The 66156-nt window shown below is 44.2% G+C and overlaps 3 protein-coding genes across 4 annotated transcripts; 2 read left to right on the top strand and 1 right to left on the bottom strand.

Moving 5' to 3' along the window:
- The first annotated feature begins 2648 nt into the window (after positions 1-2648).
- On the top strand, positions 2649-13101 carry LOC308658949 (complement C1r subcomponent-like protein). The gene is made up of 5 exons (XM_081311904.1): positions 2649-2719; positions 4870-5059; positions 7647-7772; positions 7922-7996; positions 10632-13101. The coding sequence occupies exons 1-5, from the start codon at positions 2651-2653 to the stop codon at positions 11402-11404; spliced, it is 1233 nt and encodes a 410-aa protein (XP_081168030.1). The 5' UTR covers positions 2649-2650; the 3' UTR covers positions 11405-13101.
- A 1940-nt stretch (positions 13102-15041) lies between these two features.
- C1R (complement C1r) lies at positions 15042-25368 on the top strand. Its single transcript, XM_081310377.1, has 11 exons — positions 15042-15175; positions 15867-16095; positions 17234-17426; positions 17748-17894; positions 18000-18196; positions 18480-18627; positions 18845-18966; positions 20821-20899; positions 21259-21414; positions 23956-24030; positions 24496-25368. Coding segments are annotated over exons 1-11 (2118 nt in total). The 5' UTR covers positions 15042-15173; the 3' UTR covers positions 25266-25368.
- A 12981-nt stretch (positions 25369-38349) lies between these two features.
- C1S (complement C1s) lies at positions 38350-49747 on the bottom strand. 2 transcript variants are annotated; one of them, XM_081309827.1, is made up of 12 exons: positions 49538-49747; positions 48569-48677; positions 48119-48326; positions 47748-47925; positions 46753-46878; positions 45557-45756; positions 45041-45194; positions 44574-44689; positions 44091-44169; positions 42866-42994; positions 41503-41577; positions 38350-39500 (listed from the first exon to the last, which is right to left on the bottom strand). In XM_081309827.1, exons 2-12 carry the CDS (start codon positions 48589-48591, stop codon positions 38701-38703), a joined length of 2088 nt encoding a protein of 695 aa, XP_081165953.1. In that variant the 5' UTR covers positions 48592-48677; positions 49538-49747; the 3' UTR covers positions 38350-38700. The 2 variants fall into 2 exon arrangements, with proteins under 2 accessions (XP_081165953.1, XP_081165952.1); XM_081309826.1 differs by having other exon boundaries at positions 48569-48680; positions 49538-49745.
- Between the last annotated feature and the right edge of the window lie 16409 nt (positions 49748-66156).

The following is a 66156-nucleotide window of genomic DNA, read 5'->3' as shown; positions in this document are numbered from 1 at the left end:
TTCCTGGAACTTCTGCTCTTTAAAAGAATATTTTCCTCTGTTGTTCAGAGGAAAGTTCACTGACTCTTCCTTCTGCCATCTCCATTCTTCTGTTACGTGTGTGTGCTTCCAGTAGGCTATTTACTTAAGCTACAAACTGTCTTGAGATAAACAATAGCTCAAATGTAAGTTCAGATCTTTTCAGCTTAGTGGAGTCTGTTCCATGCATGCATTATTTAGAGAAGCAAAGGTAGAAATATCTGATACACTCAAGCCGCTTCCAGCCTGGTTATGAGCCAAGCATCACACAATGAGAGGAAACCCACTTTTAGAGGTTGGAGCTCGAGGGAGTGGCTCAGAGGCCCGATGCTATAACCTTCACAGCCTATTCTAGCATCCTCCTGTGGCCCCAGAGAGATCAAAGTGAGCAAAAGCTGCTGGTGATGAAATTAAGGAAGGAGTGCCAGTTCTCCCTCCGTCCTGCTCCGTTCCCACAGCTCTAAAACCCACATCATCAACTTCTCATCTTTCCTATCTCCCCACCCAGACATGGACAAGTGTGCCATCCTGCAGTGTCAGTCCTGAAAAGCCTGTGTCTGCATCTATGCCCATAATTACTTAGGTAGCTATTCTGCTTCTCCTGCCCAGGCTAGAACCCAGAGAGCAACAGCCACTTCTATGTCCCTGTAAGCTGGAGAAGAAGCCTAGTGCAGGGGAGGTGGTGCTGCAAACAGGATAGAAGCACAGTTGTAGGCCTCACACCAGCTACACACAGCTGTCAGGCTCCATCTCCAGGGCCAAGTCCCTGGAGACTGGACCCTGGACCCCAACACCCTGCAGCCACACCACTTAAGTGAGAACAAAGCAGATCCTCATATTCAAGTTGTCAGATTCACCCAAACAGAGACCCATACATCTAGCCCCAGACTGCCACAGTCACCAGCTCTAGGGATGTCACTGTCTCTTTCTCTTTTGGCTTCCTGTCCTCTTTCCATCCAGCACTTTAACCCCTGTCCACGAAGGGGCAGCCAATGTCCTGGTTTTCCCAGAACTTGCTTTGTTATGAAACTGAAAACCCAGGAAGCCCCTCAGTCACATGCACATCAGGACAGCTGGGCCTCCTATGTGCTCTGGAGCCTCCTTTAAAGGCCTTTTTCCTCATTTCCTCCAGAACATCTCCAGGGAAGTCTTCTCAGACCTGCTAAACTAGTATTCCAGTCCCCACCCCTCTTAGGAATAGCTCAGGAATCGAGGATAGTTCTGACCCTCCCTGATTTTGGGGGGGAATAAGCCCTGACCTGAGCCACACTGGTTTCTTCCCAACAGGTGGGTTGTGGGATTGGAACCTTGGGCACCCCATGAAAGCAACTCTGGATTTCCAACTGCTATATGTGATCCTAAGAGTTAGACTAGACAGAGTGGGTTTCAGTGCTTTGGGGGGAAGGAAGAAATCGCAGCCAGAAGGGCCTGTTCTCAAAAGATGAATTTTGGAGATCATCCCCAGGTGTATTTGGGGATGGGACGTGGTGCACAGGGTAGAGTAGATTTCTAGACTTTGCCTGGGACATCAGGTATGACTGACCATCTCTGCCATCCCCTTATAGCTATGGACTGTGGCTCTTTCAAACCTTTTTAATCTGGAAAAACCAAACATCCAGAACATACCCTGTTAGGGTTTATAACTTGCTGCCTTTGTGAAAAGTCAAGTTACTAAAAGTAAAATGGAAGAAATAGTAGATTCTTCTCAGACAGGTATGTGTCTAGACCTTTCATACAATTGCTTCCTATGAGGACTAGACCACCTACCTCCACAAGGGCTTCCTGGCCCACTGCCAAGCCATGAGTGACAGTCCTTCCCGGGAGTGTAGTGAGGGAGCCTCTGACCCCAATTGTCCTCTTGTATCTGCTTAAGAAATTTGAAGTGACAGCTGAGCTGATTCCTAGGGATGTGGGGATACTTGAGCTCACCTGTGGCCCTGACCATAGTAGATAAGGAACTTCCAGAGGTTATGGGAGGATTTAAAAGACTATATAAGCCAAGCAGCAAACACCTGTAATTCCAGTAACCCAAGAGGCTGAGGCAGGAGGATCACAAGTTCAAGGCTAGCCTCAACAATGTAGCAAAACCCTGTCTCAAGATAAAAATAAAAACGGCTGGGGAGTGAGTTCAGTGGTTAAGTACACATTAGTACCAAAAATAAATAAATAAAATAAAAGATGATGTAAGTCAAATGACCCTAACCCATCTTTGGTGAAAAGGGAGAGGAAAAGAACGTTCAAGTTCATGGGTCACAGGTTCTCCAAGCTGCAGGATGGTGATGTAAGTGAGTGGGAGGGAGAGAGATGACTGGTTAAAGACTCAAGCCATCATACCACATGTGATACACAAACAGTAAAAATTAGTTTTTACTGTGTACAAAATTTTTTTAAAAAGTGTCAAACGGTGGTGCCCTCCACTCTGATGCCTGAAGGCCAGCATGGTTTTGGAGATTGTTTTCCCAGTTGTGGTGGATGAGCTATTGGACAGCAGGTGGCAGTCAACCCAGAGAATTAGAAAAAGGGAACTAGTTACTCAACTCATTTCCAGTAACTTCTCCCTCCTCCCCACAGGGCCTTCTCCAGCCCCACCTCCTGTTCCCTGGCCTGGGCCAAGTCCTCTAGCAGGTTCCAGATGTCTGGTCCCAGAGTTGGGGAGCTATCTCTGGAGAAGCCCTCCCTCCACAAGCTGCCCAGGCAAGATGTGAGTGTGCCCCAGGGAGAGGCCTGGAAGAGGAAAAGGGTGAGGAGAAGGGGGATAGGACACACACAGCCTATGTTCACACAGCCCACGCACACACGCACAGAGCAGTTAGTCCAGAGGGAACTGGAGTTTGCTTATGGCCTCTAGCAGCCTTCTTCCCTGGAGCTGGTCAGGCTTAATGCTCTGAACAGGAAACATTTAAATGTCCCCCTCTTGTACCCTCATTGCTGCTTCAGATCCAGGCAGAAGGCAGCCCTTCTGCAGATGAGACTCTCCAGGGAGAGGAGCAATGGCAATGTCCTCAGAGGGTGGAAAACTGAGTTCTGCAGCTCAGGCTGAATGGGAGGCTGTAGGAATTGGGTGGGGAAAGGGTAATAATGAGGGAGTAGACAGGAAGTGGCCAGGCCTCAAGGGCTGAGGCCAAAGCTACTGGCCCTGCCTTTGCCACAGGCCTTCCTATTCCTTATTGTCACTTGGCCATGGATATATGTTATTTTCATAAATCCATGGCCTCCCCTACTCACAGGTGCTGGCTCCTCCTCTGGGGAGTCCTCCAGTCTTACCCCACACAGGGCTCTGTGCCCTTGGCCTAGTGACTCCCCCAGGAGCTGACATCCCCTGGGTACCCAAAGCCATATCTTAAAGGCCACGAGAGCAGCACTGAGGCTCCAGAGGGTTTTACTGTGAGGTTAGTCTTCCAGGACTTTGACTTGGAGCCATTTCCAGAAGGGGATTCTGTCACAGTGAGCTCGGGGAGAGGGCTTTCAGGGATCCTGGGGAGGGAGACTCCCAGGGGCAGTGGGAGGTGAATCTGCCCTGAATCGCCCATCTGGGGGGGGGCGGGGGGATGAAGAGTGCAAGTCAGGGAAGTGGCAGTCTACCCAAAACATGGCTTCCTACCAGTGTCTCTGTCCCTGGCTGAGTGCTGGAGGACAAAAGAGAAAGTGGCAGGACAGGTCTTGCATTTTAGACTTACAAAAGGAAACATAAACATTGCAGCTCTAGAGGAAAAGGTCAAGGACTCACACATCAGCTATTGTTGAGTCCCTGGGAAAAGTTTACCTTGGCGAAGATACCCCAAGACTTCTTAGGGCAAGGGCATTATTCAGAATGAGGACATTTTTAGAACAGTACTTTATATTGTATTTTGGCTTAAATTTTGTTTATATCAAAATAAAACATGCACATAATTTTTTTTTTTTAAAAAAAGCAGGGTCTTTCAAGGCTTCTAATGAAAAATAGCAGTCTGCAGTCTACTCCTCTCACCCCCCCTTAAATGCTGCTCCCCAGGAGCAATCCTTTCCAATTCATGTAAGGGTTTCATTTGGTATTTACCTTCATATATTTGAATAATGCTTATTATATTATGCATTGTTCATATTCAGTCTATTACTCACTTTTCAATTTTAGTCTATTATTCATTTTTCATTATTTCTCATTTCCTATTAATTCCAACCATAGAAAATAAGGACTGGTTTTATCTTTCTTAGTCCTTCACCATCCACATTTCCCTTGCCTGATTTTCCCAGTTTATCAATGTTATCATTATTAGTTGAATCTATATTTATTATTTCACATTTGTGCACATAGTATTCAGTAATTATATTTCCTTTTCCAACTTTTGGGTTTCCCAGGAGTCAGTAATGACATGGAGTTCTCTAAGGGCGGGAAGGTTGTTGGGTTTTGTTTCAATTTTTAGTTTGCTAAGTTCTCCCTGTAACTAATTTCTTCCAAACTCTTATCCAGGAATGTACAGCTTTTCTCAAAATACTGAGGCACAAGCTGGGCGCGGTGGCACCCGCCTGTGATCCCAGCAGCTTGGGAGGCTGAGGCAGGAGGATAGCAAATTCAAAGCCAGAGTCAGCAACTTAGTGAGGCCCTAAGCAACTCAGGAAGACCCTGTCTCTAAATAAAGTATTAAAAAGGCCTGGGGATGTGGCCCAGTGGATGTGGCCTCTGGGTTCAATTCCCAGTACCAAAAAAAGAAAAAGAAAAAGAAAGTGTGGCCTTTAAGTGCCAGAGAGGTACAGACCTTCTAGATGGGACTGGAGTCATACACCAACTAACCCAGAAGTGACCCTGTGTCCACCAGTGGTGCAGACTCACTGCATACTTACCTGACCTTTCACTCCTCCATGTCTTCCTTTCAGATCTCAGCTAGTAGGATGGATCTGAGCCAGCTCTGTGGTAAGCAGGGCTCCTCTCTGGGCAGCCCCCCTGGTCAGGGGGAGTTTGTGTCCACAGGGAGGAGATTTCGGCTGACCTTCCATGCACACACTTCCTCCAAAGACAAGACCACCCATCTCCACAAGGGCTTTCTGGCCCTCTTCCAAGCTGTGGGTGAGTATCCCTCCTTGGGTGCAGGGAGAGAGCCTCTGTCCCCAGCTATGGTCCCGGTGTTGTAGGACAGATGAAGCTGGACACTGAGGAATCAGCAGGAAGCAGTATTGGCTGTAGCCCAGGTCCAGAGGAAGGCTTTCACCTAAATCAGTTAATTTCTCTGAACCCAAAGTTCAGAAATGTTTGAAACTTTATACCCAGTGTATAGGGGGAGGGGGAGCTCAGAGACTCACAATCTGCAGAAGTCCACATAAAAGTAGGTTTTTTCTATTGTTCTGGGCAATCAACCCAAGCCTGGATACAAAAATAACTCTAGGACACTCTCTGTGAAAATCAGTGCCTGGGAAAGGGACAGTTGCCTCCCCTTCTCCCTCCCCACACCCCACCAGCTGGTTTTTCCAAGGAACCTAATTAGCACCAGCACCATCTACTCATCTACTCTTTTGGACACCCCTCACTCCCCGCCCCCTCTTCACACCCCCACGGGTGGTGGCATAGGCCTGTAATCAATCCCAGGGGCTCTGAGGATCCAGTTCAAAGCAAGCCTCAGCAAAAGCAAGAAGCTAAGCAATTTAGTGAGACCCTGTCTCTAAATAAAATACAAAATAGGGCTGGGGATGTGGCTCAGTGGCCAAGTGCCCCTGAGTACCCTCCCCCCCCCAAAAAAAAAGACTTTCCCCAGAATCTAACTACTTTCCTTTGAAATGTAAACAGCCCTGTGAAGGCTTCCTGGCTAAGGCTAGAGACTATGTTAAAGGGGCCTGTGCTTCCTTCATCACACTCTACTTTTGTAAACACACTTTCCGCCTAAAAACTCTTACAATCATATGTAATTTTAGACTAGAAAATTTACTACACTAGATAGCCCATAAATGTTGTGAAAAACTAGTACAGGGGTTCTCAACATCTGGAGTGCTGATCTCCTCCGGACCCACAAGATAGTTACCACAAGATAGAGCAACAGGAAATAGGAAGCTTAACCACTTTTGAAACTCTTTTTTTTTTTTATTGATTGTTCAAAACATTACAGAGCTCATGATATATCGTCTTTCATACATTAGACTCAATTGGGTTTTGAACTCCCATTTTTACCCCTCAGATACAGATTGCAGAGTCACAACTGTTACATACTCTCTTTTGCAGAAATTCTTGCTGATAGTCCAAGAACAATTATGGTGAGGGTCTCTGGAGAAGCTGAATTAAAATTTTCTGTGGAGTAGGGGGTGCCACTATACTGGCACCTTGAAGGGACAAGTGGAAACTTGAGTGACTGCTGAGGCTAGAATTTCAGGGACATCTGGGCGGACCCCATCCTTGCCCCATTCTTGACCCTACTAGCAAGCAGCCCCATTAAGGGGAAATCATTCCTTAGCTCCAGCCATTGTTTCCAGGCAGGTTTACAGTCCCAGTATTTACAGATCAAGAGAAGCCAAAAAGAGTTTTAAGTAAAATTCTAGATTTTTCAAATGGTAACTCAGACTTTTTTTTTTTAAAGTACTTCTGTGTGTTAAATTAAAAGGCAAAAACACAGTAGATAGTGTGATAAGTGTTCCTCTGATGTCTGGCCCTTAGTTCCTGGTTACTTTCTCCAGAAACAACTTTGCTTTCCATTTCCTGGGTATTCTTCCAAAATATTCTATACACTTTGAAGATACATTGTGTGTGTGTGTGTTACATACTATATACAATGTTCTAAATTGTTTTTTCATTTGCTATATCTTTCTTAAAAATTATTTAGTTAGTTAGTTAGTTAGTTAGTTGTCAAGGGACCTGCATTTTATTTATTTATATGTGGTGATGAGAATCAAACCCAGTGCCTCACACATGCCAGGCAAGCGTTCTACCATTGAGCAACAACTCCACCCTCTCACTTGCTATATCTTAACAATCATTCCATATGCATAGGATTAGCATTGACTCATTCCTTTTTAATGATCACAGAATATCCCTTTGATTGACATGTCATAATTATTTAATCAGTTCTCTGCTGATAGATATTTTGCTGCCATAAACGGCGATGATGTGGATAGCCTTACATATACATTTCTGAGTGTGTATAAGAGAGCATCTTTAAGTCTTAGAAATTGAAATGGTCGGTCAAAAAAGACTTGCATTTTTATTTTTGGTATTGTTAAATTCCCCTCCATAAAGGTTTTACTGATTTACACTCCCACCAACCATGTTTGGAAGTCTCTGTCTCTCCCATATCCCACTTAGCCATAGTTATTTTTGAAGTCTTTGCATGTTGACAATCAGTTAGTAAGAACTAGCTCAATTTTTTGGGGGGGAGTACTGGGGATTGAACCCAGGTGTGCTCTACCACTGAGGTACATCTATAGCCCCTTTTTATATTTGATTTTGAGACATGGTCTCACTAAGTTGCTGAGGCCGGTCTCAAACTTGCCATCCTTCTGCCTCAACTTTCAGAGTTGCTGGGATTACAGGTATGTGCCATGGCATCTGGCCTTCGAGTACTTTTTAAAAAGCACTATTCAAGTCAAACAAAATATAGTTATGGCTAGAACCAACTCCTGAGTTGCCACTTTGCAAGTCTGTGTGAGGCCTAATGACAGCTATTTTCCTATAGTTGTGAGCTGCAGTCAGCCCATCAACCAGGCCAGTGGAGGCTCTGAACCCATCATTGCACCGGGAGCCAACTCTTCCAAGATCCATAGACACTGCCAGGAACCCTATTATCAGGCAGTGCCAGCGGGTGAGTACCCATCTACTGAATAAGCAATTTCCATCTGCCTCACTCCCACCCAAAGACCTACTAAGGCCCTGGAAGGACCTAATCTGTTAGCCTGACACCTTCCAGTTCTGAGTCTGCTTCTTTGCTCCCAACCCCCATTTTCTCCTCAGGGACACTCAGCTGCCCATCCTGGGGGACCTGGAAGGACAGACAGGATGGGGTGGAGATTCCTCAGTGTGTACCTGGTGAGTAGTTACCTGCCCAGTGCTGTTCTCATGGTCATTCCCAAACAAGCCTCAGCTGTAACTTGACCTGTGGGACACAGGGAACTAAAGGAAAGCCTTGGGGTAGAAAGGGGAGATGAGCATGGTGGTGCACGCCTGGAATCCCAGCGCCTTGGGAGGCTGAGACTGGAGGATCACAAATTCAAAGCCAGCCTCAGCAGTTTAGTGAGGTCCTGATCAACTTAGCGAGATCCTATCGCAAAACAAAAAGGGCTGGGGATGTGGCTCAGAATTTAAGTGCCCCTAGGTTCAATCCCCAAGACCACACACACAAGAGAGAGAGAGAGAGAGAGAGATGTGTGAGAACAGAAGGTGAGGAGGAAATTAGGAAGGACCAGAAAAGAAGAGCCAAGGAACTTGTCCCTTATTCTTCAAGGGTCAAAGTATGTCTGAGAAAAGAAAAGCACAAGAGGATAATCAGTTGGGTGAGTGAATGAGGAAGAAAAGGAAGGTTGAAATAAGAGAAAATTCTCTTTGTATGTATTTAAGGGCACAGACAGGCTTTCTGCCTGCCCTCCCAAAATCTTCCTGCCTAGATGCTACACTGTGGCAGACGTGTGTGTGTCGTGTGTGTGTGTGTGTGTGTGTGTGTGTGTGTGTGTGTGTTGGGAAGGGTGCCAAGCTTCAAGCCCAGGACCTTGCACATGCTAGACAAGTGCTCTAACCAGTAAGCTATTCCCTAGCCCTCTACCTTTTTTTTTTTAACTGAGACAAAATTCACCGTTTTAACCATTTTGAAGTGTACAATTCAGTAGATTTTGTAAAAACAATACCACTAATTCCAGAACATTTCCACCATCCTCCATCTGAAAAACCCAGTACCTCTAACTCTCTGTTCCTCCATCCCCTGGAAACCACTCATCTACTTTCTGTCTCTGTAGATGCGTTTATTCTGGACATCTCATACAAGTAGAATCACACAATATGTGTCTGGCTTCTCCCACTTAGTATAATGTTTTCAAGGTTCATCAATGTTATAATATGTATACTTTGTAGCAGTACTTTATTCTTTTTCAGGGGGCGTGGTACAGGGGGATTGAACTCGGGAACACTGGACCACTGAGCCACATCCCCAGCCCTATTTTGTATTTTATATTAGAGACAGGGTCTCACTGTGTTGCTTAGTGCTTTGCTTTTTCTGAAGCTGACTTTGAATTCAGGATCCTCCTGTCTCAGCCTCCTGAGCTGCTGGGATTACAGGTGTGCACCACTGTGCTCCACAGGGGACTTCATTCCTTCCATACTTTTTTTTTCTTTTTTGGTACCAGGAATTGAACCCACGGGTGCTTAATCACTGAGCCACATCCCAGCCCTTTTAATTTACTTATTTAAAGACAGGGTCTCACTAAGTTGCTTAGGCTGGCTTTGAATTTCCTCCTGCCTCAGCCTCCTGAGCTGCTCTTATTACAGTTGAGCACCACCTTGCTATGCCCTCAGCCTTTTTATAGTTAAATAATATCCATTTGTGCCTATATACCACATTTTATTTATCCATATATCAACTGATGGGCATGTCATGTGGATTATTTTAACTTTTTAAAATTTTTTGTAGTTGTAGATGGACAGCATGCCTTTATTTTATTTGTTTATTTTTATGCAGTGCTAAGGATCAAACCCAGTGCCTTACATGTGCTAGGCAAGTGCTCTGCCACTGAGCTACAGCCCCAGTCCCTTCTTTCCACTTTTGCCTATTATGAATAATACTGATATGAGTGAAGTGGCTGGATCATATGATAATTCCATCTTTAACTTTTTGGGGAACCACCAAACTGTGTTTCATAGCAGCTGCCACATTTTACATCTCACCAGCAATATGAAGGTTCAAACCCATCACTTGTAATTCACTTTTGTTTTTCCAGTACTGGGGGTGGAATCCAGGGGTACTTTACTACTGAGCCACATCCCCAGCCCTTTTTATTTTTTATTTTGAGACAAGGTCTCACTAAGTTGCTCAGAGTCTCACTAGATTACTAAGGCTGGCCTTGAACTTGCGATCTTCCTTCCTCAGCTTCCCAAGTTGCTGGGATTACAGGTGTGCACCACTGCACCAGGCCACATTTTCAACCAAAGCATTACCTTCCAAATCCAATAGGATCCACAGAAAACCATAGAGCAAGGCTGAAATTTTCTGCTCAGGGAGTGGGTTGGAGGACAGAAGATGCACATGATACAAATTAGGAAATGACATAGAAAACAGGCAAGAGGTACTAAAGACAAACTCTGCTGGCACCATGATGTGGCCCAGAGGTAGTCCCACCAAGAGTCTAGAGGACTGGCTTAAAGATGGCCGAGGAGGCAGGAAAGGGAGCCCCACAGAGTCAGTCCCAAAAGTGCTCATCCAGGCTCCCCACCTCTCAGTCCACTGTCCTGAGTCCCATACAGGTTATGTGCCCAGTAGTGTCAGAGTTGACTCACTGCTTCCGTCAGTCCCTGTGGTCTACACTCATGGGTCTGTGTCATCGCAAGGTCCTGATCCCATGCAGAGCCATACCTGGGGCCTTCTTTATACATCCACCACAACGCTCACAGAGCAGCGCTGTAATCCATGTGTCTGGTAGCAGGGCTGATTGTTCCCTTCTCCCTCTCTCTCTCCCAGTCTGTGGACAGCCAGTCACCCCCATTGCCCAGAACCCAAAGATCCTGGGTTCTTCCAAAGCTAAACTGGGCAACTTCCCCTGGCAAGCCTTCACCAGCATCTATGGACGTGGGGGCGGGGCCCTACTGGGCAACAGATGGATCCTCACTGCTGCCCACACCATCCAGCCTAAGGACAGCATCTGCCTCAGGAAGAACCGGAGCGTGAATGTGTTCCTGGGCCACACAGACATAGCTGAGATGCTGAAAGTGGGAAACTACCCTGTCCGCCGGGTCTTTGTGCACCCAGACTACCATCAGAACGAGTCCCACAACTTCAATGGGGATATCGCCCTCCTGGAGCTCCAGCACAGCGTCCCCCTGGGCCCCAACCTCCTCCCAGTCTGTCTGCCTGACAATGAGAGCCTCTACCTTGATGGCCTGTGGGGCTACGTCAGTGGGTTTGGTGTGGAGATGGGCTGGCTAACTGAGGAGCTGAAATACTCAAGGCTGCCCGTAGCTCCAAGGGAGGCCTGTGAGGCCTGGCTCCGGGAGAGGCATCGAACTGAAGTGTTTTCTGACAACATGTTCTGTGTTGGGGATAAGATGCAGATGAACAGTGTCTGCCAGGGGGACAGTGGTAGTGTCTATGTGGTGTGGGATGATCGCACCCATCGCTGGGTGGCCACAGGCATCGTATCCTGGGGCATTGGGTGTGGCAAGGGGTACGGCTTCTACACCAAAGTACTCAACTACGTGGACTGGATCAAAGGAGTGATGGACAGCAAGGACTGACCCTGGAACAATTGAGCAGTGACCAGTCAACACTGTGGAGGTTGCAGTCAAGAGAGGGTTGGGGATGAGGACGGAGCCCTGGAGGGAGAAGCAGGGAACCCCTATTTAAGTCATTGATGCAGTCAGCACATGGAAGAGAAATTCTCTCCCATCAACCTAAACCATCCCAAACAGGAAGCAGCACCCCACAGCCCCCTTCTCCCCACCCTCTACCTTCCTGCATGTTTGCACCAGGGAAGCAAGCTCTGGACATCACTCAGCACTCACCGTACATGTCTTTTTTTTTTTTTTAATTGGTTGTTCAAAACATTACAAAGCTCTTGACATATCATATTTCATACATTAGATTCAAGTGGGTTATGAACTCCCATTTTTACCCTGAATACAGATTGCAAAATCACATCGGTTACACATCCACATTTTTACATAATGCTTTGGCATCCCTTTCCTGTGCTTCATCTGCTGATGCAGCCTCTCCTGTAATCACTTATGGACAAGTCACCTTCTCATCCCTATTCAGAGGAAATATGGAGGAAGGGGTCTAAATTGCAATTTTGTGAGGATCACGAATTTGAAGCCAGCCTCAGCAATTTAGCAAGGCCCTAAACAACTCAGTGAGACCCTATCTTTAAATAAAATATATTTTTTAAAATTTTTAGAGAGAGAGAGAGAGAGAGAGAATTTTTTTAATATTTATTTTTTAGTTTTTGGCGGACACAACATCTTTGTATGTGGTGCTGAGGATCGAACCCAGGCCGCACGCATGCCAGGCGAGCGTGCTACCGCTTGAGCCACATCCCCAGCCCTAAATAAAATATTAAAAAGGGCTGGGGATGTGGCTCAGTGGTCAAGCACTCCTGGGTTCAATCCCCTGTACCCCCCTCCCAAAACTACATTTTTTTTCTGAACTATCCCAAAGACCCTTTAATTGACCTTCAAATATTCAAGCTATGGGCTTCATCACCTACTACAACTCCTAGATGTAATTATCAAAATATCCCCTTTTTTGTTTGACGTCTTCTCTATGCCAGGTGCTTCACATGTTATTTTACTTAGTCCTCACACTATTTTTGCAAAGAATGTGCTATTATCCACATCTTACAAATGAGGAAGCTGAGGTTCAGGGAGCTACGGTGACCTGTGTTAGTCCCACAGCTGGTGTTTGACTGCAGAGGCTGTGCTCCTTCAGGATGCCAAGATCTTCCCAGTTCTCCTCAAGACCTACCACATCACCCCCTTCCTTGTTCCGGTCCCTACATCCTCACAGATTCTCCCTCCCTGAGAGGCCTTGCTTCTATGTAGATGGCATCACCTGCTCACACTTCCTGCTGGCCTGTCCCATGCAAACACCTAGGTGAGCCTGGTGCTGGATTGGAAGTTCCTGCAGACAGCCTGGTTGGTGCCCCTCTCATCATGAAGGTACAGCTACCCAGAGAAGACCAACTCTTTAATTTTTAGTAATGGTTTGAGGTGCTTTATAGTGGAAAACAAAAAGTAAAATACAACTATTCAGTGGAAATGGAAAATGAATAACATAAAACAGAGAACAAATTTGTTAGTGTTGAAAGTCAAGTTCCCATATGGTCAGAGGTTATATTTATCCTGGCAAAACAGCAGGATTCAAAGTTGTACATACATATGGTTACTTCTGCTTCTATTTTACAAACCTATAGGCAGTACAAAAGACAATAAAAATATTCTCAGGTGGGCATGGAGTCCTATGCCTTTAATCCAAACTACTGGAGAGTCTGAGATAGGAGGATAAGCACCTCAGGCTCAATCCCCAATACTGGGAGAAAAAAAAACTCAAAATATTAAACAGAAAAAGAAAAAAAAGGGGCTGGGGATGTGGCTCAAGCGGTAGCGCGCTCGCCTGGCATGCGTGCGGCCCAGGTTCGATCCTCAGCACCACATACAAACAAAGATGTTGTGTCCGCCGAGAACTAAAAAATAAATATTAAAAATTCTCTCTCTCTCTCTCTCTCTCTCCTCTCTCACTCTCTCTTTAAAAAAAATAAATAAATAAATAATCAGAGGTGTTTTGGGTGATATGATTTTGGCTGTTCATTTCTCCCCCATTCTGTATTGGCTAATTGTTTTTTTTTTTTTTTATTTAGGGAGCATGTGTCATTTTTGTTTATTTCATTTTACTTATTTTTTTAGTTTTTTATTAAAAATGATATGAGTTTCTCCCTACCATGGCAAAAATAGATATCTATATTCATGTGGGAATGTCTAGATCTGTATCTATTTATATCTCTAAATGTAGATTTAGGTCTATGTCTAGCTCCAAATCTATACATATAAAACTATAACTAAAGATGCTGAGGATGATCCAAATCTAGAGAAATAGATATGGATGATGAATTATAGAGATATAAACATAGCAAACCTACCATTATTTTAAGAAAGAAACTTTTTTTGTGGAGCACAGTGACATATGCTTGTAATCTTAGAGACTGGGGAAGCTGAGGCAAGAGGATCATAAGTTCAAGGCCAGCCTCAGCAACTTAATGAGACCCTGTCTCAGAGTAAAAAATTAAAAGGGCTGGGGATGTAACTCAGTGATAAAGTGCCCCTGGGTTCAATCCCAGTACCAAAAAAAAAAAAAAAAAAAGAAAAGAAAAGAAAAAGAAAGAAATTTATTTCCTCTAGAACCAAGTCCTAAAAGGAATGAACAATATAATAATATCTTAAATAAATGCAGGCACAATCTTCATCTGGCTTTTTCTTCTATTCTTGGTATATGGCAAAGGCATACCAAAAACATGTAAGTAATGGTTATTTTGAACAGGTAGGCAGAGTGGAGGTGGGAGGGAGGATTTCACCACTTAATACTGCTTTAGGGTCACCTGATATAATAACCCTCCTTCTCCACCTAAGTGTCATTCATGAGTAAAAGAGGCCAGGGCCCCAACACAACCAAACCCATTTCCCTCTGGCCACTCCTACAGGCCCTCCCCTACACCACTGTTCCTGTCACTTCATTCCAGGCATTTAACCCTGGGTGCTCCTGGACAAGGGCTGATGGGTGAATAAGGACAGGAAGAACAGGGTCAATAGAAAAGAACAGACTTTTTGGTGATGCATCTGTAATCCCAGCTACTCAGGAGGCTGAGGCAGGAGGATTGTACGTTCCAGACCAGTCTGATCAAATTAGCGAGACCCTGTCTCAAAATAAGATTTTAAAAAGGGACTGAGGTTGTAGCTTAGTGATAAAGCACTTGCCTAGTATGCATAAGGCCTTGGATTCAATCCCCAGTCTTGAAAAAAGAAAAGGAAGGAAGGAAGAAAGGAAGGAAGCAAAGAGGCAGCCCCCAAAAAGGAGTCCCCAACAGTCTGTGATTCCCTGATTGCCTGTTCAATAGGAATTTTGAAAATACAGCAGAAGCTCCTAGGAAAGTCTTTGAAGAAATATTGATCAGATTTAGAAACTGAAGTGTCTGAAGTTCCAACCAAAGTCTTCCTGATCCTTAAAAATTCAGATCCACCTCCCTCCACAGCTCTTCCCCAAATATACCAGCAGGTGGCGCCACTACCAGGGATTTCAAAACCAAAACCAAACAAAGTGGAAACTCAGATTTTTTTTTTTTTTGATTATGCAAATAGTTCATTCCCTACAACATTCCTCCGGGAATGGTCCCCCCTCCACCTCCCAATCATTCCCTCCCCCTTCCCTCCTCTGCACAACTGCTGTCTCCCTCAACACACAGTGCATCAAGACGCTGTCAGGAGAGCTGAGGACCCAAACACAAACGGGCCTTGAGAAATGTGAGTAAGGCTAATGGGCACCAAGTTGGGAGGGAGAAGCTTGGGCATAGGAGGCAAGCCTGTATCCAGATTTATTCAGGGAGACAGAAACACCCTTCCCCACTTGTATACCTCATCTATCCCAATGCACACATGCATGTACACACATGAACACATACCCTTATCCCTCCTCCAGAGGACCAGAGGAGTCCTTACGTTTGTAAGCCAATATGATCTTCCCCTTCTTTTGTTTCTGGGATCATTGAGATCTTCCCAGGAGGAGGATCCCCCATGTGTGTTTCTCAGACTCCATGAAGGGTTTCTCCCAGAGGCCTTTGCTGAACCTTTGGGAGTCCTTTAAGAGAGCCATGTTTGGAAACTCACACCCTCAATTGACTGGTCCCAAGCCAGCCTTATTCCGGGAAGAGAAGGGGATGGAGGGGGCAGGGCAGGGGAGAAGGCTGGGGAGGGAGCACGATGAGAATGTGGTGACCTCTGGACTGGACACTGCCCTGGGAGGGATGCAACAGCTACCAAGGCCAGGGCCCCTGCCCCACCCACCCCACCAAGAGCATCTCTATTAGGTCTAGAAATGGACAGAGGGGATAAGGCAGAGAAATATGGCCATCCTGTCCCCCACCCCAGCCAATGCCTAAATAGCAAGGGTGCTGCACCCCTCCACCTCCACAGACACCCTTTTCCTTTTTGGCAGGTGGCTCTTCTTCCTCTTGGTGTCAGCCCTGTTCTGCAGGGCAGGAGTCTCCACCCCCATCCCTCAGAAGCTTTTTGGGGAAGTTACTTCCCCTCTGTACCCCAAGCCTTACCCCAACAACTTTGAGACAACCACTGTGATCACAGTCCCCAAGGGATACAGAGTGAAACTCGTCTTCTGGCATTTTGACGTGGAGCCTTCTGAAGGCTGTTTCTATGACTATGTCAAGGTAGGAGTCAGATTGGGAGGGCAGAGGGGGGAAGGTCCTAGCCCCTTCTGGATGCTCAGGCTTGTGCCTTAACCACCCTGGACAGCATGCCCACCCCCAACACCACCCCAGCCCTGTAAGAGCAGGTGCCAAGTGGAGTTCTGCAAACCAGGTGATTCTGTAGATGGGGTACCCACAGGTGGTAAAGTCCTCAGAGCCACAGCCCCATTCTCAGGAGGTTCAGTCTACAAGAGTCAGACAAACCTCCAATCTGCCGACTAGCTAGTAGTCTTTGGGAAACAGCCATGTCTCAGCTTCCCTTCTCATGGAGGATATCTCCATGGCTGCCTGCCTCATCAACGTGAGAAAAAGAAATGTGTGTATGAGTACAGCCTTCAGCAAGGATGGTGGACTCAGTTCCCTCATCTCTGTAACCAAGGGGGTTTCCTTCCCAGTCCTGTCTTTCTATTTCCAGCAAAAATAAGATTCCGGATTCAAGCAAAGCCCGTGAATTTCCTCTAACTACCATTTCCAGGTGACAGCCTGAAGGATATGAGAGAAAAACATGAAAATGGTGCCTCTTCCTAGTACAGAGGACTTGGCAAGACTGCAAGGGAGGGAAGGGTTGGTGGCAGTGACAGTGAGGCACGTCTCCTGCCTTTGAGAGGTTGGAAAATCAGCTAAGGCTGGTGAGCCCCAGGAGCTTGTATTCAACTGGGTATATCCAGAGGGTGTGAATGGCCTGAATAAGATGAGGTGAAATAAGAAGACAGAAAGTAAAGACCAGTTTAGGCTCTAGGAATGAGGGAATGATAAAGGCTGGGCAGAGGTGACCAGGATTCCAGTGGAAGAAGGGCACAGGAAGTGGTGGGAATGAAGAGAGACCTGCAATCCACTGGGGGAGCATAAAACAGGAGAAGTGAGGTAGTAGGCACAAGAGGACATGCAAAGAGTTAGTCACAGAGAGACTCAGGCAGATACATGAACATCAGTCACCTGGGACATTGCAGCAGCCAGAGCCCAGCAAGCAGTGACCAGCTGGAGCCATTGTGGGGCATGGTTCTCTCTGGGGCGAGAGAGGAGGACTTTCCCCAACCTGTCACATGGGAAGCAATTCCTCCACAGGGCTTCTTCCTACCCCATGTCCTTCCTCCACCAGGTCTCCGCTGATAAGAAAGATCTGGGGAGGTTCTGTGGGCAGCTGGGGTCTGCACTGGGCAACCCCCCAGGGAAGAAAGAATTTTTGTCCCAAGGGACCAAGATGCTGCTGACTTTCCACACAGACTTTTCCAATGAGGAGAATGGGACCATCATGTTCTACAAGGGCTTCCTGGCCTACTATCACGCTGTGGGTGAGTGGCCTGAGGGAGTCCTTGATTCTGGCCTCAGCCACGTTGAATGGGGGATAGAAAAAAGGAATCTTGAATTCCAAGGAGCCAAAAGCCTGGCTTTCCTTGTTCTTCCTTCAAGAGAGCTTTATTCAAAAGAGGCCTGTCAACCTGGGCTCTGTTCCTATTGGGCAATTCCTATAAAGCATTAGAAAGACCTGGAGGTCCAGGTGGTCAGAAACTGACTATATCTCTAGGCCCCTGGTGACTGACCTCTCTAAGACCAAAGCCACTGCAGAGGTCTCCCAGCAGAAATTCAACTCTTCTTTCTGGAATCTCTTCCAGACCTCGATGAATGTGCTTCCCAGCACAACTCAGCAGAGGAGGTCTCCCAGCCCCAGTGCCAGCACCTATGTCACAACTACATTGGCGGCTACTTCTGTTCCTGCCATCCAGGCTATGAGCTTCAGAAGGATGGGCATTCCTGCCAAGGTAAACTGAGGTGGGCACGGGAGGGAGACAGGGAGACAGGGACAGAGCAGGAGCTTGCTCCACCCCAAGAGACCCTGGTGACCCCTTCTGGCTCTGATCTCACAGCCGAGTGCAGCAGTGGGCTGTACACAGAGCCATCCGGCTACATCTCTAGCCTGGAGTACCCCCGGCCCTACCCCCCTGAGCTGCGCTGCAACTACAGCATCCGGGTAGAACGGGGCCTCACCCTTCACATCAAGTTCCTGGAGCCTTTTGAAATTGACGACCACCAGCAAGTGCACTGTCCCTATGACCAGCTCCAGGTACAGCTCCCTACCCCATTGAAAGACCCCTTCCTCTCCCCATATCCACTTGGCTCTTCTTGTCCCATTATGCTCCTGGATCCTCTGGCAAAGAGGGAGGGATGACCAGCACCTTACAAAGGCTGGGTAGGTTCCCACAAATCTGGAAGTGACCTTCAGCTGAAAATATACACAAGGCAAGATTCCACCACCACCACCTCCCTGGTCACCAGGCTCACACCCAGGCATCCCTGTCTAAAAAATGTCCTAGCTGGAGAGATAACCCTCCCTCCTCCCCCATCAGATCTATGCTAATGGAAAGAACTTGGGCGAGTTCTGTGGGAACCAAAGACCTCCTGACCTTGACACCAGCAGCAATGCCGTGGATCTGCTGTTCTTCACGGATGAGTCGGGGGACAGCAGGGGCTGGAAGCTGCACTATACCACTGACAGTAAGCTTCCTAGACTGCAGCCAGAGTTCAGTGTAGAGCTTATGCTTAGCATGCAGAAAGCCCTGGGTTCCAACACAAGCACCAAATAAATAAATAAACAAAAAATGAAAATAAGCTTCACGGGGACCTCCCTTGCTGGCCAGCAATGGGGAGAGAGAGTGGGGAGAAAGAAAATCAAGTGGCTCTAAAATAACCATGCCACTGGTCTCCTCAACAGTTATCAAGTGTCCCCAGCCCAAGCCCCTGGATGAGTTCACCATCATCCAAAAACTGCAGCCTCAGTACCAGTTCCGCGACTACTTCATCGCCACTTGCAAACAAGGCTACCAGCTCGTGGAGGTAAGAGCCTCAGGCTGAGGAGAGAAAGCCAATCCAGCGTCTCAGGAGGATTCCAACGGGTAGGTCCACAGCAGCCCTAGACTCACACACAACTGGAATCATCAAGCTTTGAGCTGGAGAGTCACCTGATCTACCAGCTCTCACACTTGACTGCACTCAAGAGAGTTTTTAAAATACCAATGTTGGGTCCCCCACAAGAGACTCTTGATTCCATGAGTCTATAGTGCACCCTGGTTATTAGGATTATTTAAATCCACCCAAGGTGATCTAATAAGCAGACAAGTTTAAGGACCAGTGATCTAGTCCGATAACTCTTGGCAGAAAAAGCAGGGTAGAGATGTGGTGACTTATTTAGCATCACGTAATGATTTGGTACAGTAGGGATTGGGACCCAAATCTCCTACTCCTGCTCCAGAGCTCTTTTCTGCATATTGATGGTTTCATCCCAGGCCCACTGACCTGTCCTCAGCTTTGCAGACTCAAGATAGAATATGGTTTTGTCGATGGGCCATTATCACAAAAACTTGTGTTACTTTTTAAAAATAAACAATTGGCAAGGAATGGTGGTGCCAGTAATCTCAGTGACTCAGGAGGCTGAAGCAGGAGGATTGCAGGTTCAAAGCCAGCCTCAGCAACTTAGCAAGGCCCTTAGCGACTTAGCAAGACTGTTTCAAAATGAAAAATAAAAAGGGCTGAGGATGTAGCTAAGTGGTTAAGCAATCCTGGGTTCAATTCCTGGTACCCAAAATAATAATAAATGAAATGAAATGAAATCTAAAACTGGCTGGGCATAGTGGCCCACACCTGTAATCCCAACAAATCAGGAGGCTAAGGCAGGAGGATCACAAGTTTAAGGCCAGCCTTAGCAACTTAACAAGACTCTCAGCAACTCAACAACACCCTGTATCAAAATTTAAAAATTTAAAAAAGGACTGGGGAGGTAAGTTCAGTGGTTAAGTGCCCCCAGGTTCAATCCCCAATATCAAAATAAATAAAAATTAAAAAGTGCTAGAGGGGCTCGGGTTGTGGCTCAGTGGTAGAGTGCTTACCTTGCATGTGTGAAGCACTGGGTTCAATTCTCAGCACCGCATATAAAGAAATAAAATAAAGGCCCATCAACAATTATATATAATTATTTATATATATATATATAAATATATAATTATATATAATTAATTATATATATATATATATATATATATATATATATATGCTGGAGTTATAGCTCAGTGGTAGAGTGCTGGCCTCATACATGTGAGGCACTGGGTTCAATTCCTAGCACCACATATAAATAAGCAAATAAAATAAAAGTACATCAACAACTAAAAAATAAAAAAAAATTTAAAAAGAGCTGGAAATGTAGCTCAATAGTAGATTCAATTCCCAGTGATCAAAGAAAGGAAAGAAATACTATAATCTGGGAAAGAAAATGTGATACAGGGAATTCCAGGGAGAGAGAAGCATTGATTTACTCTAAGGCGAAGTTTTTTTCTTTCAATACAAAAACTCATCCTGACTTGTGGGTTTTATTGTTTGTTTTCTTGTTTTGAAATTTTAAATCGTAGGGTTTAGTGAGAACAGGCAAGAGTCTGGAGGGAAGCTTATTAGGTCCAACTTTCTGCTTTGTGAGTCGGTATACCATCTGTGGCTCTGGACTGAGAGGTCTGGCTAGTGAGAAATTACAGTCTGAAAAGTAGTAGTTTTGAAGAAGGCAGGAGGCCATGATGGGCCCTAGTGGGGGAGCCCAGGTCTGAGAGCTCAAAAGCCGACTTGAAACTCCCTACTGCTCCTTGTGGGGAAGGACAGCTGCCTGTCTCCTGGTACTAACAGCACCTCTCACCTTTGCTCAAACAGGGGAACCAGGCACTGCTGTCCTTCACAGCTGTCTGCCAGGATGATGGCACATGGCATCGTGCCATGCCCACGTGCAAGAGTAAGTCACAATTCAGGGGTGTGTCTTCCATTGGGGACCTCCCAGCTTTGGGGACCTGAGCTGAGAAGGAAAGAGAGGGTACAGGCTAAGCTCTCTCCAAGAGCCCCTCCCCGTGACTTGCTCTTTGAAGCTTATGGCCCATCTTAGGAACCACTCAGCCCCATCTCCTCAAGATCAATGGCCTCTACCAGAACCAAATTTCACCCCATCCAACTCCTGTCCTTTGCAAGTGCCCTCCTCACTGACTGTATTTATCTAAGTTTCTCACTCTGTTCTGCAGGCAGACAACTTACATTCCCCCTGCTGAAGCTCCAGGGCAGTCATTCTCAGTTCTCACACAATCTTGTGTTCTCCCCTAGTCAAGGATTGTGGGCAGCCCCGAAGCCTGTCTAATGGGGACTTCAATTACATCACCAAAAGTGGGGTGAACACCTATGAGGCCCAAATCCAGTACTACTGCCATGAGCCATATTATAAGATGCAGACCAGACCTGGCAGCAACGAGAACGCACGAGGTAGGAACTGAGGCCAATGACAGTCCTCTCTCCTTTACATCTTCTTGGGATGTCTGAGATATCTTCCTGTGGAATCCCAGGGAATGTATGCTAACATATCTTCCCAGGACACTGGCTTCTCCTGAAATTACAATCCGAAAAGTCTATGAGAGAGAGAGAGAGAGAGAGAGAGAATTTTTTTCTTTAATGTTTATTTTTTAGTTTTCGGCGGACACAACGTCTTTGCTTGTATGTGGTGCTGAGGATCGAACCCAGGCCACGTGCATGCCAGGCGAGCCTGCTACCTTGAGCCACATCCCCAGCCCCGAAAAGTCTATTAGTTTTTAAGAAGGTGGTACCTGAGCTGATGCAAAGAGAAAGATTTGAACCTCATAAACTGTCGTTTCCTTTTCACCACCACTACTATCATCACCACAGTCACTATCACTACTTGTAACAACACTATCATCACCACCAACAGCACCAACACTAGCACAGACACCACCATAACCATTATTGCTAACAATACCAATACCATCCTTACCAACAATAACATCACCACCACCACCATCGCCACCAACATCATTACCATCACCACCATTACCAGCACCAAGGGTATCCATACCATCACTACCAATGCCAAAACCACAATCACCACCATCACCATTATTACCAGCAACATCATTGCCACAATCATCATTATTACCATCACTACGAAAACCAATACACACACCACCATCACCATCACCATACCAATACTCCCGTCATCAACACCACCAACACCACCAGTACCATTACCAATACCACCATTGTCAATACCAATTCCACCATCACCACCAACACTACCATTACCATCATCATCACCACTGTGACCACCATTACCATCACCACCACTACATTTTCAGTGAGACTTGCCCCTCCATTCTTCCCATCCAGGGTGAATATTGTGATATTTTTCATTTAGGTTTACTTAATGACTCTCAAAATCAACTATGGGTATCTTGAAAACTTAAAAAAAAATCAAGGTTGGAGGTATAGCTCAATGGTAAAGCACTTGCCTACATGTGTGAAGGAGCTGGACGAAGTGGTGCACGCCTATAATCCCAGCAGCTCGGGAGGCTGAGACAAGACGATTGCAAGTTCAAAGCCAGCATCAGCCAAAGTGAGGCACTAAGCAACTCAGTGAGACTCTGTCTCTAAATAAAATACAAAATAGGGCTGGGGATGTGGCTCAGTGGTCGAGTGCCCCCATGTTCAATCGTTGGTATTAAAAAAAAAATATGAGGGGCCCTGAGTTTCATCCCCAGCACTGTAAAAAAAAAAGAAAAAAAAGCTAGGTTATGTATGATATGCATTAAGAGATGGGCTTTGGAGTCAGACATCTCTCCCTATTCATGTTAGTTCTGGTGCTTAGAAATTCTGTGATCCTGCTAAGCATAGTGGTGTACTTCTATGATCGATCCCAGAGACTTCAGAGGCTGAAATAGGAGGATCACAAGTTTAAGGCAAGCCTCAACAATTTAATGAGACCCTAAACAACTTAGTGAAACCATGTTTCAAAATAAAATATTAAAAGGGTTAGAGATGCAGCTCTGTGGTAAATCATTCCTAGGTTCTATCCCCAATACCAATAAATAAATAAAAGAATATTTTGACCTTGTGCAAATTATTTAAACTCAGTTTCCACATCTGTATAAATTGAAGATAATATGTACCTGAAAGTATCACTGGTGGCACATAAATGAGATAATGCAGACAAAATGCTTAGCCAAAAGCATGGTACATTGTCAACAAGCAAAAAAAGTAGCTAATGCTGGGCAAGTGGCACACACCTGTAATCCCAGTAGCTAGTGAAGCTGAGGCAGGAGGATCATGAGTTCAAAGCCAGCTTCAGCAAATCGAGGTGCTAAGCAATTCAGTGATACCCTGTCTCTAAATAAAATGCAAAATAGGGCTAGGGTTGTGACTTAGTATTTGAGTGCCCCTGAGTTCAATTCCAGAACCAAAAAAAAAAAAAAAAAAAGTAGCTACCATAATTATGTGCAATCCCACTACCAAGATGTGTCACTAACTGGGCATGGTGGCACATGCCTGTAATTCCAGAGGCTGAGGCAGGATAAGTTAGAGGCCAGCCTTAGCAATTTAGCAAGGTCCTAAGCAACTTAGTGAAACCCTGTCTTCAAGTAAAAAATACAAAAGGATGGGGACGTAGCTCAGTGGTTAAGTACCCCTGGATTCAATCCCCAGTACCAAAAAAAAAAAAAAAAAAAAAAAAGCCTCACCAATAAGATTTGGATATATTTCTTTGGTTTTATGACTACTTGCACAAATAGGCCTCACATTAGACATGTAGTTAAGTACTCTAATTTTTTTCCACTTGACCTTAAAACAAAAATATATGTAAGAGCCTCTTAACATTTTCGATATTTTATCCTTATATATTTGAACAGTTTAACTTTCATCCTCATCTGTGTTGGTTCCTTATCTCCCATCTCCCTATAACAACATAGTCAGTGCTCACTGGCTTCTGCAACCTGGCTTTCTTACCCTTCCCACCCTCAGGGTTGTACACCTGCACAGCCCAGGGCATCTGGAAGAATGAACAGGAAGGAGAGAAAATCCCTCGGTGTTTGCCAGGTGCGTGGAAACCCTCTGGGGCCATCCTTGATATCTAAAGCAGCCCTGCCCGACCCCAGAAGAAGCATGGCACAGAGAAAGGAGACCCGAGTGAGGAGAGAGATACTTTAGCTGGAAGTAAAAAACCAGAGATGAGGAGTAAGGGCAAAGGAGAATAATACAGAGACGAGGAGGAATGTACTAGGAGAAAATAAGAGAGGCACAGAGAACTGGACCCAGTCCTGATGCGCTAGCATTTTCACCGATGGGAAATCAGGGAATAAATATAAGAGAAATCCCAGGAAGAAATAAACAAGAAGAGGAGAAACTGCCCACAAGAGGTCCAAGAACAGGGCGTAGGAAGAGAGGAGAAAGAAAATGGGCAAGAATCAAACAGAAGGGAGGAGGGGAACTGACTGGCCACAGGAGGGAGGCGGGGGCAGGCCCCGGGCTGACTGGTCTTGTCCTCCTGTCTCTCTTCTCTAGTGTGTGGGAAGCCCGTCAACCCTGTGCAACAGAAGCAGCGCATCATTGGAGGGCAAAAAGCGCAGCTGGGCAACTTCCCCTGGCAGGCGTACACCGTCATCTACGGGCGAGGGGGCGGGGCCCTGCTGGGGGACCGCTGGATCCTCACAGCTGCCCACACTCTCTTCCCCAAGGACCACAACGCACAGGAAAATGTCACCAAGGATGTGTTCCTGGGCCACACCAATGTGGAGGAGATCCAGAAATTGGGAAATCACCCTGTCCACAGGGTCATCGTCCACCCAGACTATCGTCAGGACGAGTCCCACAGTTTTGAGGGGGACATTGCCCTGCTGGAGCTTGAAAACAGTGTCACCCTGGGCCCCAACATCCTCCCCATCTGCCTCCCTGACAATGAGACCTTCTATGATAAAGGTCTCATGGGCTATGTCAGTGGCTTTGGGATAACAGAGGAGAGGATTGCTAACGACCTCAGGTTTGTCCGCTTACCTGTAGCTGATCGAAAGGCCTGTGAGAGGTGGCTCCGGGAAAAACAGAGTAACGATGTGTTTTCCCAAAACATGTTCTGTACGGGGGACCCATCTCTAAAGCAGGATGCCTGCCAGGGGGACAGCGGAGGTGTTTTTGCAGTGAGGGACCCCAACAGCGATCGCTGGGTGGCTACAGGCATCGTATCCTGGGGCATCGGATGCAGTAAAGGATATGGCTTCTACACCAAACTACTCAGTTATGTGGACTGGATCAAGAAAGAGATTGGGGAGGATGTCTGAGCCTAGATTTCAGTAGGCCAGAATCCAGAGAGCAGTAAAACATAGTAATCTGACCAGTAGATCACCACTAAGAACCCACATTAAAATCGCTGATGCAGAAAGACACTGTGAAACTCTCTATTTCTAATTGTATTGTCTGTTTGTTTTTGTTTTCGTATTGCCTTTTGGTTTTAGTTTTGGCTTTTTGCTGTGCTGGAGATCAAACCCAGAACCTCAAGGGTACAAAGTACATGCTCCATCACAAAGCTACATCCCATCCCATAAATTCTCTACTTTATAGTACCAACCACATTCTTTACCTGAAACAAATCAAAGATGCCTTTCATTTGTCCAAGGATTACAGAATATATACTTATTAATCTCTACTTACATTTTCCTTTTCATTTTTATACCACTGGGAAGCTGAATAAAACCTTTTACAAATAAAAATTTATGAGACACTTTGGAGTGTCAAATAAATCAAAAGTGGTATTTAATTAACAAAAATATTTAATAAGATCATGTTTAAAATATTTACCTTAGGAACACGATAATAACAATTTACAATTAGCGTTAAGAATAACAATATATTGGTGGTTCAAGATTTAGCTCAGTGGGAAGCACTTGCCTAATACCCCCAAGGTCATGGGTTCATCTGCAGGGCTGAAAACAAAACAAAACAAAAACCACGTCAGGAATAATAATAATATATTTCTGCATTTTGTTTTGATTGTACAAAAGAAGAAAGTCCTAATTTTCCCACAGAGTTGTAAATGCAGCAGCTTTTTTAACAGCTCACCTTCCAAACTCTAAATAGTTATTAAAGAAAGTTATTAAATTTTTGTCCCCAAGTTGAATCACTAACAATACTTTTAAATAACTTGAGTTTTTGTTGTTGTTGTTTGTCTGTTTGCTTGTTTGATTGTAGTATTGGGGATGGAATCCAGATGCACTTTTCCACTGAACTACATCCTTAATCCTTTTTAATTTTTATTTTTAAGACAAGGTGTTGCTAAATTCCCCAGGCTGACCTTCAACTTTCAATCCTCCTGCCTCAGCCTCCCAAGTTGCTAGGATTACAGGTGTGCACTGTCCTGCCTGGCAATAACTTGGATTCTTTCAGATTTGTTTAAAGAGTCAGGCTCAGGGCTGGGTATATAACTCAGTTGATAGAGTGCTTTCCTTGCATGCACAAGGCCCTGGGTTCAATCCCCAGCACCAAAAAAAAAAAAAAAAAAAGAGCCAAGCTCAGTGGTGTATGCCTATAATTCCAGCAACTTGAGGGGCTGATCAGGAGGATCACCAGTGTCAGCAACTTATCAAGGCCCTAAGCGATTTAGCAATACTCTGTCTAAAAAATAAAAAAGGCTGGGGATATAGCTCAATGGTAAAGTGCCCCAGGATTCAATCCCTGGTGAAAGAAAGGAAGGAGAAAAAGAGCTGAGTATGGTGGCACCTGCCTGTAATCCCAGCAACTGGGAAGACTAAGACGGGAGGATCACAACAACCTCCAGCAATTTATCAAGACCCTGTCTCGGAATAAAAAATAAAAAGGGCTGGGGATGTACCTCAGTGGTAAAGCAACCCTGGATTCAATCCTCAGTACAAAAAAAAAAAAAAAAAAGATATATTTAAATATCATGGAAGGATGCAAAACTTGTATTAAACATTCCAAATCTTTATAATAAAACATTTTGTGTCAGACACAGTAGTACATGCCTATAATTCCAGCATCTAGGGAGGCTATGGCAGGAGAATTGCAAGTTCAAAGTCAGCCTCAGCAATTTAGCAAGGCCCTAAGCAATTTAGCAAGGCCCTGTTTCAAAATATGTCAAAATAAAACATAAAAAGAGCTGGGTATGTGACCCAGTGTTTAAGCTCTCCTGTGCTTTATTCCTGGTATTTAAAAAAAAAAAAAAAAAGTGCTATTGCACAAGCAACTACAGGGGACTTGTTTGAACAATTTTACATAATCTAACATATTAAAATCATTGCAGTGTTGAAACAGTCCCAAGCATGGATGAGTTTATAAATCCATTGCCGGTTTATAATCTCTTATCCAACCCCTCAGATCCAAGTGCTTTTCAATATTCAAGATTCTATAAGTTTTAGGAAAGTAATATACTGTTATGAAATATCAGGTTTCAGGGAACCACCCAAAATAAAAATATATGAGTGATTCCTTGGAAAAACATTTAAATAATCCCCAGTAAAGATAAAGCTACCCATCAGTTCAGGTCAGATTTTGACACTAAGTAAGTTTCATTGCCAAACTTAATAAAAGCATTTCTGGGGGGCTGGGGTTGTAGCTCAGTGGCAGAGTGCTCGCCTAGCACATGCTCGATCCTCAGTACCACATAAAAATAAACAAAATAAAGGCATTGTGTCTAACCCCAACTAAAAAATAAACATTAAAAAAAATTTCTGGGGCTGGGGTTGTGGCTCAGTGGTAGAGTGCTCACCTAGCACGTGTGAGGCCCAGGGTTCGATCCTCAGCACCACATAAAAATAAATAAATAAAATAAATAGGATGAAGGTATTGTGTCCATCTACAACTAAAATTAAAAAAAAAAAAATTCTGATGTTCCGAGCATTTGGGATTTCAGGAAATGACAGAAGAAAACTTTTTCTCATTGTCTATACAACAGCATGTGCAAATGGTGTCTAAAACATTTGTTGCATGTATGTTTAACTTTGGTTTTTTAAAGGTTAGAAATGTTACCAGAAGTGAAGCATTTCCAGGATTCCCCTGGAAGCAGGAATGGAGGAGATGGGAGTAGTAAAAAACAAAACAGAACATTGAGAAATATTGTTTTGTTTTCTAGTACTGGGGACTGAACTCAGGGACACTTTACCCCTGTGCTACATTCCCAGTCCTTTTTATTTTTTATTTTGAAACAAGATCTCACTAAATTGCCCAGATTGGCCTCAAACTTTTGATCCTCCTGTCTCAGCCTTCCAAGTCACTGGGATTACAGGCATGCACACAAGTTCAAGGCTAGCCTCACCAATTTAGGGAGACCCTGTCTCCAAATAAAAAATAAAAAGTGCTAGAGATGTAACTCAGTGGTACAGCACCCCTGGGTTTAATCCCCAGTACCTTTATTAAAAAAAAAAAAAAAGGAAAAGAAGAAAGTTCTTTTCAATTATTTTAAGGAAATATAATTAATCAATTATTTTAAGGAATTTACAACAAAAAGGAAGAAGGAAATAGGGTAAGCCAGGCCTGAGGGAATAGCTCAGTAGTAGAACGCTGCCTACCCTTCAGGAGGCTTTGGGTCAGATCTTCCACATGGGAAAGGAAAGAAGGAAGAATTTGGACAAACTGTTGGAGGAACTATGGTCAAACGAAGTTTGCAAGTTTGCGAGATTAGGGGAATAACACAATGTTTATACACTGATAGGAATTACACAAGAGAGGAAAAACGGTGACAATGTGTGGGGGTGGGGGAGGCGGATCCAGTTGGAAGGGTGGATGTGATATCCCTACTAAACTCAGGCTAGCAGAGAATCAGGGAACAACAGATGTTGGTATGCGGTAGTCAATGGAGTGGAGAAATTATGCAGTTGTCCTAGTCTTCATTTGTCTTGGTGAAGTAGAAAATAAGGTCACCAGCTGAAAGTAAGGATGAAGAAGGTTGGGGGTTTGAAGACAGAGAAGTAATGAAATGATTTTTGAGAATGGATTAGGAAATTTTGATTGCAGGACCACTGAACACTCACTTGAGGGCTGGGGATGTGACTCCGTGGTAGAGTGTTTCCCAGGCATACTTGAGAACCTGGGTTCAATCCCCAGCCCCTCAAAAAAATAAAAAGTTCATTTGAAATTTATGAATCAAAAGTGAGAGAATTTTTGCTTTTATTCAAAAGGCATTTATTCCCTCCCCTTGGAAATTATAGAGATGAACTAATAAGTATTAAGAAGTCACCTCCTTCAAGGATGTTATCACAGATCACTTCTTCTGTCATCACAATCTTCTTCATCATGAATTCTATAATAGTAATTTTTCTTCACTTAGGATAATGCATTTTACTGATTTCTGGCTTGAGTGTATTACTCATTCAATCACAGATCTCTAACAAGCCCCTACCAAGGACCAGGCACCATGGCAGGATTTGTTTTTGAAGAGGCAGCTCTGTTTTGAAGCAGTGACTGTGCAGGCCTTGCCCTTGATGGAGCCATGGGTGCCAACTCTGTGCCCTCTGTGGTAGACATGCTGCTCTTAATGTCCTCCAGCATCCATAGTCATCCTAAAGCTGATTGGATCACTGATGTTCAATCAGCCTCATCCTCAAAGGCCCAGAACAGAACAACCCAATTGCAATTTATTTCCTCTGATGAGGTCAGTCAAACTCGAGATTTTTGGTCTTAGCTCCTCTACCAGTTTGTTGCCATGTGCCTGATGGTTGCAGACAGGGAGAGCACTTTAATAAACTGGCCAGAATTTCCAGGCCCTAGGGACAGTGACTGGGATCCCCAGCTTGGGAAGCAGAGGGGATTCTGTGCTTTTGCACATGGGTAGCCTGTTAATGATGAGCTGGTGCAATGAGCTTTTTAATTAGGTCGACTTGGTGCCTGACCCCACTGTACTGTGTGCCCAGTAGCTGGGGAAGCCTGCCCACCTGCAGGAGTCAGATAGAGTGTCCTGGAAGGCTTCCTGGCATGCCCCAGGCCCCCAGAATTTTCTTTGGTGAGATAATCTCACTTGTTTTAAGACAGTTGTGAGCTGAGCTGTGTTTCCCCCCAGCTATTAGCACAGCTGTACCAGTACCGGCACATAGGAGACAGGGTCCGATTTGGTCAGGGGAGTATATTTAGACCACAGAAGGGCAAGAGAGTCCAAGGTATATGCAAGAGAGTTATCATGTGGAATTTAAGCTAATTAAAGAGGAAATCAAGCCAAGTGTAGTGGCACACACCTGTGAACCCAGCAACTCAGGAGGCTGAGGCAGGAAAGTTTCAAGTTCTAGGCCAGCCTCAGCAACTTAGAAAAGCCCTAAGAATAAAAAATATAAAAGGACTGGGGATGTAGCTCAGTGGTAGAATGCCCCTGGGTTCTATCCCCTGTATGAGAGAGAGAGAGAGAGAGAGAGAGAGAGAGAGAGAGAGAGAGAGAGAGAGATCAAGTGCTTAAGGGAATAATATGTAGTAAATATGTAATAGGTTCATGGTCAACATATTGGGGGGTTCCTGGTGTGAGATATTGCTTCTAAGGAAGTAACCTGGAAAAATAGGAAGCAGTGGCAAGAGAAGAGGATGTGTGAAACTGAGACTACTCCAGTTGTTGTCCATGTGAAAGATTATCCAGCCGTGACCATGGACATGTGTATCTGAGACACGGTGGAAGATAAAATTGTTGGAAGATATTTCATGGATCTGTGAGGTCAGAGTTTTAAATGAATAAATGCTGAAATTGCCAAAAATCAAGATAGGAATGGTATTAGGATGACATTGAACTAGAAACCAAGATTACTGAGAGAATGACTGAAATTAATGAGAGAAGTGACTAGGTTTCAGAGGACCACATTGATGAGCAATAGATGTGGATAGTACAGTCTGATGATGTGAGCTTTAAAACTGAGAGGTTGAGGGACTGGGGTTGTGGCTCAGTGGTAGAGCACTTGCCTAGCATGTGTGAGGCCCTGGGTCCGATCCTTAGCACCACATATAAATAAGGAAATAAAATAAAAAATCCACTGGCAACTAAAATATATTTTTTTTAAAAACTGAGAGGTTGGGAGAAGAGGGAGAGAATGGCCATATGCTGTCAGGCCTAGGAGAATGGAGACTTTGGGAGAAAAATACCGTCACCAATTGAGAGGGTTTCAGGAGGACACAGTGATTCAGAGAACTGTCTCTGTGGTTAAACTGCCTTGATACTTTCCATCCATGGATCTCAGCAAATTTCTTAACCTCTCTGAACTTCAGTTTCTTCTTCAATAAAATTGGGGGCAATTATAGTACATAAAATCTCATACAAATATTAAAGATTTAAGTGGGATGATTCGTGTAATGGGCTTAACACAGTGCCAAGCACATTGTAAGCAATACTGGGGAGAAATCCTTCAGGTACCTCACAGCCTTAATGTCCACCATCAGAGGGCAGAATCCTTCTTTGACTGTGATCTTAGATGTGAATTTCTCCCTTCCAACACACTTTTTAGTCAGTTTGCTATAATATGCTGTGGTTTGAATGTGTCCCCCAAAGTCCATGTGCTGGACACTTCATCCCCCAAGCAACAGTGTTGAGAGGTGGGAAGTTTAAGAGGTGATTAGGCCATGAGGGCCATGCCTCATTAACAGATGAATACCATTATCATGGGAGTAGGTTAGTGATCTCAGGAGTGGTTCCTGCTAAAAGGATGAGCCTTCCACAACCATGTGATGCTTTCCACTGTGTTGGAATGCAGCAAGAAGCCATCACTAGATGCAACCCCGCTATTTTAGAATGTTCATTATAAATTACCCAGTTTATGGTATTCTATTATAGCAACATAAAAAAAAAGCAGACTAAGACAAAAATCAAAAAGTAATACCATGCCAGGCACGCACGATGGCACACGCCTATAATCCCAGCAGTTCAGGAGGCTGAGGCAGGAGGATCTCAAGTTCTAAGCCAGCCTCAGCAAAAGTGAGGTGCTAAGCAATTTAGTGAGGCCCTGTCTCTAAATAAATACAAAAGTAAGGATGGGGATGTGGCTCAGTAGTTGAGTGCCCTTGAGTTCAAACCCTGGTATTCACCCCCCCAAAAAGAGTAATACCATCCTACCTGTAATCCCAGCAACTCAGGAGGCTGAGACAGGAGGTTCACAAGTTCAAGGCCAACCTCAGCAAATCAGCAAGGCCCTAAGCAATTCAGCAAAACCTTGTCTCAAAACATAAAAAGGGCTGGAATGTGGCCCAGCAGTTAAGCACCCCTGGGTTCAGTCCCTAGTAACCCTCCTCCCTGCAAAGATTACTACTGCCATTAAAGATACAGAAACAGAGAAGTGGTATGATTTTCAGAGTCCCAAGACAATTTTAAGGCATCCCCTGCCCCAAAATATTTCTGACTGATTGAAGTGCCATTAACAAGAAGCAAACATACTTCAAGTCTTTGTAGGCCAGCCTGATGGGTTGGTAAGTTCACTCATACTGGATGAATGATGATGTGAGGGCAGCACAAGATGCCAAAAGCAGCCAAGAACCAGGAAGGAGATTTGAAGTGGCTTAGGGTCACCTGAAGCAAACTGAGGCAGCTTTGTTAATTGCTGGGGACGGGGGCGGGGGGGGGAATCTCCACATTGAACCGTGTCACCAGTAGAGACCCCTCAAAGTACTTAGTTTCACCTACATCCAACGTAGGTGATTCATGTTTTCCAAAATCTCGGTTGAGCCTCTTGAACTCAGCCTTTCCCCTTGCACAGTTGCAGGAGAAAACCAAATTCTCACTTTGGGGTCTTTCAGTCCCTCTCAGGCCTGACAGTACTCACCTCTAGGGGTCCCAGGATTCTGTTTTCTTCTGTCCTGAGATTTCCCTCCACTATGTACTCAAGCACGTTTTTGCTTTTATCCTAGCATCTGTGAATTTTTATTCTAGTCATTTTCTTTTGCAGTTGGAAACCTTAGATTCTTCTGGCTTTCTATCTAACAGAGATCCAAAAAAAATTTTTTTTTAAATTGTGTTCATGAATGGCAGATACCCAGAAAAACCTGAGTATGTTATGCCAGAAATATTTCACTCAGTCCAAAGCAATGAAGACAAAAGAAATAATTTGCTTTCCCATTAAACTTAAGGAGATACAGATTGCAAACAGCCTATTTGGAGGTCAGACAGAAGACAGTGGTTAAAATTAGGACAAGCTCCTTACAGACAGTTGCTAGTCTCTTATGTCCTTTGCATTCCCTTGCAGAAGGAGAAAGGTTTTGTAAAACAAAAGCTGCTCTCAACTCCCCCACCCACCCCCATAACAAGATCCATTAGAAGACTCTCCCTTTACATTGATTCTCCTCCTTTGGGGTTTCCCTACTGTTGCTTCTGTTGCTAGACTTCATCTTGCCCCCATAACATATCCACTCTCCCCTTTTCTCTTGCTCTAGAGAGGCTGCGTTAGTCAGCTTTCTGCTATTATAACTAAATACCTGAGATAGTCAATTTAAAAAGAGGAAAGGCTTGTTTTTGGCTCGTGGTTTGACAGGCTTCAATCCATGATGAGTTGGCCCTGTTGCTTTGGGGCTTGTAGCAAAGCAGCACAGCATAGCAAGGAGCATGTGGAGGAGCAAAACTGTTCACCTTATGGCAACCAGGAAATAAAACAGAGGAAGAGACCTGCAGCTCACAATGCCCTTCAAGGGCACACCACCAGTGACCTAGAGACCTCCTGCTAGGCCCCACCTTTTAAAGATTCTACTGGTTTCCAATAGAACAAAGCTGAGGACCAAGCCTTAAGACAGAGCCTTTGGAGGACATTCTAGAATCAACCTATGGCAGTGAACATACCCACCTTGACCATCTTAGCACTACTGAGAGATGCTGGACCTTTAAAAAGTACCTTTATATAATTGTAAGAGAAACAAAAATGGGAGGGACTGGGGTTGTGGTTCAGCGGTAGAGCACATGCCTAGTGCGTGTGAGGCACTAGGTTCAATCCTCAGCACCACATATGAATAAATAAAAAATAAAGGTATGAGGTATAAAAAAAAATGGGAAAGAGTATGCTTATAAAGAGGTAGCTAAAGGGATATCTTTGTGGTAATGGAGCAGTTCTATATATAGATATAGATATAGATATAGGAAGATACATATATATAGGAAGATAGATATATAGATACATATATATAGGAATATTTTATATATATCCCAGTTTTGCTATTGCATAAGATGAAACCTATAGTTACATAAGATGCAACCAGGGCTGGGGCTATAGCTCAGTGGCAGAGTGCTTGCCTAGCAAGCTTGCCTGGGTTCGATCCTTAGTACCACATAAAAATAAATAAAATAAGACATTCTGTCTATCTACAACTACAAAAATTAAAAATAAAATAAAAAGATGCAACCAATAGAGATTCTGGGTTGTTTTTTTTTAAAAAGGTAACCATTAGGGGAAATGGTTGAAAGGTACACAGCACCTCTGTGTACTAATTTTGTAACTTCTGGTGAATCTACATTTCAAAAGAAAGAGGATTTTTGTTAAAAATTTCTGCATATTCTATTTTTTAATTTTTTTAATTAAAAAAATAGGATATGCAGAAAATGTAAATCACATTTCTACAGACTATGCTTCTAATTTTAATAATCATAGTCAAGACAACTTGAAAGAGTCCCAGAATCCTTTCCAGCCCATTCTGGGCTGGTCCCAAGTCAACTAAATTCCTTTCCATCAAGTCCTTTCCATTTTTCTATTGCCCTGCCCCTGAGAAAGGCATAGAGGTTTATTTAGAAAAGTAGATACTTATTCACAGGACAATGGGGACCATCTCAAGAGAGAGAGGCCTTTGGGCTACAGCAAAGAATACAATACAAGCTCAAGGGAGAATGCGGGCATCTCTGGAGGAGAGACAACCTTCCATTGGATCCTTTTGACCACTATGCACTCACTGTCTTTCCTCCCCGACCAGAATTGCTGTTGCTGCAGTTTGGATCTGGAATGTGCCCCCCAAACCCACGCGGTGTAGGCTTGGTCCTCAGCCCATAGCTCTATTGGGAGGCAGTGGAGCCTTTCAGAGGTAGAAGAGGTTAACTTCCTAGTGGGAGGAAGTTAGGTGGCTGGGAGAGTGCCCTTGAGGGGGATATGGGGACTGCAGCCCCTCTGATCTCTCTCTTTGCTTCCCAGCCACCAGGACACACTCCCCACCATGATGTGCTGCCTCACCATGAGGTCACCTGATCGTGGCCTGGAACCTCTAAGACTGAGCCAAAATAAATCTTTCCTCTTTTTTCAGGTGATCATCTCTGGCATTTTACTAGAGAAATGGAAAGCTAACACAATAATCCATTGGCCCATTTTCTTCTAACTGAAGAAAACTGACAATTCATCTGCTTTAAAAAGGGTTTTGGGTTTTTTTTGTTTGTTTGTTTGTTTTTTGTTTTTTGTTTTTGGCAATCAGGCACAGGGGTGCATGCCTGTAATGCCAGCTACTCAGGAGGGTAGGGCAGGATAATCACAAGTTTAAGGCCAACCTGGCACTTTATTGAGACCCTGTCTTAAAAATTAAAATAAAAAGGATTTGGAGATTTAGCTCAATGGTAGAACACTTGTCTAGCATGCACAAAGCCCTGGGTTTAATCCCTGGCACCATAAAAAATAAAAATATATTTTTAAAATTTTGTTTTCCTGAGTTTCAGGTGAAGCAGGCACACATTGTCCCTAAGCAAATTTCAAGGCAGTGTGATTGATTGATATCCTTTAAGCCACCTGATATACTAGCCCTTCTAGGTCTGAAAATGACCACTGCCCCAACTCAAGTGTGATGATAATTAATGTAGATCCTTTTCCTGCCACCCAGGGAGACCATCTTGCAGGGCAGTTAACCAGGCAAAACCCCAAACCCTTATGAGGCAGCAGGGAAAGGGAAATAAGATTCTCTCTGGAAAGGATAAATTTCCTTTTTCTGTTAACTTGTCAGATTCTTGATTAATTGCTGTTACCCCAAATATAAAAGAAGGGAAATGTCTCTATCACAGATCCTGTTTCTCAAATATTTCTCCAAATGTATTTTTTTCTCCAAAACAATCCTCTTTCTGTCACCTAAATCACTGTAGTCTAGGGTACACTGTCAATTGCATCTGCAATGACAGGCAATGGGTGAGGTAGTTAGGAGGTGTACAGTTAAGGAACAACGCAATGGTTTTCTGCCACATGGTTGACTTGATGCCATCTTTCCAGAGACTCCCTGTGATTGCCTGTGATTCTTCAGTCCCTTCTATCAGAATTCTTCTGGTTACCTCATTATTTATTTATCCTGAAGCCTAAAGTCAACTGTTGAATCTGGCCCTTTCGGTTATGGGAGATCAGAGTCCTTTTTTGATAAACCCCAAACACACCCCTGTTGACTTCTGGGAAATCTGCTCTTCTGAAGCCAAATGTCACATGAAACAGGCCAGAGTTCCCCTGAACCCTTATTGTCAACCCTCAGCTTTCATAAGATACCTTGTCAGGATGATCATCACTTTAAGATAGCTCTCCTGTCTGCAGTTTTAAAAATGCTAAATCTGGCCAGGCACAGTGGTACATTCCCATAAACCCAGCAAGAGAGGCTGAGACAGGAGAATTGCAAGTTCTAGGGCAGCCTCAGCAATTTAGTGAGACTGTAGTGAGACCCTGTCTCAAAATTTTTTAAATAAATGAAATGGACTAGGAATGTAGTTCAGTGGAAAAATGCCCCTGGGTTTAATCCCCAGTACCAAAAGAAAAAAGTGATGCTAAGTCTCAGGGCTGGGGATGTAGGTGAGTGGTAGATCACTTGCCTACTATGAAACTTGCCACGTATGAGACCCTGGTTTCATTTCCAGCATCCCCTCTCAAAATAAATCTAAGTCAGTCTCTCTCTCTCTCTCTCTCTCTCTCTCTCTCTCTCTCTCTCTCTCTCTCTCTCTCCTTTTTTTTTTGGGGGGGTGTACCAAGATTCAGGATTTAACCCCCCCACACACACACACCCCAAAAAAATAAATGAATAAATCTAAGTGTCTCTCCCCCCCCCCTTTTTTTTTTTTTTGGTACCGGGATTCATCCCAGAGGTGCTTAAACACTGAGCCATATCTCTATCCCTTTTCATTTTGAGATAGCATCTTGCTAAGTTGTTTATGGCCTTGCTAAATTGCTGAAGCTGGCCTCAAACTTGCAATCCTCATTCCTCAGCCTAGTTATTATTTGAAGAGGAGTTTTGTTTGTTTATTTGTTTGTTTTATTTTGCTTTGCTTTGTTTTGCTAAATTTCCCTTCCCTAGAAAATAGCAGGTAAAGTATCTGGGTCCATCATCATCAGTGAACTTTCAGCTACAGTTGGTACAGAGTCCACTTCAATTTACTACCTTATTGAAAAATCAAAACTACCAAGAAAGCAGACAAAAAAATACTGAACATTTTTTTCTTTTGCTGTACTGGGGATTTAACCCAGGGCCTTCCACATGCTATAAAGTGCTCTATCAGGGCTAGGGATGTGGCTCAAGTGGTAGCGCTCGCCTGGCATGCGTGCAGCCCGGGTTCGATCCTCAGCACCACATACAAACAGAGATATTGTGTCTGCCAAAAACTAAAAAAAATAATAAATAAATATTAAAAAATTCTCTCTCACTCTCTCTTAAAAAAAAAAAAAGTGCTCTATCACTGAGCTATATCCCCAGCCCTTTTTATTAAATTTTGTTTATTTATTTATTTATTTAGAGACAGGGTCTTGATAAATTGTTGATGCTGGCTGGGTGCAGTGGTGCATAACTGTAATTCCAGCAGTTTGGGAGGTTGAGACAGGAGGATCACAAGTTCAAGGCCAGCCTTGGCAAATTAACAAGGCCCTCAGCAACTTAGTGAGATCTTGTCACAAAATAAAAAACAAAAAAAGGCTGAGGAAGTGACTCAATGGTAAAGTGCCCCAGGGTTCGATCCTTGGTACCAAAAAAAAAAAAAAAAAAAAAGTAGAAATAAAAAGGACTGAGGATGTAGCTCAGTGGTAAGCATCCCTGGATTTAATTCCTAGTACCAAAAAAAAAAAAAAAATTGCGAGACTGGCTTCCTATTTGCAATCTTCCTGCTTCAGCTTCTTGAATTGTTGGGATTGCTGGGATTACAGGTGTGCCCACCACTCCCAGATCTCTGAATTTCTTTGGTTTTTCTTTTTTAAGTCATAATATTGTATTATGCAAATGAATATTAAAATTAATTTTCAGGTGACATTGAAAGAATTCATACTTAAAGAATATATTAAACAGCTAATTCCAACTGTTCACAATATTCAGTAAATCTCACAAGAAAAGGGAAGAGGGAAGAAAAGGGGAATTCCCTATTTTCATGACAATTAAATATGAGTTACTATATGCTTGAATCCCATGATTCAGCAGTGCTCTTATTCCATTCCCCTCCTATGGTCTGGACTACTGATATAGAATAAAGAAAGTCAACCAAAATTGGATTATAAGCATGCTTTATTGTAAGTAGATAATGGGTACTGAGAATGATAAAGCAAATGCAAATTCAAACTGGTAAAGAAGAACCAAAAACATTAAGATATTCCTGCTGAAGAGTGCAAGACAGGCTTACTCCTTCATGTTGGATCTATAACAGGTACTCAGACCACAAGGGGATAACCAACACAGTTCTATGATCAAACTCTACAGCCAGCCAGGTACCTTGACAATCAAGTTCTAGCTCAATGATACTACCTTGTCTTCTCTCAGTCATGGTGAAATAATGATAATATTTTGATGAACTGAAAGCAATGGGTTGATCATACCTATTGGAGAAGCTAGTAGTATATGAATGGATTAGTCCTTAGAAGTGGGCTTATTTTCCTGCATGATTTGCTTTATCCAGTCAAGATAGTTCTTAACCTTTGTGTAGATTCCATAGGTCCCACACTTGGGTCCCCAGGACACCAGGCCAGCTACATAGAATTTGGGGGTATCTTCACTGGGGTCCTGTACAGCAAAAGCCCCACCACTGTCCCCTTGACAGCTGTCAACACCCTTCTCTCCTCCAGCACAGATCATGTTGTTAGTGAAAACATACGCAGCTGCATTCATTTTGGAATTTCCCCCTTTCACTTCTCGGCACTTTTCTAAGGGAGCTACAGGTAACTTTGCCCCTCTGAGATAGAGAACATGATCTCTTTTCTCAGTTCGACCCCAGCCTGAGATCATTCCCAGGTCTCCTGGCAAGAGGTTGTATTCTGAGGAGGTGCCTGGCAGGCAGATGGTGGAGACATTTGGTCCCATTTTCACAGGGTCCCTCAGCTGCACCAGCGCGATGTCATTGTCAAAATTTGTTCGTGAACTGGAGTCATCCACTGATTGCCAACGCGGATGAATAATCACACGTTCAGCGGTAAGCATCTGGGTGCTATCCAAACCTGAGGTTCTCACAGTTGTGGATCCGACATACATAGCTGGGTCTGGATTTTCCTCCACAACGTGGGCAGCCGTCAGTACCCAGTACTCATCAATGAGAGCCCCGCCAGCCCACGGGTGCTTAAAGAAGACTTGCCAGGGGAAATTTTTGATATCTGCACGGGATCCTCCAAATATCCTCTGTTGCGTTGTAAAGGGCTCACTGGGGACTCCACAAACTAGGAAAGAATAAGAACAAGATGGGAGGGACAGGAAATGAGGCTGGCCTCCTGCAAATCCTCCAACCACTCAAATACCTTTGCCTCTGGCTGCAGAGTTCTCCAGTATGAGACAGTCAACCTATTTGGTCAACCATCTCTATATCTGACTTATCCTAGCCTTCCTTAAATATCCCCCTTTGCCAATGCCATAAGCAGGCTCTAGGAGAGTAGTTCAGCACAGCCGGGCATGGTGATGCACACCTGTAATCCCAGTAGCTCAGGACGCTGAAGCAGGATGATCACCAGTTCAAAAACAGCCTCAGCAAAGGTGAGGTGCTAAGCAACTCAGTGACACTCTGTCTCTAAATAAAATACCAAATAGGGCTGAGGATGTGGCTCAGTGGTCAATTGCCCTTAAGTTCAATCCCCAGTACCCCCTCTCAAAGAGAGAGTGGGGGGTTCAGCACTGAGGCCAGGCACCCAACTGGGAACCAGTGCTGAAAAACTCCTTCCTCACACAGACTGCAGAGGAGGCAAGCTTTATACCTTCTACTGATGCCCAGATGAAACCTCTATTTAACACCTTCTTTACTGAAGTCCTGGTTGCACCTGACTCCCTCCTAGCAACCCAAAGGTCAACCTATGATGGAAAACAAAGAGAGTTCTCTTCTTTGATCTTAACCTCTTGTTCTCCATGGGTTGGTTCTAGGTAAGACTGCTTTGCCATTCCCTAGTACTGAGTTTCAGATGAAGCTGAATTATATCAGTCCCTTGTTAGACACTCTGAATAGACTTTGAATTGAGCATAATGAGCTTTGTACCCAGACAGAGCTGGGTTCAAAGCCTGCCCCTGACTCTTACTGAATTCACTCATCCATAAATGAGACCTCATAGGATTGCTACAAGGATGTGGAAGAGATAATAAATGCAACAAATTGGCTTGGTCTTTAGTTTTCAATAGCATTGTTATTATTACTAGGATCATTATTATTATTCTTGTTTTGCCCTGTTGTCTTCTACTCAACTCTTGATTTCTGATCTTCCTGTAACCCCCATTTATTTTATTCCTCAATATCTTCTTTCCACATAGATTTCTTTCTTTCTTTCTTTTTTTTTTTTTTTTTTTTTTTTTTTGTACCAGGGATTGAACCCAGGGGCTCTAAACCACTGAGCCATATACCCAGCCCTTTTGATTTTTTAATTGAGACAGGGTCTTGCTAAGTTGCTTAGGACTTCACCAAGTTGCGGAGGCTGACTTTGAACTTACTATCCTCCTGTCTCAGCCTCCCTAGCTGCTGGAATTATAGGTATACACCACCACACCTGCCTGCCACATAGACTTTTAGTATAATAACTAGGCTATATGGGGCTGGGGTTGTGGCTCAGTGGTAAAGCGCTCGCCTAGCATGTGTGAAGCACTGGGTTCAATCCTCAGCACCACATAAAAATAAATAAATAAAATAAAGGTAATGTATCCATCTATAACTAAAAGATTTTTTTTGAGAGAGAGAAGAGAGAGAATTTTTAACTTTTATTTTTTAGTTTTTGGTGGACACAACATCTTTGTTTGTATGTGGTGCTGAGGATTGAACCCGGGCTGCACGCATGCCAGGTGAGTGCACTACCGCTTGAGCCACATCCCCAGCCCAAAGAATTTTTTAAAATAATAACAAGGCTATATACACTTCTTTCTGAGTATTGATTCCTCACTCTCAACTTTCAGATCCTGCTTTTAGCAATTCTGTATCTGCTTACCTCATCTTCATCACCAGGCTCAACTGGTCTTGACTCTGACACTCACTGTTGCTGGCTGACTTGCCTATTTTGCTTCGAGTAGCCCTGACTCAGTGTGGTTGAGGGAATACCCGCAGCCCAGTGTTACAACCTTTCACTGTGCTGGACTCTAGAAGACCTGGACTAAGTCCTTTCCCAAGAGGATTGCAGCTGCTTTCAGAAGGTGACTCCCCACTCCACTGCACCTGTGGCTCCAGTCTCTGCCCACACCAAAAACCCTGATTACCTGGAATACATTTGGGCAACTCAGTGCCCAGCACTTCATTCACCCAGCTCCCGTTAACAGCACAGCGATACTCCCCTGGAATCACACAAGGGATACATGTCAACACCACCACATCTTCCCTCTTCCACTTTTTCCTTTCAGGCAGAGCCTGGGCTCCTCTGAGATTTGAGAAGGGGGTCAGAACAAATCAACTAGAAGATAATCTTGAGCATCCCCCAAATAATACCTCAGGCCTCTATCTTGCTAAAGAAAAAGAAAGAATAGTCTTCAAAGCAGAAGGAAGAAGGGTTATGATAGAGACTGAGAAAGTGCTTTATGTGGGAAAATAATTTTTTTAAATGTTAATAATATAATGAAAATCAATGTAGAAGGGCCTACTTTGTTTCATCTAGCACTGCCAGGGCCTTTACTGCAAGAAAACCAGTCATCAGCGGGTACAGTTGCACACGCCTGTAACCCCAGAGACTCAGAAGGCGGAGACAGGAGGATGGCAAACTTGAGGCCAGCCTTAGCAAATTAAAAATAAAAAGGATTGAGGATGCAACTCAATAGTAAAGTGCCCCTGGATTCAATCTCCAGTACCAAAAAAAAAAAAAAAAGTCACCACCATATGACGACTTGCAGCTGTGTTGGGGCGGCCTTGAACAGGAGTTGAGCACCCACTTAGCCTTGAGTAACGGGGGTGGGGGGGGTTGTGGTGGAACTGGCATCATCCTGTGTGCGAGGCAGGTGGGCCTCACCTTCACAAGGGAGTGCGCATCACCCAATGGGACTGGGCTACACCCCCATATTTGCTGTAACACAATCCCCTTGCTTTATTTGGGTGGAATTTTCTATCGAATGTCTCCCCGCTAGATAAAAACAGGGGTTCAGGATGTGCTCTCTCTCTAGCCCCTTGCCTCATGCCTCCCTTGTTCCCCTTGCCCTCCAGCATGGGAGCTGAGGCCCCAGAGCCATCCTTGAACCCCAAAAAGGGTTTTTCTGTGTTTGTGTGGTCTTTTCGTTGCCAGCCAAATTCAGGAGGGGTGACCCTGACTCCTTCGCCTGTGTGGGCCATACAGCTGGAAGTTCTCCTGTGAGTTTTACATGAAACAACTGGTCCAGGGGGATAACCATATGAAAGGAATGTTGTAGGGGAATTCCTACCGTAGCTGCAAAGCTGAGTTGGTGACCTTTAGGATTTTCTTGAGAACATACCCTGCCCCATGTGAAAACTGTATCCTTACTGGAAGCCAAGAGGATGACAGTGTGTGTTGTCTCCCCCATTTCTCTACAAACCCTCCCCAACCCAGAAAGATTTACTGTTTGCCCTCTAAATGTTCACATTCCCTTTCTTTCTCTTTCTCTGGTAGAAGAAACCTACCTCCATCTTCATGTTCCATGTAGTAATATGGCTCCTCACAAGTGTAGCGAATGACAGAACCATATAAAGTATTTTCTGCATCTTCAACTTTACCATTCCGAATGGGTTCAGGAATGCCACAGTCCACAGCTACAAAAGGAAGGGAGGAGACTGATGGTCAGGACAGTTACCCCTTCCCAGGAAGAGTTATGGGGTCAGTTCCATCCTTACTTCTTCCCCACCCCATATCCATAAGCACACCCCAAATGAATCTCCCACACCACCTCTCCATGACCATCCTCTCCAACCAGCATCACCCACTCTCTAGCCCATCGACATATGCCAATCCAGATTGCCCACTGAAAGCTAAAATGAAGAACCTGGTTCTTAAGAGGTTGGCAGAGGTCCTGGAGAAACCAGGAAGGCACCCTTTTGGAGCTATTAACTACTAATCCCAAAGCCCCTTTCTTAGCCAGGCATGGTAGCATGTGCTCCCAGCAACTCAGAGGTTGAGGCTCAAGTATCCCAAGTTTGAGGACAGTCTGAGCAACTTAGTGAGACTCTGTCTCAAAATAAAGAACAAAATGGACTAGGAGTATAACTCAGTGGTAGAGCAGCCCTGGATTCAAGCCCCAGTACTAGGAAGGAGGAAGGGAGGGAGGAAAAGAGGGAGGGTGGGCAAAGTTTCTTTTTCTGCAGGGTGATGGGGGGGATACCCAGGATTGAACTTAGGGGTCCTTAACCACTGAGCCACATCCCTAGCCCTATTTTGAATTTTATTAAAGATAAGATCTCACTGAGTTGCTTAGCACCTCACTAAATTGCTGAGGCTGGCTTTGAATTTGCGATCCTCCTGCCTCAGCCTCCTGAGCCGCTAGGATTACAGGCACCTGGCTTCAAAGTTACTTTCTTTAGAAGAAATCTGCTAGTCTAGCTGGCCTGGGATCATGCATGGTCTGGATCTAGAAATTCTTCCATGACTGACTTTCCTTAAAAACCCAACCCACTCTCTCATAACCCTAAGAGTTATTTGGGTTTTTTGTTGTTGTTGTTGTTGTTGATTGTTTGTTTTTTCATTTGTAGATAAACACGATGCCTTTATTTTATTTATTTTTATATTGCACATGCTAGGCAAGCGTTCTACCACTGAGCCACAACCCCCGCCCCATACACTTGATTTTTATGTGCTGATTTTTCAGTTCCCTTGGGGAGAAAAAAAAAAGTTCCACATTGAAGAGACACGTACGTTGACATTTCAGTTTGGAATTACTCCACTTTCCATTGCTTTGACAAGTCGAATAGAAAGATGTTGAGCCAACACTTCCCTAGAGAACAATTATAGATATCAGCATTAATTTATACAGAGAGAGATGGGAAATCAAAACCGAAAATTAAATTGATCTCTGGACTTGGATTAACAAGGATTCCTCACCAAAAAAGGCTTGGGAACAGTTTAGCAAATGACCCAAAACACCCGGGAGTTGGGGCTGAAAGAGACAACTGTGTCCCAGCATATCCTCTCCCCTTCCCCAGGAAGGCTGAAGGCAGAGAGAGTGCCCAACTGGCCAAGGAGCCCCATGGCTCACCTAGGACTGAAGATCTTGAGCTGTTCTATGGAACAGGTGTTAATACCTTAATCAAACAGGGATGTTAGGCAACGACTGGACAATTTCAGTATGCTCATCCTGATCTGGTCAGAGATTAGGGAGAAGCCCAAATGGTACTTTACCTCTACAACTTCGAACCCTTCTTTACAGGTTATCTTCACCATATCTTTAAACACATATTTTGCCTTTTCAGGCTCCCAAAAAGAATTGGCAGAGACTTCTTTTGGACAGGGGTTTGCTTAGAAAGGACAAAGTTGGGACAAAAAAATATTTTTACTAAATAGTTGGAGACTGTTCTATTTACATCATTCTGCTTTCTAAAATCATTCAATTGTTCTCAATTCCAATGCCTAACATTCTAATATGGCAGATAACTAAAATAATATGGTGTTACTAACTAACCATCCCTAGGTTGTCCACATTCTCAGGTCTAGTTGAAGGATTACTATGTTGAAGCATTTCCATCAATAACTGACAGATTTAGATCTTCTGGAGAAATTTATGTATCCCAGAATTCTATCAAAACAACAGTCTACCTGTTCAAGGACCTTAATGTCACCAGTTAAAAAAACACTTTTAGGTTACTCACGATCTCCATGGTAACGAAATTTCCAGCCTTTTTTTTGCCCTGTTAGATCAGTTTGAAAGATGATATCAAGAGTGTTACTCTTGGTTTCAATAGTCAGGGGCCCAGGGAATCCATTACCACAGAAAGGACCAAATTGTTGGTTTCTTGCAACAAACTGAAAGAAAACAAAATGATCAAATCAGAAGAGAAAGAATTTAAAGGGAAGAGGTTAAATGGAAGGTATAAAAGGGACAGTCAGGCACAGTGGAACATGCTTATAATCTCAGCTATTCTGAAGGCTGAGGCAGGAGGACTGCAAATTCTAAGCCAACTTCAGCAATTTAGCAAGGCCCTGTTTCAAAAGAAAAAATAAAAAGGGCTTGGGGCATATCTCAGTGATAAAGTGTGTGCCTAGATATACATTACTGCAAAAAAAAAAAAATTAAAGGAGATAATAAGGGGCAGGAAGAAAGATAGTTTTATCTTCAAGGAGAAGTAAATTGGGGGCAGAGCAAGAATTAATCATCCACCACGCACAACTAAACTGTCATGGCAGTTCCCCTTTGAGTCAGCTGGTTCCACATCAAAATCTTCTCTCCGCATAGTAACCACCACTTGGAACCCTTCTTCCAGCTGGATCTGATATTCACACCTTGAGTTCTCTGGATATGGATTGGGATAATTGGGACTTGCAATCTCCCCAGTCAATGTAGTAAACACATCCCCGCTGCAGTTGACTAAGGGAGAAAAAAAGAAAGGAGAAATCAAATATAGGGTCAAGCAAAGAAGTTCCTGCACCAAACTATGATTCCTTCTGGCATAAACTGAGAGTCCTCCATTCAGACTAATCTAGGATCCATTCCCTGACTGGAGCCCACCCGGAGCAATTATACACCCAGTGCTTATTAATGGGGCTATCCAATGCCTATGAGATTTCTATCACTCTTATGATAGGGATATGAACAACTTTAGGCAGACTCTTCACAGGCATCTATCTTGCTTCTCCAATTAACTAACTTTATACTGTGGCTCTTATGTAACTGTTTGGATTTTAAATGTTTCCCAAAGTCCCATATGCTAACGGCTTGGTCACCAGCCTGTGGCACTATCAGGAGTTGGTGGAACCTTAGAAGGTAGAGTCTAGTGGAAGAAAATAGATTATTGGAGGTGTGCCCTTGAAAGGACTACTGGGACTCTAACCTCTTTCTGTCTCTCTTTCACTACCTGACCATCATAATGTGAGCAATTTTGCTCTACTACATGCTTCCTGCCATGATGTTCTGCCCTCACCACACACCCAAACAATGGAGCCATCCAACCATGGACTGAAAGCATGAGCCATAACAAACATTTTCTCCTTTTTTTAAAAAAAAAAATATTTTCAGTTGTAGATGGACACAATACCTTCATTCATTTATTTTATATGGTGCTGAGGATCAAACCCAGTGCATCATACATGCTAGGCAAGCGCTCTACCACTGAGCCACAACCCCCAGTCCACATTTCCTCCTTTTAAATTGATTATCTCAAGCATTTTGTCACAGCAATGAAAAGCTGACTAACACACCTTATCTTGTTCCCCTCCTATGGTTCCCCACTCAGTTATGGGTAACTAAGAATAGATGCCTGAAAGAAGAGCCTAATCAAAATTGGAAGATAGACAAAGCCCTTTCTGAGGCCTCAGTACATTCCAAATCCCCTGGAACATGAATCTCTCTTAATGCCAAGCTCACCTCCACAATTCCTCATATCATCATGGAGAAAGTATTCTGGAGGACAGGAACAGAAGTAACCACCAATGAAGTTGTTGCAGAAGTGGCTACAAGGGACATCTACAAAATCTGTGCACTCATTTACATCTGTAAGGAGAAAAAGATTGAGGTCAAGCACAAAAGTCTAGAAGGAGGAATGGAGTTAAACCCCAAACTATAAAGGTTTAAAAAAAAAAGAGAGAGAGAGACACTAACTGTTAAAGATTGTCAAAGAACCACATTTCAGAGTGCTATTATTCTGCATTACTTTCCTGAACTATGATTCCAAAGTTGTGCCCTGCCATTGTACTGCTATAACGAAGCTCTCAATGCCAGAGATCCCTGATTTTTCTTGCATACAGAGTGTTTCAGTGCCAGACACAACACTCTGCAGGCCAAACATGTGCTGTTTTCTGCAGGGAGGACATTAGTTCATCTATCTCTTTACACCACATTGGTCCTTCTAGCAGATCTAAGCAATACTTTGACTTTGTGACAAGTTCTAACTTCATTCTAACCCGGAGACAGATATAGAAGTGCCCAGAATTTGAAAGTTTGAATGCCACATTTTGAATTGGTTTGAGTATCCTACGTTCCTTATGTAATTTTTGGCAAGTGATTAACTTTATAGTTTTCATTTTCTTTATCTTTTTATAGAGATAATAATACCTACCTTGAAGTGTTGAGACCATATTAATATAGGAAATTTTCTAATATAGTACTCAATTCATAGTGGTTCTCAATAAATTAAGATTTATTATCTACTATCAACATTAACATCATCAATCACCAATAAAATATGATCATGTGTTTGAAATTCACAAAGGTAATTGATGAATTGATGGAAGGAGCCAGGCCAAATCAATACTTTGTAAAAGTTATAAATAGAATCCTCATTTAATACACCATACAGTATTTTTACTTTTTCTAATCTTGTAGCTGGATCAGTAAATCATACACACAAGGGTGAGTCTTACCTGTGGCAACATAATATGCAGCAAACCCAGTAAATCGTTCCTCGTTGGAGAAGTCTGACTTAAAGGTCACCTGGAGTTTATTGTATGGGATTTGGAACTCCTCCACAATTGGGGAGTTGGGATTCTTGCTGGTCCTCTTTCCACAGAGTTTCCCTTCTTCAGTGCCCCCTGACATTATCTAAGAGAAGAGTAAAAATGATGTTATTCAAGGGGAATATTTTGGCCTGGAGGTGATAAAGTAGAACCTTGACCCCCATAGAACTACCTGACTCCAGTTCCCTGAATGTCTGTGGCTCTCCCCCAATCATCCTTCTCATTCCTCCACTCCAGCCATGGTCTTCCACCACCATTCTGCATGGTTTGTGATATACCTGCACTGAGTCATATGCGCAGTCCTCTGACAGTTCTATGTCCAGATGAGTGAAGTAGAGGTGAATTCCATACCCTTCAGGAACTTCTATGTCCCAAGATTTCTCTATCTCATTGGGGTATGCCTGAGGATAGTTAGGGGACAGGATCTCCCCATACATGGTCGGCTCAGCATAAACCCGTGCCAAAAGAGAAAACAAGACAATGCACCTGAAATTTAAAAGGGGGAGGGGCACAGTCATGTGGGTAACCCAGGTACCGACAGCCTCTTGTAGAATTCGAGCATTTGTCCCAAAGGGAAGGAAGGAAAAGAGAAAAGGACACCTAGCAGACCATGGAAGAAAACCTTAGCTTGGAATAAAGAAAAGGCCTAGGTCAAATCAAAACCCTTTTCTTGAGAAGATGAAGGGACTGGAGTCCATGAACATTTCTGTAGACCCCCAATCACTTACCATGTCTCTGGCGATGTGTCCATGTCTCTGGACCTAACTCTCTGTTCCTCTGGACTTTGGAGCTCAAGTGGTGGACAGCCTGGCTATCCGTCTGTCAAACACAGTCACCCTGCTTTGGTGGTGAGAAGCACCAGAAGAATAACATAAGTTTAATAGAGCCACACTATCAGTCTTCACATATGACACCCGGCCTCTCACACCCTCCCTGGTCAGACTTCACTAATTTTCTACACTGGAACTAAATCCTATCTTTCTCCCATTGCTGCTCTGACTTCCTCCCAACTTTTCTCCAGAGCAAGTAGTTTCTCCCAGTTTTCTTCTTTTTCTGTTCCTCACCTCTAGGCCCCCTCAATCAATCTCTCTCCTGGCCTCACAGAACAATAGCCCCATTTCCACCCAGGTTTTTGGGAGTCTGCCCACCTGACCGTCCAGCTAAGATAGTTCCCCTCCTTTTCCACCACAAACCTTTTATCACTTCAAGTCAGCCCTCTTTACTATGGTTAGTATAACATGGGTTTCTGTGGATGTCCCCAACGACCACTGATGGAGGAATGAGATTATTTCAATAGGGGAGGGCAGGGTCCTTGGGAGAAATGGTTTGAGAGGGGAAGTGCTACCCCCACTGAGACAGGATTGCAAAAGGAAGGAGAGGAGGGGCAGCTAATAACAAGAAACAAAATCTTCCAGAGTTAGTTTGTTTTTTCCTTTACTAAGAGAGGATATCTTCCTAGAAAAGTCCTGCCAAAATAGCTTGAAAACAATGGTAAAACCCTGAAAACAATGGTACTGTGATGGGGTAAAGCGGGGTGGATGGGATCAGCCTAGGAGAAATGGGTTATCTCTAATTCTGTCTTTTTTTATTCTTCTCTTTCCAGCCCACCATCTTTGCCCCAGACTTTTCTCTGTGTGGTTCTCTGCCTTTCTTTTCCCCTCCCTCAAAGCTCTGCTCTTCATTTTTAAAGTTTTTACCTTCAGAAACTGATGGGAGCAAGTGGGTCAGCCCTCTCGCTCCTGCCAGTGGTCATGCTGGGCGACCCTGCTGGCTCCCAGGAGCAACGGCTTGGCCTCTATGCTCCTTCTGCAGGAACTTCCGGCAGACCTCCCTGTCCTGGTTCTGTACATAAGATTCTCTATCCAAGTGTGCATGTCCGAAATTCCCTGATCTCAACCAAGAGGGGGCTGGGAGACCATGACACAGAGGAAGGGTTATTCAGCCTTGATCCTGGAGCTCCCTCTGCTTTTGAAACGAGAACTGCATCTTCCTTCCAGGCTCAAGTTCCAGGGGAGAAAGGAGGAATGGGGGAATTTCGCAGATTGCCTAATGCTCTTTCCCAGCCAAAGGGTGTGTGTTTCAGAGTTTTCAGGGAAATCAGGTGACTTATGGGAAAAGGAGGGAATTGATACTAGGAGAAAAAAAACCAAACCCATAAAGTTCAACCCTCTCCCTGTGAATCATGGATTAAGGAAGAGGAGTTGTCCCAAGTGCAGTTCATCCCAACCTTCAAGGCAAATTTAATGGTTGGATAATGATTTATACCTAGGCCCCAGATGATGTATTTTCCTCTTCCTAAAACCTCTTCCCAAACATCTCGATGCTAGCCACCAATCAAGATAAATCCCAGGGTTGGGGTTGGGGCTCAGTGTTAGAGCACTTGCCTGGCACATTTGAGGCACTGGGTTTGCTCCTCAGCACCACATAAAAATAAATAAATAAAATAAAGGTACTGTGTCCAACTATAATTAAAACATTAAAAAATAAAAAGAGAGAGAGAGACAAAACCCAACCTCTCAACTATTACCTTTGGGGCCAGATGTGCTTTGAGAAGCAGGATGGATTTTACTAAAACAATGATATATGTGGACCCCAAATTAAGTAACATCTCCTTCTTTGCCTTGCTCCAGGTGTGACCAAAAACACGGTCCTTGCCCAATAACGAGGACCTTTGAATATAACCCTTACTGCTCTGTCACTGCAACTTATTTTTAAAATAGACATGTTTCTTTCTCCTTCCCCTGCTCATCCGAAATCTCTCCCTCTCCTTAATCTCAGGGGAAACAGGATTACCTCCCTTCCCCTTCCTGTCCTTGAGCACTCACCCACCAGAGGAAGAAATAATCCAGACTTTGGGGATGGCACCAGAAGACCTCAGAGAGGACTATCTCCCAAATTAACAAGTGAATTACAACTCCCGCAGAGAATACGTGGAGTGTAGTCTTTGAATTCCTAATTAAAAGCCTTGTTGCTGCTGACGGGCAGAATCACAGCCTTTGGGACAGGAGTTCCCTGTTTCTCCTGTGTTAGCAAAGCAATAAACCCTCTTTCTTTTTTCTCAAAACTGTGTTCTAGTTATCGGATTGCCATTAGGGGCAAGGACCAAGCTTCTTTTGGCAACAAATTTGGTACCCCAGGAGGAACCGAGAACAACTCGCATTCCAGTTTCCTGGGGCAAGCCTGGCTCTCCAAGGCCATACTGAGGATGTAAGGCCAACTTGCTAAGAGAGTTAGGAGACAAATAGGTCTGCCTCAGGTTGAACCATAGGAGCTGTTCCTGTGAAAAAGGGAGGGACTGAGGGATGATCTCAGCAGCTGCTGAAGCTCCTTTTGCTTCAGGGAACCCCCACATCCTCTCTGTGAACAGTACAGGTTGCTCCATAGTAGTCCACTTAAGGAAACTGAACTCAGGAAAGTCGCAATAACCTTGGCCATTTGGTAAGTCCCCAGTGTGCACACCAAGACTCTTGATTCCAACACTTCTGGTTCTTCTTTATGGGAACATCTAGTCCCTCTTTGTGAGGACGTCTGTGGCACCACTGGTGTAGGAGTCATGGTTAAGCGGGACTCAAGAACCTAGGGATATTTACCCCTTTCTGGTCTGTTCTAGGTTCTCATCTGTTTCTCTCTGGTTGTCTGTCTGTATTTTTGTTCTGTTTGTATCTGTTACTGTCCCTTTTTAGATATAACCAATACTGCACTGATCCTATAAGTAGTGTCTTGGGAAAGATCTTGGCTGGTCAATTTAAAGGTTCCTGTCCTTCAGCCATGGTTTTGGGGCTCCTCTGGTTGTCTCTCTGTTTCTTTTTTGTATAATCATGCAATTGGAGTTGGTCTGTCAGAGGTAAAGTAAGTTGAAGAAAGGGCCACCTACAGGTATAAGCCTGTCTAAAATAATGTTTTATAGTAATGATCTGGCTTTTGAATAACTTTCTGGATTATTATACAATCTTACAGTTGGAGTTGGTAAAAGGACACTCGCAGAGTCCACACAAAGTCCAAGGACCATGCCACATACCAGAACATCACACGAGAGATTTATTGTTGGTCACATGAGGTATATCAACAAGGCTGTCCCTCTGAGGAGAGCAGCAGCCTGTCTGTGCTCACAGAGTGGCTTTATAACTCACAAGAGGAATCTCATAAGCTGCTTAGGAGTTCAAGCTGGGGTGGGGTTGATAGCAGCCACCTGTTCTTACAGGAGGTTAAGCAGCTTTGCCTCAGAATCAAAACTTTGGAACCTCGGATAAAATGGCTCCTGACCTAAAAATGGCACATCTGATGCCAATATTGATTTGATGCCGATAGTTGGTCTGTCAAAGGTAAAGTAAGTGAAAAAAATTTGTACATGCAGGTCCGTCTCTTTTAAAGGTTGCCTTCTGTCAGCCCTGGTTTTGGTGATCTTCTCTTGTCTGCTTTTTTTTTTTCTTTTCCCTGTTACTGGCCATTTAAGACATGGCCCATGCTACACTGATCTTGCCAGTAGTCTCTTGAGCAGAGAAACTTTGGCAGAATGGGCCATAATAGGTAGAAGCCTGTCTAAGACAAAAATGGTTTACTGTGATATATTATAGCCTTTGAATGGTTTTTTGGGGATTATTATGCAGTTTTGAAGTTGAAGTTGGTCTGTGGGGGGTAAAGTATATATGAAAGAGATTCTGGATGTACAGGCATTTATGCAGTTGCATGATAAGGGGTCTGAACTGTCAGGAACTAAGTTGAAGGTGCCAAAAGGAAGTACCTCTGGTGTGTAAGATAGCAGGACACCCAAAGAAAGGATTAAAAAAGATTTCAACCTTTAAACCAGTGCAGGCACTCCAGCACTGTTTCTCAGCCTGGCCCCAGGCAGCCACAGATCATCTCACTGTGGTCAAGGACACCAGCCCTAAACTGGGGGCGGGGTGGGGGGGTGGGGGGTAAATCCCAGAAGAGCTTCCTGGGCTTTAAAAAAAAAATTCCAAAGAGAACCTGGCCTCTGCCCTTCCTTCCAGTCCATTGTGCCCGTGGGGGTGAAGGCTGATGGCCACAAAGAATATAGCAGTAGGTCCCAGCACTGTTGGTTTATGACCTGGGGAGAGAAGCAGTAAAGCTGAAAAGGACAGGAGAGGCCAGGAACCACAGAACAAGAATAAGACATCAAAAGGAGTTTTATTGGGAAGGGGGGATGCTCTGGGGCGAGTTTCACCCGTCCATGAAAGGGTGACGGCTGGGGAAGTCGCACGAGCTAGAGGCGAAAACAATATCTATATAGGTCACTGGAGGTAGGAGGGCCTAGACCAACTAAATTGTTACTACTGTTATCGGGTTGGCCAGGCAGAGTTTAGGGGCAAGTTTAAGGCCCAGGTCTCTTCAGCCAGGTGAAAAGTCCCTGCCTATGGCCACCATGGGATGGGGAGGGGAAAGGGGAAGGGAAAACGAAGGGAAAGCTGCTGGCTGGACATCCCGACCTCTTTGATGTTATAGGGCGCTGTTCTAATCTGGCTACTTCCTGCTGGTAGGGGGGCATTGCCTAGGGAAGGTCAAGAGTTGGGGGCTTATTGGGAAGGTGGCTGTAGGGGTGGAGGAGCATCGGATTTACTGCCACCCATGAGACTTTGCTGATGCGGTTTCGGATAAATCTAAGACAAGGAGCAATCATTAGCAAGACACAGGTCATAAGGATGGGGCCAACAATCAGACCCCACCAAGCAGCGAGGGCTGAGTTACACCATCCCAGGAGGAATGAGGTAGACTGCTGCTGCCTTCATTTCAGTTCTTCACTCAGCTATCGTAGCACATCGATGTTTTCTTCTACTAGGCTGGTCTCATTGATGTAAGAGCAACATTCTTCCCTGAGGAACAGACAGGTACCACTTCGTCATCAATGAGTAGGTCTAGGGCCTGCCTGTTTTGGAGCGATGTTATTTGTCTTGGGAGAGATGCTAGAAAGTTGGCAGAGGCTTCAATCGCTAGCTGTAATTTTTCTTCAAGCTCTTTAGTTGTGGTTAAGCTATTGCCTGATGCCCTGGCCCCAATACCTGAGGCAGCCAGAGAGAAGGCAAGAGGAATATGCCTATGATCACTGGAAGAAAGGCAGCCCGTTTAGATCTAGTGGGTGGAGGCAGGCTCAATGAGAGAAACTCAGCCTGTCCAGAGAATGTAAGTTGAGGAACTGGGGTGACAGGGGTACAGAAAGGAGTGGCAGTTAGAGGAGTTGATGACTTTCATCAATGTCTCATTACACCAAAAGAAAATTCCTGGGGGTGCTGGGACTTGGGAGGACACCATAATAGTCAGTTGCATCTGGAGACAGTTTGGGAGGCATAGCAGATGGAAAGATTTTGCTGCTGCTGCAGGGGATTGTCAAAGAGAGGGATCCCCGTCAGAGGCAGAGAGGCATCACCCCCTTGGAAGATGTTAAGAGGAAAGGTCAGAGGGACTTCCGTTAAAGGGGGTGATTTAGAGCAGCACACAGAAAACAATCAGAAATATTATTGACACTGGAGTAGTTTAGGAGTTGTAACCTCTGACATTGTACAAGGGCCAGAAATAAAAATGGTCTCCCTTCTCTGCCTCGTGTGCCCCTAGTGGTGAATGAGGGCAGTTTTTTTCTGGAGGATTTATTGGTGGAGCTGAGGAATCACTCAAGTGTAGGTGTGGAAAATCTTAAGAGTTCCAGAGGGGTAAATGTCCCAGGGCCATATGTATAGCTTTCTCTCTACTCCTGCTGCCCAGCGATTGTCTCAGGGATCTCTGATGTTCAGATAGGTCCTACCTCCAGAATAGGCATATAGGAATTGGGTTTGGGTGGTCTCTCTGAGCTTGTGCATATTGCAGGAAGTGTGAGGGCATCCTCCATAAACATCTGGTCGGGACTTGCAGTACCGCTTGGTTTGGTCATAGAGGAGGCAGAGGAAGGGTGCTCGGCCGGAAAGACTGAGGCTGGTTAGTAGAATGGAGACAATTGTCTGGCAACCAGCATGTTGGCAATCGCCGGTTCCTAATGTCTGGGTCTTACCATCCCAGGTCTCCTGTAGCTGGAAACACCAGCAGTAGGGATTAGGCAGCGTCTTTCAGGTTGGGGGACCTGTAGGAAAAGAAGTGGGAGGCCCACAGATGATTTTGAGTTTAGTGTGTCCCACCAATTGGCATAACCAGGCCTTAGGGCCTGGGGCAAGCTTGAGGCAAGAAATGTGATACCAAGAAGGATGGCTCAATAGTTCGGCTGATGTAGGGATGGTGAGAATCACCATATGGGGAACCATCCAGCGTGGTTGGAATGATCAAGGTTGGAGTTCCTTTAAGAGGACAGAGTCTCCTGGTTGAAGTGTACCATCAGAGGGTACTAGTTCTGCTGGGGCAGGGAGGTTGGCAGTCCATGTGTTCCCAAAGCAGACTGCAGAGCAAGGTGAGATAAGGTAGATATGAGGCCAGGAGTAGGGGTTGGATGGGAAGGTTATAATTAATCAGGAAGGGGCGGCCATGGAGCAATTCAAAGGGACTGAGCCCTATGGGGGCTCTAGGGGCAGCTTGGATTCAAATAGCACAAGAAGAAACAGATTGGGCCAGAAGATTCGAAGCTCAATTGAGAGTTTTATAAGGTGGTCTTTGAGGATCCCGTGGACCTGCTTAACCTTACCCTAGGACTGCAGCCTGTAAGGAATGTGAAGTTTCCAGGAGATGCTGAGGCTTTCTGAGACCTGTTGATTATCTGAGAAGTGAAGGCAGGGCCATTGTCTGACTGGATGGACATCAGAAGGCCAAACCTGGGATGATCTGCTCAATGAGGACTAAGGCCACAGTGTTTGTTGTCTTTTGAGAGGTTGGGAAAGCCTCAATCCATCCTGAAAAGGTATCAACCAGGGTGAGTAGATATCTGAACTTTTTGTGTCTGGGCATATGAGTAAAATCTACCTGCCAATCTTCACCAGGTTGGTGTCCTCGCATCTGATGAGAGGGGACCTTGGGTTGTAGGCCCCCTTGAGGCATGACAGAGGAACATATCGAGCATGTAGAATGGACCTGTTGAATTAAGTCACTCATGCCAGATAGGTAAAAGAGAGGCTGGAGAATTGAAAGAGCGGCTGGGGACTCATGTGAAGTGACTTGTGGATATCAGAGAGATCTTGGGCTTGGAGTTGAGGAAGGGCAATCTTATCCCCCAGGAAAATCCAGCTCTTGTCTCTGATCTGGCGCCCTCATGTCAGGAGGTCAATTTGGATATAGGCCAATTTGGTGGGCGTAGAGAAAAAGAGAATGGGAGCCGCGGGCCGCTTGCTGGTTAAGCTTCTAGCCATCGCATCAGCCTTGTTATGTCCCTCGGTTATGGGGTCGGAAGTAGTTTGATGACCCCAGCAGTGTATAATAGCAATTTGGAAAGGGAGGTAGAGTGCCTCAAGGAGTTTAGAGATGAGAGAGGCATTGACTAGAGGGAAGCCTTTGGTAGTTAGGAATCCTCTCTCCTTCCAAATGGCTGAGTGAGAATGTGCAACAAGAAAGGCATATTTGGAGTCAGTATGGATGTTAACTGACTTGCCTTTTGAAAGCTGGGGAGCTCGGATGAGAGGTTGTAACTCTAGGGAGGCAGCTGGCCTCCAGGACAGCCGAAGCAGAAACCATGACATAGGCTGCTCTGCAGCGATTGTCTGGCCCGACAGTTGAGCTTCCATCTACAAAAATTGTAAAGTCTGGGGCTGGGGCTGGGGCTGGGGCTCAGCGGTAGAGCACTTGCCTAGCATGTGTGAGGCACTCGGTTCGATCCTCAGCACCACATAAAAATAAATAAATAAAATAAAGATATTGTGTTCATCTACAACTAAAAAAATATTAAGAAAAAAATGTCAAGTCTGTTGCCACCTTCAAAGGGTGGTTGAAGAGGCCTTCCTGAGGTATATGTAAGGCCTCAAGGACTTGAGGACAAGAGTACATAGGTGGATGGGTAAAACCAGACATTGGGAGAAGACAAGCCGAGGTAAGGGGTGGAGAGGCACAAAGGGAAATGGTGGGGTTTTCAATGAAAAGTAAATGAAACTCCTGAATTCGGGAGGGGCCCAGGAGGGAGAGAGATTTATGTCCAAGGAGGTTCCGAAGCCTATGGGTGAAAAAGAAGGTCAAAGGTTGAAGGAGGGTTAACTTTAGAGATTCTTTGGTAAGTTTGGCCACTGCAGTGAGGGCCCAGAAGCAGGGCAGCCATCCCTGTACCTTAGAGTCAAGCTGTTTAGAGAGATATGCTACAGGACTGTAGGAGGGTCCAATGGGCTGGGCCAGAAGACCAGTGGTAATCCCTTGTTTTTCATCTGTAAAGAGGTGGAAGGGACAGTTGAGGTTGGGTAGGGATAGTGGAGGTGAGGAGATCAAAGCATCTCTGAGTTGAAGAAAGATCTAGAGACCTGGGCTGGTGATGTCAATGGTCCAACAGGAGTGTCTTTAGCTGCCAGGTAAAGGGGATTGGCAAGAAGAGCAAAGTTGGGAAACCAATGTCGGAAGAATCCAGCAAGCCCCCAAAATGAGAGGATCTGATCTGCTGACTCAGTAGGCTGCAAGCTCCTGAGAGCTTGGATTCTGTCTACAATGAGGCTTTTGGAGGTACGAGTTAGAAGAATGCCCAGGTAGGTAACCAAGGGGACCCAGAGTCAAGCTGTGGCTGGGGAAACTCGGTATCCTCTGGAACCTAAAAAGTTGAGTAGCTGGGCAGTGTGTCCCTGAGAAGTCTTTGAAGATGGGATGCATAAGAGCAGGTTATCTACATATTGTAGGAGGGGACTGACTCTGAGGTCACAGGTAGCTAAATCTCAGGCCAGTGCTTTCCAAACAAGTGGGGACTATCCCAGAAGCCTTGAGGGAGGATAGTCCAGGTTAGTTGACGTGATATGAGAGTGTCAGAGTCCTCCCAGGTGAGAGCAAAGAGGAAGTAAGAATCTGGATGAAGCTGGACTGTGAAGAAGGCGTCTTTGAGATCTAGAACTGTGAAATGAGAGGTTGAGGGCAGTATGTGAGAGAGGAGGATAAAGGATTAGGGACCACTGGATGAAGGGGAACAACCGCTTCATTGACTAAACAGAGATCTTGTACCAAGCGGTATGCTTCTGATGGTTTGCGGACAGGTAGGATCCGAATGTTGCAGGGAGAGTTTTCGGGAATGAGAAGGCCTTGATCTAGTAGTCACTCGATGATGGGTTTGAGTCCCCTGCGGTGAGGGAGAGAAATGGGAAATTGAGGTCGAGAAGGGAACATAGAATCTGCACTGGTTGATGGTGTGTTGCTATTACCAGTTTGAAGGCATCCCAGACTTGGAGGTCTATGAGGCCTGATGGGAGGGGAAAAGTGGTGGTGGGGGAGGGTGTGTCTATTGTGGACTGAATCAAGGGGAGGAGGAGTTGGGTAGTAGGGGCATGGGGTGAGAGCTGAAGGGTAGCCCCCAAGAGCTAGAGAACATCTCGTCCTAGAAGGGGAACTGAATAGGAAGAGGTAACTAAAGAGGAGTGGGTAAAAGGATGTCCCTCTAGGGAGCATGTCAGACTGGCTATTTTCTTTGGGAAGGAGGGTGTTCCATGTATCCCCATGACTGAGATCTGGGAGGGATATAAATGCCTAGAGTGAGCAGGCAAGACAGAATAGGTAGCCCCTGTGTCCACAAGGAAGGTAATGGACTTACCCACTACCTGGAGGATTACCCTGGGCTCAGAGAGGGTTATGGGGGTCCTCGAGTCTGGGTTTCTTCAGTTGTCAGCCAGTCCCAGAAGCTCAAGAGAAGGGACTACCTGTCCAGCCATATCCTCACATTGAGGCACCAGGGAGGGACCAGCCAAGGGATAGTCAGTCTTCCAATGTCCCAGCTGCTTGCAGCTGGGGCACGGCTGAGAGGGGGGCTGCAGCTTAGGGCAATGGCAGGCCCAGTGGCCTTATTGTCCACATTTGAAGCAGACCCCAACTGGGGCAGATCTGAGGACCCCTGGGAGCCCCAGCAGGGCCCCAGGCTGGCCGCAGAGCTGCTACCAGGGCTTGTGTCTGGAGTGCCACCTTTTTCTGTAAGTGAGCCTGTTGGCTGAGTTCAGCTGTTTCCTCATAGGCACTGTAATCTTTAAAGGCCATTTTCACCAGATCTCGGATGGGGGTTTGGGGACCATCTTCAGCACGTGTTAGCTCTTTTCTTATATCAGGGGCTGATTGGTGATAAAATGAGTGGCCAGAATGGTTGCCCCAGAGGGAGATTTAGGGTCTAATCTAGTATAGAGAACAAGGGCTTCCGTTAAGCAGTTAAAGAACATTGCAGGATTCTCATCAGGCCCCTGAGTGACTTCTCTCAGTTTATCAAAATTAACAACCTTATTAGAAACTACCTGTGTGCCTGCCAGCAGACATTGTATCATCTGAGTACAGCGGCATCAGCCCTGTCCATTTTGATAGTCCCAGTGAGGATTGGTGTCAGGGACTGCGGCTGCACCTGTAGGCATGGTGTCATCGGTCAAATGAACCTTGTCTGCATGGTTCTGTGTAGCTACCTGGACTTGAGGGTGTTCATCTGGGGTACGGGTGGAGGTAAGGATGACATGGACATCATGCCAAGTAGGGTCATAGACTTGGGAAAGGTATTTAAATTCTTTGATATAGGTAGTGGGGTCAGCAGAAAAGAAGCCTAAGCGCTTTTCGATTTGGGAGAGGTCTTGTAGAAAAAAAGGGACATGAACTCGAATGATACCCTCAGATCCTGCCACCTCATCGAGAGGATAGAGAAGTTCAGGGTCTTGGGTCATTTGGTGAGACCTGGTATGGGCACTTATGAGGAAGAGACAAGGGAAGGAAAGTGGTTTAACTCAGGTGGAGCCTGTTCCAAATAAGGAGGAGGATCAGGATAGGAGGGTCTGGGGCGGGGGTGAGAAGAGTGTCTCAGGAGGTTCAATAAGTGGAGAGGGGTCTGGGTCAGGAGCAGAGGTGGACTTGGAAGGAGGAGTTTCTTTAGCAAGAAGAACTTGGAAAGTGGGACAGGTGGAGCAGAAAGAGGGTCGGGAGCATAAATCCCAAAAGGCCTGAACATAAGGAATCTCTAACCACTTTTCCGTCTGTCGGCAGAAATTGTCTAAATCAGTCAGGATTTTAAAATCAAAAGTCCCCTCAAAAAAAAAAAAAAGACAATTAAAAAAAAAGAAAGAAAAAAGAAAGAAAAAATAAATAAATTTTTAAAAAAAGGAAAAAAAGTCCCCTCAGGAGGCCATTTAGAGCCGTTATCTAAAGTGTATTGTGGTCAGGCCACAGTGGAATAGAAAAGGACCCATTGACAGTGTAAGTCCTGATGGAGTCCCAATTTGGAAAAATTCATGTATAGACACCCCAAGGGAGTTTGGGGGTCCAGAGTAGACTCAGTGTTTCCCATGATCTTTCCACACCTGGGGGTGAGCAGGAAGGAAAAAGGCATCCCAATTACCTACTCTGCTTACCAGAGAATGGAGTGGACTGGCCAGGGATTGAGAGGTCTCTACAATCCACTGGGGGCCCGGACAGACAGGTTGAAGGGGAGTCTCTGACACATACATAATTTACAGACAGAATCCCCACAAATGGGAAGGAGTCAAAAGATCAAAGAGAAAATGACTTACCCCACTCTGCTGGATGGGATGAGGGCAAGTGGTCTAGGGATCCAGTCATTCCTTTGGCTGGTTCCTTCAGTGGAGAGGAGCAGCCTCAGACCCTAAGGGTTGGGGGAGAGAGGGCTGAGGAGAGGCTCGAACTCCTCCCAGGTTTCAGCACCAAATGTAAAGCATAAAAGGGGCTTGAAGGGGCTGGGGTTGTGGCTCAGTGGTACAGTGCTTGACTAGCATGCATGAGGCACTGGGTTCGATCCTCAGAACCACATATATGTAAAATAAAGATATCGTGTCCACCTAAAACTAAGAAAGAAAATATATATTAAAAAAAAAAAAAAGGCGTGAGGCCAGGAACCACAGAACAAGAGTGAGGCACCAAAAGGAGTTTTATTGGAAAGAGCGGGGGACACTCCCGGGTGAGGTTCAACTGTCCACAAAAGGGTGAGGGCCAGGGAAGTCACGTGTGCTCAAGGTGAGAACAAAACCTATATAGGTCACTAGAGGTAGGAGGGCCTAGGCCAATTAAATTGTTACTACTGTTAGTGGCCAGCGGAGTTTAGGGGAAAGTTTAAGAGCCTGGTCTCTTCAGCCAGGTAAAAAGTCCCCACCTATGGATGCTATGAGATGGGGAGGGGGAAGGGGAAGGGAAAGGGCAGGGAAAGCTGCCAGCCCAACAGGAACAGTCTCCCCTTTTAAGATCTGTCAGGATGCCCCATTTGGCCAGGGGATATCCCTCACTGGGGCAAAGCAAGTCTTGCTGTCATAGTATCCCAACATACTAAATGCCTGGGGAGACTAGTAGAATAAATACCTGCACCCAGAAATAAAAGAAAAAAGAAACTAAGGCCTACCTGTGTTTTGTAGGCAGGCTCTGCAAAGAGATCTTCAGAAGCCTAAAGAAAGAGAAGGAAAGGGCCTCCTCCATTGCAGATCAACAGGCCTAGTATAAGAAAAAGGCCCAAAAGGAGACTGTGGGCACAATTGACAGTGGGGAACTCACTCAAAGTTGATGGCATCTGTGATAATGATAACAGAGACAGGTCAGACTCAAAAATACCCTATGCTCCAACCCCTTGAATGCAACCTGGGAGGAAAAAAGTAAGGCACAGTTTTGATCTATGTTGGATTGTCCAACCCTCTCCTGGGCTGAAATTTGTTGTGTAAATTAAATGTACATATAACTTTAATGAGGACTGTTTCAGAATATGAACTTAAGAATGGGTCCAAAACTAGAAAAGATAAAAGAAAGTCCTCATTATTGAATTGGCATAGGGGACAAGGACCAAGATTTTGGGCAACAGTTTGAGGCCAGCCTTAGCAACTTAGGAGACGCTGTCTCAAAATAAAATATAAGGAATATAAAGAATGTAGCTCAGTGGTAGTGAGATAGGTATTTGGGATAAAAGAGAGAGAGAAATTGAGTCTCAAAGGAAACACCTGTAGGCCGGTGAGATGAAAAGAGCACCCAGGAACAATTGCAACTCCAAAGCAACGTGCCCTTGGGCTGGACACTTGATTCTTGGCTCTGTAACTCAAGCACAGGAAAAACTGGTGTCAAACTGTGTAGCTCCACCCTGTTCCACCTCTAGTTCTAGCAAATGGCCCTTAGTCTCTCCCTCTCAAGATAGCCCACATTCTTCCTTGAATGTGTATTCCTTGCTTTACCCTAATGTTATCTCTCTTGAGATTGCCCCCATTATCACTTGAATATTTCTACTTTCCTAAATAAATCTGTCTATGCCTTTCACTGGCACGTGCTTTTTTTTTTTTTTTAATGTACCAGGAGTGCTTTACCACTGAGCCACATCCCCAGTCCTTTTTTGTTATTGTTGTTTAGAAGGTTTTTTTTTTAATAATTTTAGTTGTAAATGGACACAATATATTTATTTATTTATTTTTATGTGGTGCTGAGAATCCAACCCAGTGCCTCTTGATATACCTAGCCTAGTTCTCTCTTTAGATCAGAAGCCAGCTTGTCACAAGTTATGAAGGATTCATTTCTGTTTTCTGTAAAAAATATTAGGATGCCTGTATGGCCTGGCCGTTAATTGATGTTGTAAAGCTGATAGGAATGCCTGCCCATGCCCTGAACTTACCCATGTCCGGTTTTCCCTGACCAGATAACAACCCTTTCCTAAACCTTAGTGACACTTCATAAATTCTGGCCTTCCCTGGCCAGATAACAACCCTCTCTGAGTCTCTAAGACCTCCATAAATTCTGTTGCCAGGGCCAGCAAAAATGTAAACTTGTGTTATGCTCCTCAGAGTGTTGTTATCTGTAACCCCCCTTTGTGTAACTTTTGGGGCTATAAAACTGGGCTGCAAGGAAGCTTCGCCACTGTCCTTGGCTCCCACGATTTTGATGGGCAAGGCAGCCCGGCCAGTCAAAATAATAAGCTTGTTTTAATTTGATTTTAATTGGAGTCAGTGGTCTTTTCTTGCGTCGTGGTCTAAAACTCTCACATTCGAGGCAAGCACTCTACCACTGAGCTACAATCCCAGACCTTTTAAAATTGTTTTAACTTTTTGTTTTATTTATTTATTTATTTATTTATTTATTTATTTATTTATTTATTTATTTATATTTTGTGTGGTGCTGAGGACTAAACCCAGTGCCTCAAACATGCTAGGCAAACACTCCACCACTGAGCCTCAACCCCATCCCCCAGTTCTTTTTATTTTTTTATTTTGATACAAGGCCTCACTAAGTTGCTGAAATCCTTCTGCCTCAGCCTCCACATTGCTAGGATCATGGGAGCAGGCCACCACACCCAGCTTGAAATTCTTTTCCATCATGCATGCCAAAAACCCCGCTGGAAGTGATTTAAGTTCCTCCTTTTTGGGGAACTTGAATCATTCTTTGGAGACATCTCTTCTCTTATGACAGTTGAGTATATAAGTGGGCCCAATTTCCTCAGTACTGCAAAAAAGAGAGGGGTGGGAGAGAGGGAGAGAAAAGAAAGAAAGAAAAGAAAAGAGTTTTAGAGCCTTTAGAATTTAGAATAAACAAGTAAAATAAAGGTATTGTGTCCAGCTACAACTAAAAAATTAAAAAATATATATATATATTTTTTTTTAATTTAGAATTCCACTTGAGGGAGTATAGGACTGTACAAGTCCTCCACAAAGCTTCCCCTGACCTTGGTTCTCCTTTTTTCCTTGTCACTTTCTGTTTTCGTTGTTGTTGTTGTTTATTTGTTTTGTTTTGTTTTATGCTAACCAGGGTCTTTCCGCATGTAAGGCAAGTGCTCTATCACTGAGCTGCAACCGCACTCCTCTGCACCTATCTTAGTGCCTGCATTCTAAAGAACCTAAGATTTTATCGATCAAAGGTCCTTCATCATTTTATATACCACAAGGTATAAAAAGGCTGTTAATGAAACTAAGACATGTCATTGATTACAAGATACATCCTGATTTCAGGAGTGGTAAAGTGTGGGGAATGGATAAACCATGATACACAGGCCTTACACCCAGTTAGCTCAGCACTAGGCCAGCAGTTAGAAGACAAAGTCAAGACCTAGTTCTGCTGCTCCACAAAGGTAAACCTCAGGCTCATCACTTAACTTTCTAGCTTCCTCAAATATAAAACAGGAATAACTTGAGTGTAAGCAAAAATAACCAGAACAATTTTGACACCATTATGAAAACACAAATAACTAGGATGGAAGCACACCTCAAATGGATCAGCAAGTTTTCCATTATCCACAGCAGATTCAATCAATCTAGCACTGGAGGGGCTCACTTTCTGTGTAGAAAAATGGCCCCTGATTACAGGAGAAGTCTGAGATTATAGGTTACATACTGGGAGATGACTTAACCATTGAAGTCTTTAACAGAACTTATCAGTTTGGGCATTCTGGAGACAGATTGTGAAAATTTGAAATTTGTTTTTACTGGGCAAGGATGGAAGGTCCAGAGTTCCGCATTCAGTGCTTATCTCTTTCCCTCCAGGCTCTAGTGTACTGGCACTAGGGGAGGATTTATTTAGGGAAGGATCAACGTTTGGCTCCTTCCCAAAGGCTGTCATTTTTAGACTTTATGGATATTTTCTTCCCAGGGATTGACTTGTCACTGGGAAAGGATATATTGGGAAAAGATCAATGTTATCAATGTGTTGCCTTCTTCCTTCCCTCTTCTAGGCCACACTGTTTTGGGGTTGTCATTTCTGTATCCTTCACTGAGGATGTGGCTCAGTGATAGAGCACATGCCTAACATACACAAAGCCCTAGGTTCAGTCCTAGGTTCTGTGACTTTGAAAAATTACTTTGCTTTTGAGCATCAGCTTCATCTTGTGTAAAATGAAATATCACTTACTTCAGATGCAGCTATCATTGTCAGGGTCTGTTATGACCAAGATTAAGTGAAATAATGCATGCTAAGCCTTCAGGATATACCTGATACTTAGTAAGCACTTTAAAAATAAATAAAGTTTGTGTGTAGTGGTACAGGCTTCTAATCTCAATTGCTTAGAAAGCTGAGAAATAAGGATCACAAGTCAAAGGTCAGTCTCAACAATTTAGTGAAACCCTGTCTCAAATTTTAAAAAATAAAATAAACTTTCTCTCTAATGTGTTTTAGGAACTCTTTAGAGCCAATAGGAAAAAGACAGAAATCCCAGTAGAAAATAGGCAAAATACCTCAGCAGAGACTTCTTCTCTTTATAAAAAAGAAAATTTGAAGGCTGTTAAGTTTTCAATATTATTTCTCATCAGTGAAATATAAATTTAAATTACATCAAGAAATACTATATACCTAGAATTATGGTTATAGACTGTTAATACTAAAGGTTGACAAAAATGTTGATCAACCGGAAACTCAAACACTAATGGCAAGAGAGTGAATTAATATATTCATTTGAATAAAACAATCTATGTAATCTCAGAAAGAATTAAGAAATTTCTTCTACATTGGTTCATTTATTGGAAATTCAAAACTATCCTGTGATGATAGAAATACAGTAATGTCTATATTTGTAAAAGGGAAAATGCACTTAAATGTTAAAATTGCATGGGCAGGAGCAGTAATTCAGGGTGTTGACAATGTCCTATCACTTGAATTTGGTGATGAGTACATACATAGGTTTAATTTTAAAACATTCATTGTGCCGTCCATGTGATTCTCCATATGTATGTTATTCTTCAATCTAATGACTTATTTACAAAGTAAGTTTCTTGAAAATCTGAACATAAAATAAATTAATTAATTAAATTAAAAGCACTGGGGCTGGAGATGTTGCTGAATGATAGAATGTTTGCCTAACATGCTATGAAAACCCTAGGTTCAATCTCAGGACTGAAAAATAAATGAAAAAATAAAATGAGGGCTGGGGTTGTAGCTCAGTGGTAGAGCGCTCGCCTAGCATGTGTGAGACCCTGGGTTCGATCTGCAGCACCACGTGAAATAAATAAATAAAGATATTGTGTCCAACTAAAAAATAAATATTAAAAAAAAAGAATGTAAAAAAAAATAAAAATAAAATGAAATAAAAAGAGCTGGGAATGTATCTCAGTGGTAAAGCACCACTGGGTTCAATACCTAGTTTAAACAACAACCACAACAACAACAAGAAACACAGGGGCTGGGTTTGTAGCTCAGTGGTAGAGTACTTGCCTAGCATGGGTGAGGCACTGAGTTCAGTTATCAGCAACAAATAAAAAATAAAGTATTTTGTCCATCTACAACTAAAAATATTAAAAAAAAAGCAACTCAGGATATGCACCACTATAACCACTATATATTTGTTACTGAAAGC

Source organism: Spermophilus citellus (assembly GCF_964194105.1).
Source record: "Spermophilus citellus genome assembly, chromosome: 10".
Lineage (NCBI taxonomy): Eukaryota > Metazoa > Chordata > Mammalia > Rodentia > Sciuridae > Spermophilus > Spermophilus citellus.
Note: the sequence above shows the minus strand (reverse complement) of the source record. Positions and strands in the feature narration are given on the sequence as shown.

What these genes read in the sequence shown, in the direction of transcription:
- LOC308658949 (XM_081311904.1), top strand. Translation starts at nt 2,651, where the DNA reads ATGTCTGGTCCCAGAGTTGGGGAGCTATCTCTGGAGAAGCCCTCCCTC. An exon ending in ACAAGCTGCCCAGGCAAGAT is followed by an intron (nt 2,720 to 4,869) that starts GTGAGTGTGCCC and finishes TCTTCCTTTCAG; the next exon opens with ATCTCAGCTAGTAGGATGGA. An exon ending in TTATCAGGCAGTGCCAGCGG is followed by an intron (nt 7,773 to 7,921) that starts GTGAGTACCCAT and finishes TTTTCTCCTCAG; the next exon opens with GGACACTCAGCTGCCCATCC.
- C1R (XM_081310377.1), top strand. An exon ending in GGCCTACTATCACGCTGTGG is followed by an intron (nt 17,427 to 17,747) that starts GTGAGTGGCCTG and finishes AATCTCTTCCAG; the next exon opens with ACCTCGATGAATGTGCTTCC. An exon ending in AAGGCTACCAGCTCGTGGAG is followed by an intron (nt 18,967 to 20,820) that starts GTAAGAGCCTCA and finishes TTGCTCAAACAG; the next exon opens with GGGAACCAGGCACTGCTGTC.
- C1S (XM_081309827.1), bottom strand. Translation starts at nt 48,591, where the DNA reads ATGGACACATCGCCAGAGACATG. An exon ending in GACACATCGCCAGAGACATG is followed by an intron (nt 48,327 to 48,568) that starts GTAAGTGATTGG and finishes TTTAAATTTCAG; the next exon opens with GTGCATTGTCTTGTTTTCTC. An exon ending in ATTTCGTTACCATGGAGATC is followed by an intron (nt 44,690 to 45,040) that starts GTGAGTAACCTA and finishes GTCCTTTCTAAG; the next exon opens with CAAACCCCTGTCCAAAAGAA.